Genomic DNA, 72089 nt, shown 5'->3' on the forward strand with positions numbered 1-72089 from the left:
TCAAATGCCCAGGCCATAACAATTTCCCGACCATCACATCCCTCCCCTCCCCGGCGATCCCTTTTTGCTATTTACCGACTCTTTCCTCCAAATTCGTGTTGACAGACAAAGGCTGGTCATGTCGGCGATCTCAAATCTGAGATCCAACAACCTCCAAAACCAATAGCTATCTGTTGCCGTCGATTTATCTCGGTCGGAGGAAGAAGGATGGAGGTGTTGGCTATGATGGATGCAAGCGGGAGGAGATTGAAGAGGCAATACATAAGGGAGTATCGAGAGAGAGGGGTAAGAGAGAGAGAAGAGAAAGAGAAGAGAGAGAGAGAGGAGAGAGAGAGACGGAAGTGAGTGGGAGAGAGAGAGAGAGGGAGAGAGAAAGAGGGAGAGAGAGGGGAGTGAGTGGTAGAGAGAGACAGAGGGGAGTGTGATGAATTTTGGAAAAAAAAAGGTCTAAAAACACACTTTTTGTGTTTTCAACAAATAAGCTTTGTTTTCAAATATTTTTGAGTTGTGGTTTTGAGAATTATATTCAAATCAAATACCAAACAAAGGCTTAAATTTGTAACTCAAAACTTGCTTTTGAGTTAAAAATATTGAATCCAAATCAAATACCAAACAGGCCCTTAGCAACTTGCTTTGTTTGTGTGTGGACAACCATATATACATGCATGCATTTAGCTGCGCTGCCTTTAGTCATAATCCTGGTTTAAAGAGCACTTTAATCAACGAGGCGCTTAACTTGACTCTTCCGAAAATCAATATAGAATTTGACTTTACATGACGAGTTAAGATCGTGATAGGTTAATCAGTTAATAGTTCGACCGTCTCACTCTTTCAAATGTAAGGGAAAAAAAGCTTCGGAAAGTAGATCATTAGAAATTGATTTTTTTTCCTTTTTTTCTTTTGGGGTACTAGGTTAAAATCACGATAGGTTAATCACTTAAATGGTTCCACTGACCCACTCCCTTAAATAGTTGGAAAAGTTGTTTAAAGTGTTCTAAAAATCGGCCTAGGTGCTAGGCAATGGGGTTTCGTGGTGATTTTGGAAAAAGGTCACTAAAGTTGGGGAGGGACTAGGCGGTCTAGGCGGCACGCTAGGCGATTTCAAGTAATTTTTTTAGAAATCTTTTGATATAGACGTCTCAGTTTTGAATTTTCTAGATCAAACATTCATGCCTTTTAGTGATTTGATTAAACTTTTTTTTTCATAATTTTGGTGCTATATGCATGTATTGTAACTAGGGGTGGAATTTTTTCCCGAAAATCCCGAAATATCGCGAACCCGTCCTGAAATTTGACCGAAAAATGCCCAAACCGAATTTCCTGAAAAATTCGGTACCTGAAACCGAACCCGTCTCGAAAGTTTCGGTTTGGGATTCGGCCACAGCTTTGAAAGCATTTGGTAATCCCGAACCAAACCCAATATTATATATATATATATATATATATATTTTTTTTTAATTAGAAATTACTTGAACCGTTGGATTTGTTAAGATGTAATCCAACTGTTCATTAAGTTAGGTCATTTGTTAGGTCTCTCAGACTCTCTCTCAGTCGCTCTCGCTCACCCTTTCAGTCCTTCTCAACCTCACTCACAATCCCGCCGCTCGTGCTCCCGCCGCTCCTCCATTGACTCACGCAGACGCAGGAAAGAAAACTCGAATCTGACACCCATCAAGTCCCAAAATCCAGGTAAGGGTTTTTTATTTTCACTGGGGTTTTGTTCTTTAGTGTTTAGGGTCAAATTTCATGTTGATTAACTTAATTTCTGAGTATTTTGTCAAATGTGTGAGGGTTTGAGGACTGTGGGTTTCGAATTAGGGTGGGTAATTGCAGAACCTGCATACAGGATATGGTTCTATGTGTTTTTGTCAAAGTATCTTCTCTCCAAATGTTTTGCAATGGAAAATGTATAAGATATGGTTCTATGTTAATTGCAGGAGCATTCTCACCAATATTCAAACGACTTGAGGAAGATCTGAAACAAAAATTTTGTAGAAGGAAGTAGACCACATTAGAGCTTTCCCGAAGTGACCCGAAAATCCCGAAACACTTTCGGGAATCCCGAATTTTGGGAAATCAATAGTTTCGGTTTGGTTTCGGTTTCGGGATATAAAATCCCATCCCGAAATGTTTTGGTTTGGGATTTGGGTTAGGGGTTTCGGTTTGGGATCTTGACCTCAACCAGTCCTAATTGTAACAAATTGCCTATAATCTAGCATTTTGATTACACTCTCCTCCATTATTGATAATTGTCAAAAAAAAAGAAATTATTGGTTAGATTCAAAATTATTTTCACAATAATGCTACAATTTAGCAATAATTATCTACGATTTAAGATATTTTCTTTCCAAAATAGTTTAAAATTTTAAATCCCCCAAAATCAAACGTATCGAAATAAGTTTTTCTTTTAGTACATTAAGAGAAAATAGGATTGAGAATAATATAAACGTACCAATACACAATGTGTACAAAATAAAAATAATGTACCAATATTAACAATATGTATCAAATCAAACGTACCAAAATTGCAAATAAACGTACAAATTAATGATTTTTGTAAATTCAAACGTACCCACAGATAATATATACGTAATGTATTGTACCTAATAATAATATTTCGTCAACAACTATACTTAAAAAAAAAAAACTAATGAAAATGGCTTGAAAAATTTTAGTTTTAATAAAAAAAACCATGTTATAAGTTTTGTTTAATGATTAGTACAAGACCCATATTAAGGTAGTCCAACTAAAAATGGCCTAACTATAATAAATTATGATTTGTCGATTTTACCCCTAACTTTTTTAGGTTGAGTTCCAGATTTTCGTCGTTAATGGAGTTCATCATTGTTTTGCAAACCTTCTTCTTTTTCTTTCAAACAAAAATATAGATCCTCATGTTATTTAATTTATATTTTGTATTATTTCGTTGAAACGTGATCGTCGTTATTATTCATAAAGTATTCGAGGTACTATTTTTCAATTTTTCTTCGTTAGTGGAATTCATCGTTTGTTTCTCCAGAAAATAAATTTGAGATATGCAAGTTATTCAATAATAACGACGGGTCACTGTTTTGGACTGTAAAAATAAACTGTTTCTGGATTTTAAGTAACAATGTTTCTGGAATCTAAGTTACTGTTTCTGGATCCAAATAAAATAGACACACTGTTTCTTAAATGTAAGCTAGAAAAGAAATAGTGAAATTCATTGTATTCGGATTCAAAGCAAAATAAGCATCATGTTTCTTAAATATAATCAACTAATGCATAAAAGAAAAGAAACAATCAAATGTTAAAACATAAAATGTTTCTGGAATTTAAGTCGTTGTTTCTGGAATTTAAGTCACTGTTTCTGGAATTTAAGTCACTGTTTCTAGATTTTGGTTCTTTTCTTTCCAGATACAGTGCTTGTTTGTGCACAGAAAAAAACAAAACTTGTATTTGATTTTTTTTTCCAGAAACAGTGTTATATTTTGGGTTCTCTATAAATAGTTTTATGTTTTGGTTCTTTTTTTTCCCTATTTATAGACGCCTGACATGTACGTATATCACTAGGACCGTAGGTCCTTATCGGATCTGATTGGAATAAAATAGTAACACTATAAATTGTTTGTGGTGTAGATAAGAGGATGACGATGAGGACGATGACGAGGAAGAGGAGGATAAGGGCACGAAAAAGGTAGACAATAGTTTTGGATGGTTTTTTATTAAACTTTGAGCCATTTTGGTTAAATAACATTTTAGGATGATTTTTGGTTAAATATTTGTTGGTCCAAGCCCTTTTCATTAAAGTTCCCTAAAAAGACAGCAAAAAATATATAATTTCACAAAAAAAAATTGAAAGAATTACACGGAGCTTTTATATTGATCACCAACTATTTGAAAACTATTTGAAAAAGAAAAAAACCATTTGGAAAAAAGAAATAATATTAAATGTTTGTATAAAAAAATGTGATCGAAAAAACATGTTTGGAAGAAGAGAAAATATAGTTTAATTAATAATATCTCCACGAAATAAGGAAAAGTGCATCTTGCAGATAAAATGATAAATTCAAAAATTATTTTAATTTTAAAACGTAGAGGTGATTATTGGTCAAAGTACTTTAATCAAATTTTAAAAAGGCACATTTGTTTAATCTAAATGATATAGAAAAACTGTAGGGGATTCTAATTTTTCCTTTTTTTTTTCTTTCTAATTAACTAATTAAGTTAAAGTGAGTAACACGTATTGACATACCCCGACCAAAGTCGAGACGTGCTGGTCGTCACGTGAGGGTGATGTAGCCAAGTGTGCAAATAGATGTGCATACGATAATAAGAAAATGCGAATAAATTAAAACCAATTAAAACTTAGCTATACTAAAGATAATACTAAGTGTGAGGAAGTAACCCAGTCAAGCTACAAACGTTTTAGAGCATAGGTATCACAGGTGCAGTCAAATTGAACAAGTACTAATTATACAAACCAGGGAGAAAATCCCTACACTTATTTATGGAAATGTTAGAACGGTCGGGAAGTCCTCATGAGCCACCAAAGATGATCAGCTATCTAGAACCTGGAGGGGCGCAAAACCAGAAGGGTGAGTGGGCGAAAACAAAGCGTTAAAAACACATTTATCTTTTCTGAACATAGTAACCCATCACTGTAAAACTTGAATAGTTTCCAGAAAACCCTATAGTAACCCCTATACGCCATGTCATAACATTTCAGCTTTAAATCATGTAAGCCATGTGTATAATCAATATAAAATACATGCCAGCCGAAGTCACCTAATATGACCTGTACGACTGGAACTATAGCTCATCAATCAAGGCTAGCACACGAGTCGGACTCACCTATGTGACCTGTACGACAGGCTGGGTATAAATATGTACGTTCTAGTGCTACGATCACGTGAATGATGTGCGATAAATTGTTGGTCACCTACGAGTCGAAGCCACCTATTATGGTCTGTACAATAGGCTGGCACCAAACTTGGATCCAAGGTGAGCGTGCAGTGCGGGAGGTGAATGATCATGTGAAGGTTGGCCCTAGTCTCGGGTGGGAGCACTAATACCGGGGTGCAGCCTTGATGAGCTCTAAATAAATATATGCATACCAATGCAATACAATCCATTCAATACCAATGAAATACAATCCATTCAATCACATTATACTCACATGAAGCTTACCTGAGTCTCATCATCATCACACAATATAATTCACAGGTATAACAGGGCAATACTCAAAATGCAACTCATTTACAACATGGCATTCAAGGCATAAATCATTTAAGAAAAACGTTCTAGAAACCCTAAATGCACACTCACTGATAGGTAGCAGGATCGTAGCCCTCTAGCTTCGCTTGTCCACGCTCATCCTCAAGGTACGTCTCACTTATATGCGAAATAACTAATTTAACGTTAATTCGATAACACATGAACAAAACCTAGGATTCATTCATCATACATTGCTCAAATGGGGTGTTTTAATATACCAACATGATCTACTCAACAACACAAACACCCTTATATTTTAAGAAATTTTTTTGAACGTCACACGTGCTGGCCATGAACAGGCACGTGCCTGACACATTGACGGAATCCCTAACAATGTTAGGGAATATTCCGTTAAAATAGCAGAATATTTTGTTAAAACTAACGGTGATCTTGTCGGAGCCGCCATCTTTACTCGCTGGTTTCTGGAAAAAATCTAAAACTTAATAACTACTTCAATTCTCAACCAAAATCTATGAAATTTATATGGATTTGAAAGTCTTGAAGAGTAGAACACGATCGTACCTATTAAGAGTCTAAAAACCAACGGAAAATGGTAGAAAAAACCGGCCAAAACTTGAATCCTTTGAACTTGTGTGTCCCGACATCAAACTACTCCAAAACTAGCCTAGGGTCCCTATAGAGTCGATTAGGAACCTCATTAACCCTTAAAATCTTGGAAAAAGGCCACAATCACGTCGGAACAAAAAGACACCTCGCCGGAGGCTATGGTTCCTTAAGTTAAAACACGTCAACTCATCTAACGAATGGTATCATTAGATTCTAGAGCTCGAGAGGAGTGTGAAGGTGGAAATCTCGAGTTCGATCCGTGAAGTTTTGGTATAGTTTGAGTATGGGTGTGCCTTCGGGTGTAAGGATGAAAGAGAAGGATCGAGAAGAGGTGATAGGGTAAGGGTATGCGTACGTGTGTGTGTGTGTGTGTATGAGATTGGCCAGAAGAAAATGATAATAAGCCCTGATTAGGTTGCCATGAGAAAGAGGGAGAGAAAATTAGGTTTCAGTTGGCCCAAAGGAAAAATAAAACAAACCCAAAGTCTGATTGGGCCCAATAAAGTAGGAGTTAAGGTGATTAATGGACAAAGTATAGTCAACCCTAAAATATAATCCTACCCATTATTCGGCCAAACTCGCGTCAACGCGCTCGTGACATCGAGTACGATTTAATTATGTTAGCGAGAAAATTGATTTAAAACTGTATACGTACATCCACGTCACTAAGCCAACAAGGGCAATATCGTCACTTTACACCCTAGGGGAGGAAATATGTATAATAATTTGGGATGGGTCGTAACACGTATCCTATCCAAATGAAATTGTTAACTTAATAGTTGTGAAAACCGTTCTTATATTTGTAATTTGTTAATTTGCTTACTGAGTTTATGGTTTTTGGCCTTTGAATTGTATATTTGCTTACCAACCTTATAACTTTTATTGCATTTTATCCTTATTTTATTCCCAATACAATTATACAAACATTGTTTTTTTTTAAGTGTAAGTATGTATTTATTTATATGATATAACGATAAATTATTTAAATTCACTTAGTCCGCCTAGGTGTTAGGCTTTATGTCTCAACCCACCATCCGACTATTCTAGAGTCTTTTAGAACCTTAATTGTTTATGAACTAATTACTTATAAACATTATAGTTTTAAGTATCTATATGTTTAGAGAATATGAGCTGTAGCCTTTCATCATCCAAGCAACCACCATGTAGAGCTATCATTGTGACCTCTCACCCTCTTATTTGTGTTCATTGGAATTATACCTCTCGGGCTCCTCACAAGTCACATTACAAGATCACAGCTATTTATTTATGTGTGAACAATTAGAAAACAGTATGTTAATCAAGGTTTTCTCCTAAACTAATTTCTCATTTTAATATAAAATTACGACGAAACATTCTACCGACCTAATTAATTGAATTTCTGTATTTCATCAACTTGCAAATTGCGCTCCCAGCAATAGGAAACAATTGTATAATATCACAGTACTAATTAATTATAAATTAATCAGATGCACCTAGGATTTGCAGGGAAGGTCGGTCCTAAATATAGATAATTTCACGTCGGAGAGTATTTATTCGGTAATTGTTATTGTCACTTTAAAAATTTAATTGTGACTAGTATTTTTATTTTTTAAATATAGAAAGTGTGGTGTGCACAATTAGATTTTTGGAGTGCTATTAACAATTACTTATTTATTTTGAGAAATGCTAAGGAGACTCTCTCAATAGTGGGAATCTACATGGACTATCTGTCATCTCATATTTTTGACATAATGATTTATAATGTTGATACAAGAATTTAAATTAAACTGTGAGTTGGATAAAGCCTCAATAAAAAATCATAATTTGAAAGAATCTTCTTAGCATTTATCATTTATTAGTGTATAGTTTATATGATATATATGGGGTCATTGTATTATGAATTTCTGTCCAACCCATATGCCAAATATTCCTGGATTCAACCTCATTTTGCAAGGTGCATTTCATTGGTCTAATCTCTGTCCCATTAAGCTTTTGATTATTGTTTGCTCCATGAGCTTGGCTTGCCATCATTAAATTAAACCTGTAATCCATTTGGCCCCAATGCAAAATTTATTTTAATAAAAATAATTGAACAAAAAAAGGATGCACACTTACAAAGTTACAAATTAAGTGTATACCAAAGGATATAAAACAATTTTATACGAGTTTACCTAACAAGAAACCAACAAGAACAATAAAACAGTCCAACGGGGGCTATTAGAAAATACAAATAAATGCAAACCCAATTCAACAACCTAAAAAAAAAAAAAAAAAAAAAAAAAGGGCTTTTAGATCTATGTCTAAAAGTATAGGTTGTTTGTTTTGTAGAACTGAGTCCAGTTATCTACTTACATATTTTTGTTTTGTGATAAAAGGTATATTATAAAAAGAAAAAAATGTAGTACAATTAATCTATGTTATAGGGAGACTATAAACAAAAACTTATGGCATAGGTAGATAAATAATTAAGTGTATATTCTACCTATAAGCGAGATACCAAACCTAACTACAAAATACAAAAATATAATACCTACAATTAAGATACATTAAGCAATGACACATGTTAATTATGAATATGAATCTTTCATATAGGTAGATAAATTGACACACCCTGACCCGAGATTTCCACCTGGACTCTGAATCGAGTGGTGTTGGCCGACACTAGGAGGGTGATGAAGCCATAAAGTGTAGTGTTGTGGAAAATGTGAGTAAATTTAAACCTAAAAGTGCCTACGTATAAGAGTGCGCTGGTGAGCGGGAATGAACTCATATCACACGTGATATTAGAGCATAAGTAAAGTACAGTAGAGTGGATTGAGAATTATACCATCGAAGGTAGTCTCCAATACTAGATTTGCCAAGAATCCTCATTGATACGAAAGTTCAGCTGCTAAAACCTGGAGGGGTGAAAAACAAAGGGGAGTGGGCCTAACAATAAAGTTTTATAAAAACCTTTTGAAAACATTATAACCCTTCGCCGTAAAACAAGTATAGTTTCCAAATATACATACTACATATAGTATGAAAATACTTACCATAGCCTGCATTAGCTTAAGAATTCAATACGACACAATATTTCGTAAGTAAACACATCACGTTCGTAACCGCATAATCTCGCATAAGCAAACATGTCATATCAAATGCTCATCGAGCATTGCTGACACACGAGTTCATGCAGAGGTATTCTGCCATGAACATGACTGGGTGTAATAATGATTTAGGCTCTAGTACTACCTATCACGTGAAGACTGGCGCTATGCGCAGCACATACGAGTCATAATTGCTTATAGCAATCTAGGACGAGACTGACACCTACAATGGATCCAAAGTGAGCATACGGTGCGAGGTGCACATACACATGAAAGACTGGCCCTGGCCTGGGCGAGTACTAACATCGGTGCAACAAACGATGAGCAGATAGCATAAATATAATCATGCAATGGTAAATCGATAATTCGATAATTCAATAACCCTAGTTAGTGAAATACTATTCATAACCGTAAATACCATTAAAGAATCCATACTAATACACATACCTATGTGCCCGGTAGGACGTAGTATAATTGCATGGATGCCGTCAACACGTTAATTTTTATATACGTTACCTTAATCTAGTTGCAACGTAGAAAATTATTTACCAAAGATATAAATGGAAACTAGCAAGTATACATACACTATATAAAAGAAAAGACTCACCCACAGTTACTTACGATGTCATATCCGTTTGAGCTAAGAAAGCCAGAGTCTCCGATAGTAATCGCACCTAAGCATAATATTAGGACCCATTAATAAAACTCCTCTAAGACAATTAAATTTGGGAAAACAGAGTGCGGATTTGAAATTACCGCGTCAAAATAAGCTAAGAAGGGTATCGGGCAAATTTTATAAAAAGTCAACAAAAAGTCAACGGTCGACCCTAAAAGTCAACCGAGCCGCCTTGGTGGTCAACCATGTTAAAACTTTGGAATTTGACTAAATGGATGTCAAAAACGGACTCGGGGCGTCGAAATTAGCCTAGGAGGGTTTTCGAGAAAATTTCAAAAAATCAACGTAACCAATATTCCAGAGAATATTTTGAGCCTAATTCAGAAATGGGCCGACCTGGGACAAAGGCCAAAAGGCTTGGCTTAAGGTTTTGGGCCTGGTTTGGGCTTACGCCCATGGGTCCGGATTCTGAGAAGCTCCGACTAACAAAACCTTTACTAACCCTAGCCATGTATTATACCAAAATGAAGATCAGGGAACAAGGATTCGAATAATACCATTGGTTTCCTCGGCACCGACATGATTTTGCCTGAAAATGGCTCGAAAGCCGCCGGGTTCTCACTGGAGAAATTGGGTTTGAGTTCTAAGGTGTTTCCTACACCAAAAACATCACCAACATGCACATTTAACCTATGAATTAGACTTAGGATGGTGAGATGAGAAAGATTGAGAGAGTTCCTTGACTCACCTAGTCGGAATGACGAAAAATCACTGGAGAAACGGTGCGGACTGGGTTTGTGTTTGTAGTTCGATGCCTAAGCATTCAAGTCCACGGCCCATCCAACCTGATTAAAGGATACGGTAAGGCATGTATAATGTTGTCCAATGGTACAAGTTTGACCATTGATGAGGAAATCTATTCTCCGCGTTCCGAAAGAATGTTGTTGAGTTTCAAGGACATTAAAGATAATAATTACCACATTGAAACCTATGTAGAAAATGGAGTTGAATTTTTGTGCATAACTTTCTACGAATATGGCCAAAAGTGTATTCTAGAGAAGATGGAGCGTATTCCGAGTGTTCTGTATACTACGACCATACGCCCCATAGAAAGCCACTATGTAGCCAGCCCTACCTCTGGGACCGTGCACGAAATTACATTTTGGCATGATTGTTTGGGACATCCTGGATGAACATCGATGCACCATATCCTTAAATCATCATACATGCATCCATTAACCCGAAGTTTAGGTTCGATTCAAGGAATCGCATGTTAAACATGTTTAATGAGAAAGTTTATTATTAAGCCTTCTTATGACAAGATTCGTTCGAATCCTCTTTATTTTTTACAAAGGATTCATGGGGATATTTGTGGACCGATTCAACCTCCATGCAGACATTTAGATATTTTATGGTTTTGGTTGACGCCTTCACACGTTGGTCACACGTGTGCTTGTTGTCCACAAGGAACACTGCATTCTCCAAATTATTGGCTCAAGTTATCAAGCTCAGGGCTTATCACCCTGATTATCCAATCAAATTTATTCGATTGGATAATGCTGGAGAATTCACATCTAAAACTTTTGATGACTATTGCATGTCAGTTGGGGTTGAAGTTGAACATCCAGTACCCCTTGTTCACACCCAGAACGTCCTGGCATAGGTATTCATTAAGCGCTTACAAATGATTACTCGATCGTTGGTTTTACGTACCAAGCCCCCAATCGTTGCTTGGGGCCATGCAATATTGCATGCAGCCATGTTGGTCCACCTAATTCCTATTGCGACCCAACCATATAGTGCCATTTAGTTGGTTACCGGATACAAATCTGACATATCGCATTTGCACGTTTTTTGTTGTGAGGTCTATGTGTTGATTTCGCCGCCCTTACGTAAAAAAATGGGGCATCAGCAAAGGATGGGAATCTATGTCAGATATGATTCTCCTTCGATTATTCATTATTTAGAACCTTTGATAGGTGATCTGTTTACCGCTCATTTTGCGGATTGTCACTTCTATGAGACAGTTTTCCTGTAATTAGGGGAAATAAGAACATCAACGTTCCTGAAGAACAATGCGAATTATCGTGGATGACTCCCACTTTGTCTCATTTAGATCATTACACCGCTTAGTCTGAAACTTAAGTGCAACGCATATTAGATCTCCAAAACATAGATAAGAGTATACTAGATCTTTCACCAATCTAGCGCGAGTGATAAGATCACATATTCTAGCTGCGAATGTGCCTGCAAAGATAGATGTACCAAATATACGACGGATTTTCCTCCTAGAGACTCGGGACTCCAACTTTGGTGATCCACCTACATTAGTGGCTAGCCAATCATCTGCCCCTACACAAAAGCATGGCAGACCTCTTGGTTTAAATGATTCACACCCCCAGAAGAGGAAACCCATAGCATAGGCACCTGAAGAGTCTACCGTGAATCCAACTGTCGCTTACTCATTCTATCCAACTCATGAAGAAATTCTAGATTACGGAAGCATCCTTGAAGAGATGAATCTACCTCCCGAGAATTGTGAGATTTCAGTTTATTATGTTAACTTAGATGATGCGTGGTGTAGAAATGAGATGATTGTAGACGATGCATTAGCATATGCAGTAGCTACTGAGATTATGTTGAGCGATGACATTGAACCCTGTTCCGTTGATGAATATCAACGTAGAACCAATTGGTCAAACTGGAAACAAGCAATCTAAGTTGAACTCGATTTGCTTGTGAAACGTAAGGTGTTTGGACCTGTAGCTCCCATTCCTTGACATGTGAAGCTCGTCGGCTACAAGTAGGTTTTTGTTTGCAAGAGTAATAAGAAAAACGAAATTGTGTGTTACAAAGCTCTTCTTGTTGCAGAATGATTCTCACAATGCCCCAGGATTAATTATAATAAAACTTATTCACCCGTTATGGATGTGATTACTTTTTGCTACCTTATCAGTTTGGTAGCTTTCAAAAAACTGAGTATGCAGCTGATGGACATAGTAACTACGTATCTCTATAGAGATTTTGATACGGAAATTTATATGAAAGTTCCCAAATGACTTAAATTGACTGGATCAAATATTTCCAAACCCCGAAACATGCTTTCAATTTGGTTGAGGGGTTCACTCTACGGTTTGAAGCAATCCGGAAGAATGTGGTATAACCGTTTGAGTAAGTATTTGACTAGTCAGGGATATGTGAACAACGAACTATATCCTTGTGTGTTCATTAAGAAGTCACATTCCGATTTTGTGATTGTTGTAGTATATGTTGATGACATGAACCTTATCGGAACTCCTGATGAACTCGTTAGAACTGCCGCGCACTTGAAGTTGGAATTTAAGATGAAAGATCTAGGAAAGACTCGATACTGTCTCGCTCTCAAGATAGAGCGCCGTTTTAACGAGGATAAAGCGAAGCCTTCGAGTCGTCATTTGGTCGTTTGATCGCTACATGCAAAACGAGATTCCTTTCGTTCGAATGAGGATGATGAAGAGATTTTAGAGCTTGAAGTTCCTTATCTAAGTGTGATAGGCGCTTTATTGTACTTAGCTCAATGCACTAGACCCAACATCTCATTCGTTGTTAATCTTTTGGCAAGATATAGTAATGCACCAACACGCAGACATTGAACTGGTGTTAAAGATATTTTTCGCTACCTTAAGGGTACTACGGATTTGGGTCTATCCCTACAGATCATCGAGTGATGTTGCACCCCTTTATCTCGAGTTGATTCTCGCTTTGTTGGTTATACCGACACAAGATACTTATATGATCCACACAAGGTGCGCTCTCAAATGGGTTATGTTTTTACCGTTGGAGGCACCGCAATCTCTTGGAGGTCAACTAAACAGACCTTAGTTGCTATGTTGTCTAACCATGCTGAAATTCTTGCCTTACATGAAGCAACTCGGGAATGTTTATTGTTGAGAGCAGTTGTGGGCCATATTCGAAGCTCCTGCGATCTTTACCCCGTCGTTAATGTCTCGATGATGATTTATGAAGATAACACAGCATCCATTGAACAACTCAAGAAGGGTTACATCAAATGAGATAACACCAAGCACATTACGCTGAAGTTCTTCTCACATCAACAACAAGATCAGAAGAAGATTGAAGTCATGCAAATTAGTTCACAAGACAATATGACCAACCTCTTCACCAAATCACTAACGAAGGTGACGTTTCAGAAGGTTGTTTAAGGAATTGGCATGCGTAAACTTTTTGAGTTGTAACATTGCTAGTTCTCTTTAGAATTATGTCAAACTCAAGGGGAGTATCCTGAAGTATACTTGCTTGCTCTTAATGTACTATTTTTCCTTACAATTAGGAGCATTTTTTCCACTGGGTTTTTGCTACATAACTAGGTTTTAATGAGGCATCCATTTTGGGTTGATCATATCCCTGATGACGTCCTGTAGACGTTTCATTTGACTTTGCATTTCTCACGCATTTTTCCTTAGACTATTGGTTTTGTCCCTACTTTGGTTTTTACCATAGCCATATGGTTTTTTAATGAGACTTACTTCCTACCTTAGAATTGTGTGTTCCCAGAATCAATGCTGACGAGTCGACTTCCTCAACTTCTACATGATGCCGAATCTACCTTAAGTATTTACACACTCAAGGGGGAAAGTTATAAACTTTCTAGTTTAAATGTGATTGTGTAAATCCTAGATTAGATTTGATTCTAAGTTATTCTTTCCTATATGGACTTGTATTCCTTGGGGATGAAGAATTTATTCTCCCTCTTATTACTATAAATAAAGGCACTACGTAGGGGGAATAACACACACATTCCTCTACACAATTCTACAAACACATATCTCTCTTCTCTCCTTGCCACTGGCCCCTTCCCTTTGTCAGATAAAATAGGCCACAACATTGAACTTATATTCAAGTTTTCCAAAAATCAAAAGTTATCTTTGTTTTTTTTAGGGTTGGTTCGGTTCGGGATCACGAATTGAAAAAAAAAACAAATCGAATACTGAACCGATACCTTTTGGGATGAGATTCCAAAAACCGAAACCAAATCGAAATTTCGGTATTCTCGACAATTTCGGTACAACTCAGGATTGGCCATGTCAAATTATTCAAACTGCAAAAACATTAAACAATACTCATGCTCAGAAATTGAAATTAGACTCCAAATCCAATTGCAGAAATCCAAATCTAAATTCAAATCCAAAAACAATCAAAATTTTAGAAACAGTAATTAAATTCTTGAAACCCCAATTTCACAAACCCTAGAAATCAACTACAGAAAAATAATTCGAAACAAAACCCTAGATTTTGAATGCCAATCTTAAATTATTGAAAAATCATAGATGACTTACAAACTTACTAAGAGAAAATCCAAATCCCAAACAAAACTTTCGATTTTAAGGCTTGAGAGTCGCTCGATCGAGAGAGAATTGGAGAGAGAGGTAGCAGTATGTATCTGTGTGGTTTGTCTGTGGATTGATCAAGCTATAGAGGTTATGGTGTGGTCGCTGACCAAAGTCGAAGCTCGGAGAAGGTGGGCAAAGGAAAGGCGGGGTCGAGAGAGATGAGAAGGTTCAAGTTCGAGAAGTGAGAAGGTTGAATGACAAAATGAAAATGGTTAACTTACCTAAATTTGATTGAACAGTTGAGATTAAATTTCAACCAATCCAACAATCCATGTAATTCCTAAACCCTATTTTAATATTACATATATATATTCGGTTTAGTTCGGTCATATTGAAGAATGTATACATGAGACCGATACCTGTACCAAAGTGTGTTCAATTTCAATTAGGTTTATGGTACTGAACTTTTCATTATTTTTTTTTCAATCATTTTTCAATTTTGGTTTTAGTACAGAATTGGTACAGTTCAATATTTTCAGTATTTTATTCCACCCATAACATTTTTCTCGTACGAAAAGGGCAATTTTCATAACGGACAAGGACTCTCTCTCTCTTTTTTTCCTTCCATTCTCACCCCTTTTGTTTGAATGCTCAAAATTTCATCTTTGTAGGGAGAGAAAGAAAAAAAAAATAGAGAGAGAAGAAAAAAAACTGGGAGGGAGGGACGGAGCGAGGGAAAAAAATAGGGGAGATAATCCATCCTATAAGAGCAACTCCAACGGGAGCTAGAGCCCAATAGACTGGCGACTTTAAAGACCCTAGAGACCTCCAGCCCATGTGGACGATTAAGGAGAGGGGCCAGAGTGAGAGACCTGACTAGAATCGGTCGCCTGAGAGTTCGAGGGCCAGGTGATGCAGCGCTAACGTCAGCCACAATTTAATTATTTTTCCGTCAAGCATGTGCATAATACGCGCATGTGGGGGCGCGTCCCTGACAACATTTCAGACACTGGGGCCCAACGTGCAGATGGCAGAAATGTTACTGTTGGTGGCCACGTGGCACATTCTCGTCCGTTGGATTTCAACGGTTACTTTTTGTGGACCGTTGGATTTTCAACAGTAAAAAACAATTTAAAACCTTTTGCAATATCAACCTTTGGATTTGAGATCAACGGTTCACGTTATTCGCCTTTAAAAATTGAAAAAAGAAATCACATTAAAAAATTTTGAAATGTTACCGTTGTGCCACGTGGCACAATCTGGAAGGTTGGATTTATTTTTTTTAATCCAACGGCAGAAATTAATTAAGTTAATAAAAATTGTTAAAAATTAATAAAACAATCTAGAAAAAATTAAAAAAAAATTATTTTACTTTTCTATAAATACCTTCTCATTATCTTCTACCTTACACCACAATTTCATATTTTCTTAAATACTTTCAACCACATTCCAATCTTTCTCTCAAAATTTCTGAAATGTTACCGATTTGCTTCTTACTTCGTCATCTCTCCTTTTACGCTCCTCATCCTCTTCCTCTTCCATCACATTTTTGCCCACCTGGAGATTGAACATTTCTTCCCCTTACTTAAACAATTATTTCTCTTGCTCATCGATTTCCCACAACATCCTTGAAGAAGACATTGTAAGAAGAAAGCATAAACTATGAATAATGATAGAGATTTTGATTTTGGTGTGTGATTTCTTAGGATGGATGGTGGGTTATATGGAGGAAAAAAAAAAGGATTATGTTGTAGATAATGTCACGTGGCATGTCGTCATTGTTAAAAATCTGATCGAAATATATCCTCAAAGATTGTAAACAAATTGTGACACATGGCGCGACGTGATTGGTTAAAAATCTTATCAGAAATTTATCCTCAACAATTCTGAAAAGGTAACGACACGTAACACGACGATATTGGATAAATATCTTATCAAAATCCATCACCAAAAATTATCTTTTCGAATAATGACACTTGGCGCATGAAGAACGATTAAAAATCTTATGTGAAATTACAAATAAAATTATTTTGTATTATTTTATAAAATAAAAAATACTAATATTTTATTACCTATTGTCATGACTATTCAGCTTAGAGCAACTCCACCGTGTGGAGTAACCTGATGGACCGGCTAGAGAACAAGGGGCAATGGCCCCAGCAATGACGTCTAGACGGGGTGGGTGAGGCCATCTCCAACTGAAGGGTCCAAAAGGCCGAAAATAGCCCGAAAATCGTCACCAACCGGGGGCTAGGCCAGAGGGCTCTGGAATCTAGGAGGGCCCCACAGAATCGGAGAGGGCTGGAGGGCTGGTTGCATACAGCCAGCCAGCCAGCTCGGGGCTAGCCTTTTTTTTTAATGTTTTGTTATAACCGACAGTAATACATTTATACTAAATAATAGCATGTATTCTTGTCGGTTATAACCGACAAGATTTCTTAAGAAAAAATTCAAATGAAACGGCTAGTAGCCGTTGCATTTGATTTTTTTATTTTTTTTTACAGTTTTATTATTATTTTTTATTTACAAAATTTTTCATATAACTTCTATTTTTTCCTATAATTTCTATTTCACAAAATTTATTTCATATTTTTTTTAAATTCCATTTTTTTCCTATAACTTCTATTTCACAAAATTTGTTTCATATATTTTTTTAAATTCCATTTTTTTTCTTATAACTTCTATTTCACAAAATTTGTTTCATATTTTTTTAAAAATATATATTTTTCCTATAACTTCCTAAGCCATTATACAACATTAAATTAAATTAAGTAACATGAAACAACATCAAACAATATGAAACAACATTAAATAACATTAACCAACATAAAAATTATATAACATGAAACTTAAACAACATTTTTAAAAACATTTAAAAACATAAAACGTAAATACTTACTCAATGCTTCTTTGGGCCCAAAGATGTGCAACAAGATCTTGTTGTAGGTAATTGTTTGTGGCACGAGAACGTATCATTCTATAGTCTCATGTACTCATCTAGAGAGATACTACCAGTTCTTGGATTGAAAGGCAGATTAGGCTCATCATATATTTTTGCACGAGTCATTCTTGACCTATTTGGATATTCTTGGTCGTCATCGGACTCTCCATCAATATACCCATCTCGCTCATCCTTCATTATCATATTGTGTAATATGATGCAAGACATCATGATGGAGTCCAAATTTTCTCGACTCCACCCTCTTGCCGGTTCGCTGATGATCTTCCACCGTGCTTGTAGAATACCAAAAGCTCTCTTAACATCTTTCCAATATGCCTCTTGGTGTATGGTAAACAACTTTTCCGCATCATTCCTAGGGTTTGGAATTGCTTAGACAAGTGTCGCCCACTTTGGGTAGATGCCATTTGCCAAGTAATATCCCATATTGTATTGACGGCCGTTGATGTAGTAGTCAAGTTGAGGTGTTTTACCTTCCGTCAAGTTATTGAAGATGAGTGAACGCCCAAAAACTGTAATGTCATTTTGGGATCCAGGGACTCCAAAGAAAGCATGCCAGATCCATGTGTCATATGAGGCAACCGCCTTTAACACAACAGTTAGCTTTCTCAACCTTCTGCTAAAGCCTCATTGTCATCCAGTGGGACAGTTCTTCCAATCCCAATGCATGCAGTCTAATGACCCTATCATGCCCGGAAACCCACGGTCTTCAGCTTTGCGAAGGAGCCGATTAAAATCTTCTTGATTTGGCTCGCGGAGGTACTCGTCTTTGTAAAGCTGAAGAATTGTGTCACAAAATTCTTGAAGAGTATCAAGGCATGTAGACTCAGACATACCATGGGTTTCATCCATCGAATCAGCTGGGGAGCCATAGGCCATCATTCAGAGTGCAACAGTAACCTTCTTATGAGGTGAGAAACTAGGGCGGCCTGCTCTGTCCCACTTCTGTCGAAAGTACGGATTGACCTGCTGAACATCACAAAGTAAACGCTCGAAGACATGACGCCTCATCCGGAAACGACGTCTGAAATCCTCTTTTGTGTACACCGAGTTGGGGTCGAAGTAGTTGTTCATCATATTGGCATGCGTCATCGCTTTGTTTCATGGTTTGTAAGAGCGACCAGCAATAGAGCCACCCCATTGAGGTTGTTCCTCAGTTGGCTGACACATCATAGCCGCAGCCATGGCTGCTGCTATGTTTTGTTTGTTGCGCCTTACTTGAACTTCTTCATCAGACTCCTCATCTTCTCGTCTCATTTGCGCCTATTTTGCTTCTCTTTTGGAATTGGATGAGGACCCCCTGTTGGAATCTGAAGAGGATCCAAAGTTGGAATTCATTGCAAACTTGAATTGAAAGAGATTGAATTCAAAGTTATGTGAATTATATCCCAATATCCACTATATTTATAGCAAAAAAAAAATTCAAATCTAACGACTAGCTGACGTCAGCATGATGTCGGCTACCAACGGCTAGTTGACATCATGCTGACGTCACTTAGCCGTTGGATTTGAATTTAAGTTGTAGTTTTTAAATAATAAATTATGTTTGGCCTTCGGTTGGAGACGATTTTTTGTGAAAGGGTTAAAACGAGCCATCTAGCCCTTTGGCCCTCGATTGGAGACGAAGGCAAATATGACCATATACTGTTCATTAAAATATTAATATCTTGGAGAATCTTGGAGGGCCAGAGGGCTAAAACGAGTCATTTGGCTAGCCATCAGTTGGAGATGGCCTGATAGCGTAGGAGAGGGCTCGAGCTAGAATCGGTGGCCCAAGAGCTCGAGGTGGAGGTGACACAAAGCTGATGTCAGGGCGACGTCAGCCACGTTTTAATATTTTTTTAGTCAGGCAAATGCATAACATGCGCGTATGGGGCCGTGTCCCCGACAAGTTTTCAGGTGTTGGGGCCCGCGGCGCAGGCCTGCATAATGTTACCGTTGGAGGCCACGTGGAAGCTTTGCATCCGTTGGATTTCAACGATTAATTTTTGTGGATCGTTGGATTTCCAATGGTAAAAAAAAAATTAAAGCTTCATTAATTTCAGCTGTTGGATTTGAGATCAACGGTCCACGTTATTCGCCTTTATAGATTAAAAAAGTTCTGAAATTTCACCGTTATGCCATGTGTCACAATCTGGAAGGTTGGATTTGAAATTTTTTTAATCCAACGACAGAAATTAATTAAGTTAATAAAAAAATCTAAAATAAATGTTAAATTTTTATTTTTTTTATAAAAATTGATTTTTCTTTTCTATAAATACTTTCTCATTATCTTCTACCTTACACCACAATTTCATATTTTCTCAAATACTTTCAACCATATTGCAATCTTTCTCTTGAAGTTTCAATCCAATTGGTTTCCAACAAAATAACTAATGATGCAGGTACGAATTAGATGCTTATTGAAGATGTTACGTTGTGTTCTAGCTAGGTTGAAGTTACTCATGATCCGATTACAAGTAATGAGATGCAGTTGCGAGAAATGTGGAGTCTTATTCATACCAATTATCTTGAGAAAATTGGTGGGAAAAGAACAAAAGAATCGATGTCCAGTCGTTGGAGAATACTCATCCAATCGTTTAGTATGTGGAGAGACGCATTGGCACAAGCTGGTAGTAATCTTCAAAGTGGGGAAAATTTAGCGGATCAGGTAACAATATATTATTTATTTCTTAGTACTATACCCAAATTTACATTAGCTACTTTGATTATAATCTCTCCTGCATTGTGCAGACACTTCATGCACAAGTAAGGACATTGAGGTCATTTTGAGCCCCTGGAACACCAAAAAAAACGTGTCAAATCCATGTATCAAATGATGTCATTGCCTTTAAAATGATACTTTTTGCTCATTTTCTATCCCCATAAGCTCATCGCTATGCACTTGGACAGTTTTTCCAGGTCTAATGCATACAGTCGATGCTTCCAATCATCCCAGGAAAACCTAGCATCTTGGCCCTCTTCGGGAGCTTTTGCAAGTCCATCTTAGTAAGTCTCTAGAGGTATTCTGTAGTGTAGAGAGATTCGATTACGGAGCAAAAGCTCATCAGGGACTCAATAATGGTTGATTTCCCCATCCTCGCTATCTCATCCGTTTGGTCTACAGATACTCCATATGCAAGCATCCGCAAGGCAGCAGTAATTTTTTGCTCATGAAGGGGACTCGTAACACCAAAAACATCATTCTTTTGCACAAAGTAAGAATCATGGTTGCAAACAGCAATCATGATTTTGTTGAACAAATATCGTTCCATTCTAAAATGACGTCTAAAGTATGTATCAAGGAATGCACTGTTATAGACAAAATAATCGTCCAAAAGATCCTTACCTCGTCGTTACCTGATTCTATCAATGTTTGCGAAATATCTGGGCCTGCAGATCTGAGCCACATCTTGGATGACTCGACGGGAATGTGAGGCTCTTTGACTTCTTGCTTCATCATCTCTCTTTTTACGCTCCTCATCCTCATCCTCTTCCATCTCATTTTGGGCCACCTAGAGATTGAACATTTATTCCCCTTACTTAAACAATTCTTTCTCTTGCTCCTCGATTTCCTACAACATCCTTGAAGAAGAAGACATTGTAACAAGGAAGCAGAAACTATGAACAATGATAGAGATTTTGATTTTGATTTTAATGTGTGATTTCTTAGGATGGATGGTGGGTTATATGAAGGAAAAAAAAATGATTAGGTTGTAGATAATGCCACGTGGCATGTCGTCATTCGTTAAAAATCTGATCGAAATCTATCCTCAAATATTGTAAACATATTGTAACACGTGGTGCAACGTGATTGGTTAAAAATCTAATCGGAAATCCATCCTCAACAATTCTGAAAAGGTAACGACACGTGGCACAACAACATTGGATAAATATCTTATCGATATCTTTCCCCAAAAATTGTCTTCTCAGATAATGACACGTGGCGCAACAAGAATGATTAAAAATCATATCTGAAATTACAAATAAAATTATTTTGTATTATTTTATAAAATAAAAAATACTAATATTTTATTGTTTATTGCCATGACTATTCAATGTAGGGGTGAAGATGCAAAATCAGTTACTGTTCATTAAGGCTATTCAATAGTGACTTGCCTTGGGAGGCCTTTGCAACACTGGAGTTGCTCTTAGAGATGAAGATGCAAAAGACAGTTAGTGTTCATTAAAGATAATTAATGTTCACTAGAAACTATTCAATAGTGAGTTGCCTTAAAGGACCTTTACCATGCTAAAGTTGCTCTAACGGCAGCCACGGCGCCTCCGTTTTTCACCGGGCAAAAAAAGAAAATTACTGAAAGCCTGCAAATCTTTTATTTTTGGTAAAAAAAAAAAAAAAAAAAAAAGCCTGCAAAGTTTTAATTAACCTCCAAAATCTTTTCTAATCACATCACCAAAAGCGGAAAGGGTTCTTGTCCACACTAGAACCCGAAAGAGGCTATAATTTACATCTCAGGATAACAACATTCATAACTTTCCTCAAAGAATCTTAATCCCAGCACAAAATCTAAATTTCGGATAAGCTCTCACCCTAGATTAGCATACAAGGTAAGAATGTGAGTGACTGAAAGAGTGCAAGGCAGATTTCTGGAGAGAGAGAAGGAGAGACTTCCTCACTTTCTCTCTCCTACTCCTCCTCCGACGGCCTCCACGGCTGTCCCTATAAGAGCCAACGGCAGCAGCCAATCTTCCTTTCTTTTCGAACCCTAGAAGAAAAGTTACCACATTTCCCCCAATTTAATAATTTAAATCAAGTTTTTCCCTTAATTTAATCATGGTTTATTATATAAACCCACCTCACATTTCCCCAAATTTGCAGCTTCCGAAGTTTTTGTTACTGGGAGGCAGCCAAGCCAAGTAAGCAAGACATCTTCCTCTAATCCTCCTCCAAAGGAAGAGTCTTGCACACAGATGCAATAAAACCCCAACAACAAACAAACCATCCAAATCCAACCCCCCTCATTATTGTTCAACAATGCTTCTTCCTACCACCTGCATTCTCTTAATTTGTTTCTCTCTATCCCTTCTCTCTAAAGCTTCTTCTTCCTCCTTGAACCTCACCCTCCCTCACCAGCACCCAGACCCTGATGCTGTTGTTTATGAAGTTCAAAGGTTAGAACCCTCATTTCTGCCCCCAAGTTACTCAAATCCCCATCTGGGGTCTGCTCATTTTCGATTTTGCAAACTGGGTTTTGCTCATTTTTCTTTATTTTGCAAAAAGGGTTCGTCTTGGCTCCCCATTTTTCAGCTAAAACCCCTGTCTGGGTTTGGTACATTTTGGTGTTTAATGCTCTGGCACACACTGCTTTCAAAAATCCCTTCTGGGTTTTTCACAAATCATACATTTTAAGCTGTTAGACCAAAAATCCCAATCTGGGTTCAGCTAATTTTTTCTGCATTTTACCTCATTTTCCCACTAACCAAACAGGGCACTCTGTTTTTTGTGTTCAGGAGAGTCAATGCGTCTGTTTCCAGGCGCCAAATGCTGTCCATTGATGTCAAGGACCAAAGCAAGTGCCTCAGCGGTAACCCAATCGACGACTGCTGGCGCTGCGAGGACTGGAGCAACAACCGCCAAAGGCTCGCCGATTGCGGCATTGGGTTCGGCATGGACGCCTTGGGGGGCAAAGGGGGCCTGATCTACATAGTCACCGACTCCTCCGATTCCAACCCGGCGAACCCAACTCCGGGCACGCTCCGCCACGCCGTCATCCAAACCGAGCCCCTCTGGATCATCTTCTCCGCCGACATGACCATCAAGCTCAAATACGAGCTCATTGTCAACAGCTTCAAGACCATCGACGGCCGCGGCGTCAACGTCCACGTCACCGGCGGTGGATGCATAACCCTCCAGTACGTCTCCAACATCATCATCCACAACATCCACGTGCACCACTGCAAGCCCGCCGGCAACACCAACATCGCCTCCAGCCCCACCCACGTTGGCTGGCGCGGCAAATCGGACGGCGACGGCATCTCCCTCTTCGGCGCTCGCAAAATCTGGATCGACCACTGCTCCCTCTCGTTCTGCGCCGACGGACTGATCGACGCCATCATGGGGTCCACCGGAATCACGATTTCCAACAACTACTTCGCCCACCACGACGAGGTGATGCTATTGGGCCACGACGACAAGTACCAGCCGGACAGCGGGATGCAGGTGACGATTGCGTTTAACCACTTCGGTGTGGCGCTGGTGCAGCGTATGCCGCGGTGCAGACGCGGGTACATCCACGTGGTGAACAACGACTTCACGCGGTGGGAGATGTATGCTATCGGCGGTAGCGGTAACCCCACCATCAACAGCCAGGGGAACCGCTACACTGCTCCTCAGGACCAGAACGCCAAGGAGGTAAGAATTGTAATTTTTGTAAAGTTCGTGTCTTTTTTAATTTTACGTTCGGATTAGAGGGAAAATTGAAAAAGGTTAGCATGATTGTTTCATGATTTTGAGAATTTGTTCTTTGGCGGGCCCAGTGGGCGGCGCGTTGGGTTTGTTATAGTCACGCGCTTCCAGGTGGCATCGGTTGTCTCTTTAATGCCTACATGTCAAATGGGAAAAAGGGGTCACATGGTGCGATACATCGTCCCACTTGCACTGGCGTTTAACTTGCATACTTGAATAAAATGTATAATAATAAGATTGATTTGTAATACCGTCACAAATGTTTTATGCTCTTAAAACATGAGTTTAGGGAGAGAAAAGGTTTTACGTTTGTATGTGTGATTGTTTGAAAGTGAAAAGGGCACCATTGACAGAGACAGTAGTGCCTGACAGTGTGCATGTGGAGGCAGCTGTTCGTTTGGCATGACCTGGTGAGAGTCAAAAGACCAAATTGTTTTATGATATTTTTGTTCGCGCCTGTTGTGCACAGGTGACAAAGCGCGTGGACACGAACGAGGGGGACTGGTCAGACTGGAATTGGAGGACGGAGGGGGACATAATGGTAAACGGCGCGTTTTTCGTGCCGTCCGGCGCGGGAATGAGCACTCAGTACGCCAAGGCCTCAAGCATCGAGCCCAAGTCCGTTGCTCTCATCGAACGAATCACAGCCAACGCCGGTGTTTTCGGTGATCCAAGGTACGTAAAATTACCACAACACCCTTCCCTTCTTTACTTTCTCAACTGTACTACCTGCCACATTAACTGTCTTACTGATAGAAAATTTGGACAAAATGACCAAAGTACCCTTGCATTGCATGATACTGTCTTTTTTTTATTTTATTTTATTTTTTTTTCTTTTTCTTACTGGGTGGCTTTTTTGGGTAGGAAGCACTTTTGTTAGATGTCTTTCTATTACACACTTACAAGTTAAAATGGTTCTCATAAAAGCACTTAAAAGGCTAAGAGAACAATTTTACTGTAAGACAAGCGTTTTTAGTTATCCGAAAACGATTTTTATTATTAGTAGTGTAGTTAGTGTAGTTATGTGGAAATGAAAAGAGTGGGAAAATGGAGTAGGGTTTTTGTATGGGTGCACGTGATCATGATGGGGCCATTGGGAATCTAGCCGCTGATAGATAGCAGCCTTACAGTTGTTTGAGTTGTCTAAGTCCTAGTGTTGCCCGTTGTCTTTCCACTTCTACTTTTCTGCTTGGCAAAAAGCACCCAATGTACCATTCTCATTAATTACAGCTTATTAAATTACAAATCTGCTTTTGCTTAATTTTAAACAATTAAGCTGTGACCTTGGGATTTATATGCAAGTATGTCCACCCACTCTTGTTTTTGTCATTTGATGCTTTCTAGGCTTCTTGGGCGTTTGACCTTCTCAAAAGACCATCTTATTTTACAAACCAACAAATGGTGCAAATGATAAAGTGTATGAAAATAAACACTCTATTTTAGTATTAGAAATGTTAACGAGATTCTTTATTGAGTCTTTGGTATATTTTATTTAATATTAATTTCCGTACCAGTATTGTAAAATATTATGTAAAAAATGTGAGATGGCAGAGAATTTATTAATAATATCATTTTTGAATCTCCTTAGCATTTCTCTTTTACTACTGGACGGGAAGTGATTTTTCACTACTAGTTGTTTAAGCATTTTAATTGAATAAATTAAAATTAAAGCAGAACTTGGGACAAAGGAAAAAGTGGGAGTGTTAAAATCACTAATTTATTAACTATTTCGGGATCAACTGAATACCAAAAATGCCCTTGTGCTTGAGATGCAGTTACAGTGGGGAGGGATAGGTAGGTTTATCTTTGTTGTGGGGGGGGGGAAGATTGGTGCAACATTGTCAACAACTAATAAAGAGTGTCCCCATTAGAAGAAGCTTGTGAGATGTTTAGATTAGTGAAGTGTAAGCGCGTGTAAGGAGGAGGAAAAGTGCAAAAGTTTTGCATGTGGAGCCTTCTTGTTTTAGTGATGCTTGTGCTGTAGGAGGAGGCCCAGGTTTGGCCATGGCTTCCTGTGCTCTGCATTGGGAAGGTGACTCACATATTCCCATCATCTGCTTTTCAGCCAGCAAGTGTGGGGTCCTTTTATACGATTTTTCAGATGTATGGGCCCGCCCCTGCATTTTATTTTGCTATTGGGTCCACTCCTGTGATATGATAATAACCAAATCTAGATATGGACAACTTGCCCATGCATTGGCATTGAGCATTGGACCCCAGGTCCTGAGTCTTGACTGTGAGACCTTTCCCTTTTTTAAAAAACAAATATGTTTTCCTTTCTTTTTTTAACTGACTGATTCTTAACTTTGATGTCATTCAGTCCTTTTAGTTTTCAGATTAGATTACTCTATGGGGTTTTTGTAGATTACTCTTCTTTAGTTTATTAAATCCGACACTCAGAAATTGAGAGGGATGTATGAGAAGTAAAAATGGGTGTGTGAATGATATTATTGATCAACGAGCCGGAACAACCCAAGTCCATGAACCATAGGCTAGAGTGATTCGAGGATTGGGGGGTTAATGAACCATGTCGGGCTTGAGTTGGGGTGATATGTGGGGATGGTTTAGTATGTTCTTATTCCTGGTCTTGCTAGATACTGACAATGTGTATCATTCGCTTTTCCGGCCATGGATTGAGAAAAATAAATATTGACGAACGCTGGCATAACGATCTCCAGCTAGCTGTTTGTACTACTTTCGCCGAAGATTGCTTCCAATTCTGTCAAAATTTCAGCAGATTTCTTATCTGACTTTCCCTCGGATTGTTTCTTTGCTGCATTGTTTTCCAATCCTTTATCCCAAAACGGCTAAAGCAATTCCAACAACTTGAGAAAGGACTTGCCAAACTAGGAAGCCTCCCCCCACAGCCCCCTCCTATCCCCTATGGCACCAGCCCCTTCCCAATCTCTAGATTGTTTACTGGTGAAGGCTAACGGCAGTCGTCCTCATACACGTTAGGCAACTGTTCATGTTCTTCGCAGACGTCGCTACATCTTAAAACTTGTTGCAGATTGTTATTGTTTGGGGTTTATTTTCATGGACTCTTCTGTTGCACCAAATGTCACCATTCATGTCCTTTTGTTATTCATTTACTTATCCGGTTGTAACTTTCAACCCTGTTGTCATGTTGTAGGGAGAGCAGTCGCGTAACAAGCCCCGATGATGGGACCATCACCGACGGCGGCAGCACCACCAGTGGCAGTGGAGGATCGAACGGCAAGGGCAATGACGATGACTATTTCGGAATGATATTTGGGAACGGTGCTGGACCAAGCTCTTCATCATCTTCAAACACAATATTCTTGTCTCTCTTAATTATTTTTATTTTGTACGTTACCACCAATCATGGTGGCGCTCTATTATCACTACCCTTATTATTAACATTATTATAAAATTCAAACAAAACAAATTTGGGAAAAATTTTCTCAAATTGTTTGATTGCTTCTGTGGTCCCCACATATGCTTTTATTTATCTGCATTATTATAGGTTTCTTGATCCTTAAGATGACATAATTTTGGGTTTTGCACACTATCAAGTGAGTGAGGTGGTTTTTGAGTGTGTTTTTGACTTTGAAAGATCATGTTTTGGATGTTTTGATTGGTTGAGATCGGTAGGTTTATCGAGGAGAAAAACTTGAGTAGGAGGATGGATCACGTTGTCTGCAGGTCACTTCTCACAAAAGGTATAAATTTATCAACTAGATCGTCTACAAGGCATTTTTCGCACAAGGAATAGGACCCATTGTGGTTTAGTTCATGCGACTCCACGAGAGTCTTGCTCAATGTGATATTTATTATAGTCAGGCTGCTCTACCAAAGTTTCTTCCTTGATGGAGATGATGTCGGAAAGAAAAGAAAAGGAGAAAATTATGGAGAGAATCGTTGGATAGGATATGGTTGGTCGAGACGGCATTTTCGGATGGCAAGTCAAATTCAGGGGCTTATCCTTTCTGTTTTTTTTTTGCATCATCAACCGACTATTTTTGAATTTTGAGTGCTTCTCCGAGTGATAATAATGTAGTTTAACATGGCATGTTTCTTCCTTGGAATCTATCTTATCTTGAGAGCGCCCGCCCCCCTTCCCCCTTTTCTCCTCTTCTGTTCTTGTAAGCTAAAATCTAAAAGTGCTTCTATGAGTGCTTTTTTCACATTCGTGCACGGTGCTTATTCTACCTTTATGAATTGTGGCCTGGTAAAACAAAATCTAAAAGTGCTTCTTTGAGTGCCTTTTTTAACATTCGTGCAAATGCTTACTATACTGTTGTGAACTGTGTGCTAGTAAAAGTAAAAAAAGGAAACAGAAACAGAAGAAAAAAGTTTTACATAGCAAGGTTTATTTGAAAGCCGGAAATGGTGTGGTGCTCCTACCTCTAATCGCAGAGCATTTTTCAAACACATTCCACGGCAAAGATTCTGAGTCTTGCCTTCTCTGTTCACTGCCCTCGACAACGAATGAGGAAAAAACAAGGCCGAAGTGGTGAGTTTCGTACCGCATGCATTCCCAGAAAGCTACTGCAATAATCGTTAAGGAATTTGAACAAAAATACATTTATAAGCTTGTCGAAGAACACGAAATCACCGAGTAATTTGACCCAGAGAATGAACACAGCCTAAAGTAGGATATGTATAATTAAAAGAAAGTATGCACATAGCTTTTCCCTTTTGCAAGCATTCACAATCTGCCATCAGTCATTTCACCTTGTTACAATATCTATATTTTCCTCCGTTACGGATTATCTGTAGGCTTGGAAGGACTTCGCCATTGCAACGAGTTTGAAAAAAAAAACCATCTAAGTAGAAAATTTGAATTATTTATGTCCTATATTTAGTTAATTAACCATGACCATATCCTCACCGCCTGCATTTGCCGCCACTGCTTCTATTCTCTTCCAAGTCAATTCCCGCTGCTCTTCCAATTCTCTAGTCCTGTTTTCTTTCTCTAAGTATTGCTGTTGGCACTTTGCAAACAATTCTGTGTCCATTTCCTGGAACATCCTTCGGACGTTTCCTGTCAATCCATGGATTGCTTGGTTCCAGTGACCTTGCGTATTCTTGTCTAACGCTTCAAAGACTAACGGTAATATCACATTACGGTTCTGAGAAATTAAAGTTACAATGTGCTCACTGTTCCACAAGTAAAGAGCTCGTTCAGCAACCTGCCACACATGTTTACGTTAGAAACACTTTTCAAACAGAACCAGAAACACTTCTCAGTTAAGCTTTCTACTTCATTGCCAAGAAGATATTTTGTTGTGTGATGACAAGTAAGATGCATGTACCAATAGATTGCGATCCAAAATTAGTAGTAATACAACAATGCGATAACTTTATCGATTAAAGAGGAGAGAAAATGTGAAACTATAGACACTGCCTAGCTGTTATGAAAACTCTGGACCAAGCAAAGGTATTTGTTGGCTAAACTGTCCTTAACCCTCTTTGGGGACAACAGTTTTTGATTAAAAAAAAGCACTCTAATTTATAATTGGAGCGTTATACTCAAATTTCAAACCCATTATTCTCCAATCATCTATAAATAAACCCTTCACAATCCAAACTTTAGAAGGAAAAAAACACCCATTTGATTAAAAGAAGGGCCCAATCATAATAAGTAGTATATACAAAGGCTAGAAAATTACAAGCATGCCATCAAATTTAAAACCAAGCCCAATGCCCCACTTTTACAAAGAATAAAAACCTAAGCAAAACACTTTTGGAATGGCCCAATCAAGATAAGTAGTTCATGTACGTTGCAGAGGTGGATGATTATCAGCCTAACACTGCCAGCATGCTACACACAGCTATGTATAGACACCCAAAACCTGCTGTCCAAAAGACTGGCACAAGTGCAACATAAGACATTAAAACACTATTGGGAGATCACCAACTTGGAATGACATACACATCGAAGGAATCATTCTCATTCGGTTTAGGTTCAATCAGTCTCGGGTGACAATGGAAGAGGGCAAAGGAAACCATCAAAGTAACAGTAATCAGCATACAATAAACGGGTAATTCTCCATCAACTCATTAACTTATTTCATAGTATCCGATGTAATTAACTAATGACACATTTTGATCACATTTATCTCAACAATGTTAGAAAGATTACTGATGAAAATGATAACATTCCAAAACCAAAATGCCCTCTAAAGATAAAGATGCTTTTGAAACGCAAAAAACAATTAAATGATATCTACCATGCTACTTGCGTAAAAGGAAACAGTGTCTTTTGCATTCACCTGGAAATGAGGGCTGTTAAGACAGCGTCCAATCTGTCTAAAAAGCGGAACCATACATCTTTGAAACTCGTCAGCCTGCGTAGCCTGCAAAACATCTTCCAACTCTGCGAGAAACAGAACCTCCTTTTGACAATTGGTGACCGGCCAATACTTCAATAACCCCTTGATCACCGGTTCGGCCAACTTAGAATCCTTGTCTACAAACTGTATGATACAATAGGCCAACTGGTAATGATACGCAGATACGGACTTGGGTTTGTGCAGGGGAATAAGTGCCCTAATTAGGAACAGCTTATGCTCCTCTTTCATCGGCAACGCAAAGCCGTTTATTATACTCCCTAGAATCTCCAACAACTCACCAATCCCACAATGCTTCTGTGTCTCGAATATAAACCTATAAAACACATTGTTCATGGCCTTCCTAATAAAGGGTCTATGAACCATGAACTTCCCATAAATCCTATGCAAAAGGGTTTTCAAATACTCGCGTTCCCGGGGATCCTCCGAATCGAACAACTCCATTAACCTCAGCACAAATACATGATCAATGTAACGCTTGGCAACTTTAGCATCGGTTTCAGGGGATGCAATGTACCTTAACAAGAGTTCATAGACAATTTGGAGGTGGGGCCAGGAGGGTTCCTGATAAGGTTCATCCTCGTCCGGTTCGACCAGGTCCGATGACGGCGGCAGGCACCGGAAGATGTTGATTGACACCATGCGGATGAGCTCCTCTTGCATTGGACCGGTGAGCTTGCAGGAACCGGAGTCGATGAAGTCGACGAGCTCCATTAGGGTTTGGCGCTTGAGCTCCTTTTCCCCAACAGATTTGAGGGAGCTGGAGAAGTCGCAGTAGAAAGAGCAAAGCTGGAGCTTTTTGAGAAGGAGGGCCGGGCGGTCCGAAACGGCGGCGTCTCGGAAGAGAGGGAGAGTTTCCATGGGTGGAGAGAGAGCGGCGAGTTGTGAATCGGGGTAGAACTCGGAATCGGTGGAATCAGGTTTTGGGGATTTGCGGTGGCCGCGTTTTATAATTCTGGTGAGCATTTTTTTTTTTTTTTTTGTAGGGAATTTTGGGAAGGGATAAGGAGGACCTAGGAGACTGGAATGGAGAGGAAAGTTAGGGTTTTGGGGAGGGGATAAGGAGGGATTTGGGGGGAGAGGGATTGGGGATTGGAAATCATTTGGGTGTTTGGGAGGTGGGAAAATTTGCAGAGAAAGTGTGGGAAAGTTTGGAGAGTGGAGTGTTTGATTGAGGAAGTAGTTTATGGTCACACTTGTTCGAACTGGGGGAGTAAAGCTACACCATAAATGGAAAGTTATTGACTTTCTGTTAAAATATCTCGTTTTATTTGGAAATTTTACTAAAATATCAACTATTTTAGTGTTTTTTCTTCTTTCTCCCTTGGACGTGTACAAAATTTGGCTGTGTGTTTTTAAATAACTAAAATCGCTTTTAAAAAAAAACATTATTAAGTTTCAAAAACATTTGAAATATTTTTTCAAAATTAATTTGTATTTTTACCAATATTTAGTTTCAAAAAGATTTTCTCTAAAAATATTTTCAATTGTTTAAACGTACTTCCCAACCAAACGAGCACTTACTATGTGTTTCTTTAAAATTTCCAAGTCTTTTACTAAGAGATTCTAACACGTCACATTACCATATATATAGCCACATAATAAGAATAGAGAGATTTTGCCTTATTATCGAGTGTGTAAATCATCCGAAAACATGTTTGTACAACCACCCCGAAGCGTGGGATGATGGAGTTGCAAGAGGTGACAGTTGGAGTGCGAAAATCATTTTCCTGGAAAATAAGGTAAAGCAAAAAATTTGGAAGCATATTTGTCAAACAGATTAAGAGACTTTTCATAAAGGAGCAGAGATCCAACATTTTTTCTGCCATAAATACCAAATCCTCATTAGTAACTTGAAAATAGGAAGGAAAAAGAAGGTGAAAAATTACTACATCAAAAGGCATCATCATCATCATGGATCCATGTTTCGACAGATGGGAAGCAACAAAGATGGCCCACAAAACCAACATACAGGATTACTGAAAAGAGTTCGGTTTGATTCATAGTAAAACCCGATTAAATTAAGCAAAAGCTAACAGACCAGCAGCAGCAGCAGAAGGCAGTAAGGGTACGATTGCTGGTTTAACCACTGTTGGGGCACTCCCTTGCGAAATGGCCGGACTGTCCGCACTTGTAGCAGCCACCGGAAGCACCACCGCCTCCACCACCGCTACGGCCACCACCACCATAGCCTCCACCGCCCTGGGAGCAATCCCTCGCCATGTGCCCAGACTCACCACATTTGTAGCAAGCACCACTGCTACCACCTCCACCGCCCTGGGGGCACTCCCTCGCCATGTGCCCTGACTCACCACACTTGAAGCAAGCACCACTGCCGCCACCTCCACCGCTACGGCTGCCACCACCATAGCTTCCACCGCCCTGGGAGCAGTCCCTCGCCATGTGCCCCGACTCACCACACTTGTAGCAAGCACCACCGCTGCGGTTGCCACCACCATAGCCCCCACCGCCTTGGGAGCAGTCCCTTGCCATGTGCCCGGACTCACCGCACTTGAAGCAAGCACCACCTCCACCACCTCCACCGCCCTGGGGGCACTCCCTCGACATGTGCCCTGCCTCACCACATTTGAAGCAAGCACCACCTTTACCGCCTCCACCACCCTGGGGGCACTCCCTTGACATGTGCCCGGACTCACCACACTTGAAGCAAGCACCACCTTTACTGCCTCCACCACCCTGGGGGCACTCCCTCGACATGTGCCCGGACTCACCACACTTGAAGCAAGCACCACCTTTACCGCCTCCACCGCCCTGGGGGCACTCCCTCGACATGTGCCCAGACTCACCACACTTGAAGCAAGCACCACCTTTACCGCCTCCACCACCCTGGGGGCACTCCCTCGACATGTGCCCAGACTCACCACACTTGAAGCAAGCACCACCTTTACCACCTCCACCGCCCTGGGGACACTCCCTCGACATGTGCCCGGACTCACCACATTTGAAGCAAGCATCACTGCCCCCGCCTCCACCTCTTCCCCCAAAACCCCCTCTACGCCCACCATCTCCAAAACCCCGTCCACCTCTCCCACCACTTGAATCCTCAGGTTGGTCTCCATTCCCACCATCTGTTGAATTCCAACTGCTTTTACTGCCCCAACTAGATTTCTGATCTGCATCACCAGATCCTGAGTTCCAACTACTTTTTTTGCCCCAAGTTGAATCATGGTTCCCACCAGTGTCATCAGATCCAGATTTCCAATCACTTTTCTTCCCCCAACTAGAATCAAGATTTCCACCAGTGTCACCAGATCCAGAGTTCAAATTGATTGTCTTGCCCCAAGTAGAATTTTGGTTCCCACCTGAGGAAGTAGATCCGATGTTCCCATCGCTTTTCTTACCCCAACTAGATTCTTGATTGCCACCAGTCTCACTAGATCCTGAGTTCCAAGTGCCTTTTTGGCCCCATTTAGAAATCTGATCTCCCCCTCCACCACTTTGTTCTTCATTGGTGACAGATCCTTTGCCCCACTTGCCTCCGTTGTTCCCCACTCCGCCAGCGGTTACATCAGCTTGTTTACCCCATGAAGAGCCTCCAGTTTGTTTACCCCATGAATCTCCAGCTGGCTTACCCCAAGAAGAACTGCCATCTTGTTTACTCTCGGTTGAACCACCACCTGCCTTACCCCAGCTTCCAGTCTCAACATTTTCAGCTGGTACTGAACTTTTCCACCCTGCATCGCCAGCACTTGATTCATCTTTACTGCTCCAGTTCCCTGTGGCTTTATTCTGAGGCTTACCCCAAGCAGGCCCATCACTACTGACTGCATTTCCTTTGTCCCAAGATTTCTGTTGACCCCACCCAGGACTTGAAATATCCCCAGATGGTGCATCAGAATTCTTTCCCCATGATCCTGCTTCAACAACATTTTTACCCTTGCCCCATGAATCCAGTTGACTCGTCCCAGCAGGTTCAGCCTTCTGCCCCCAAGAGCCACTTCTTCCCCAGCCAGCACCCTGATCATTGTTATGTGGGGCACTGCTGTCACCCCCAGTTTTAGAACTTGATTTCCCCCATGAGTCGCTTTTTCCCCAGCCAGTGCCTTGATCATTATTATCTGCTGGTGCGCTGCTGTCAGCCCCAGTTTTAGCACTTGATTTTCCCCAAGTGTCTCTTTTTCCCCAGCCAGCACCTTGATCATTGTTATCTGGTGCACTACTGTCACCTTCAGTTTTGGCACTTGATTTTCCCCAAGCATCACTTTTTCCCCAGCCAGCACCTTGATTGTTGTTATCTGCAGGTGCTCCTGCTGCTGCACCCCAGGATGAAGCTGTACTTGGAGCTGCTTTGCTCCCCCAAGAAGTATCATCATCTACAGGTTATGAAAAGAAAATAAATGAAGCAGCTTGGCTGAAAAAAAGCTCTGATTATCAAAGACATTGATATCATTAAACTTCAGAACCGAACATACCTTTTTTCACATCATTAATAGGATTTGCACTAGCCCAAGAATTACTGCAAGAAAGTGGCCATCAGCCTCAGATCATACACAAAGAAACATGGTAAAAAAACATATCAAATAAACAAACAGAAACTGCGTTTTGTACAATATAAGACGAATTTTGTTGGGTTACCTATCACCAGATGCCCCTCCAGCATTCCACCCACCACCCCCGGCTGATGCCCCTCCAGCATTCCACCCATCACCCCCAGCAGATACCCCAGCTCCATTTGTCCAGTCTTCAAATATAACAAGCACCATAGGTCACATTTTTATTTTTTAAGGGTCAAAAACAAAATATCTGAATACAACAGTTCTCTTTCCAGATATGTGGCATGTTATGTTGACTACATTGATAACCAACTGATTGCGGTCAAGATTAATAACTTTAACAGTACACCATGTCAAATTGTCCGGAATAGAGAAACATTGCCCCATGTATAGCTTAAGATAAAACTAAAGAATGGAATGGAAGTAGAAATTGCTTCCAGAAGATTCATACCATTAGACCCTCCTTCCGTTCCGAGCAAATCAAATGGTTTTAAACTGGACTCCGGATCCTCACTTTACAGATAAAGAGGACATTAGCAGACTTATTGAAAAGACAATTAAGTAATGAAAAGCTTGGCATAAATAATTAATTGACTAAAAATAATTACCTAATCAGCACACTAGAACTCTTTCCACGAACTTCAGAAATATGCTCTTTTGTAACTGCATAACGATGAAACAACAAAATTATGACAGATATAGAATTGCATTCAATGATCAACCAGCCAAACTCCACACAGTAATCAAAATGATATTGACCAACCTGTGAGAACCTTTTGCTGAGAATCAAGCTTAACAGTAATATCAGCACGACGTATAGCCAAGATTCGACAGAGGTATCCCTTCAACGGACCCACACGGATTCTTACAGTTTGACCAATTGAGAACATTCCATCTTTATCACCCTGATTGACTGCATTAAATAATTAATCAGGAGGCAGAAAACTTGATATTAACAATTGAAAACTTAAATCAGCAATAGCACTGATACATACAGTTACTATCCCTTTCTTGCCATGGCTTTTTTGGCGATAGTGGGGATTTAGGAGACGACATGAAATCTCCAAAACCCAGAGCACCTGAGTCCCCATCCTGAATGAGAAAGAAATATCATTACCAACACCTTCATGCTAATATGAAATATACCGTACAAGAATACTCAAGGAACAAAAAAAAAAAGCTTCCTACCATTTCTTTGCTAGAATCAATGTAAAGCTTAACTTTCTCACACATTTGGGATTTTGAGCAAAAATAACCACCATTTTCTGTCTCATTCTCATCATACAAGAATATGGTGCCTCTATATATTTGCTTAACAATACCCTGCCTACCCTGCAAAATTGGGACAAACTAGTGTAAATACTCCAGACTATGGAGGCATATGTACAGTGTACCTCAGTAAACTCTTTTTCAAGTACTAAGATAATGATCTCAGGTTGTGTCAAACCTCCAACGGTCCTTCCGACACTTTGACAGTATCACTAACGCATATGGCCTTCATGTGCCGATCTAAAGCCGTAAATTTCATATCAGAAAGAACATTCTTTAACTCACGCTTCTGAACCATCAGCACAATAGGTCCTTCCACTCCCTCTTTCAGAATCTAGGACACACATTATAGAGTGTTAGTACGGATTTTAAATCATCTGAGGAAACAAACTAGATTTTGTACCTTGTAACTATCATCTTTCTCCATGCCTATTACAAGACCAAAATCTTTCCGGCTGCAAAAGAAATCATGACCAGTAAAAATCATTTTGATGTACATAAGCAGTTCATGGCAGCTCACCAAGGTCACATAAGTTCGTACAGGACTCACCCAAAACAAACAAGATCATACAGTTCAATACCACTCCCACCAGAACCTGAAGAACCCCCGCCTTTCCCCATAGACATTGATGAGTCCTCTCCCTTCCCCATAGAACCTGATGAACCTTCTCCTTTCCCCTTGGACCCAGATGAACCCTCTCCTTTCCCCATAGACTGCGATGAGCCCTCTCCTTTCCCCATAGGTCCTGATGAACCCTCTCCTTTCCCCATAGACCCTGATGAGCCCTCTCCTTTCCCCATAGACCCTGATGAACCCTCTCCTTTCCCCATAGAACCTGATGAACCCTCTCCTTTACCACCACCTTCTTCAATTTTGATGGTCCGCCTTTTCTTTTCTGTTGTACCATAAAGTTCAGTAAGCCAGTCCTCATCCTCATTTTTGGTGTTCTCAGAAGGCTTGAATTTCAGTAGTTCCTCTTCTGATGGCATAACACCCCAGAAGCTTAATGAATCTATTGATACTTTTTTGTACAAATATCCATCCTTGAACATCAGACCATCAAGAAACTCAAACTTCATGCCACTTTCACGATCAGTCCTGTACTGAATGAGAGGGCGGAACTCCCTACATGCAAAATAAATAAATAAATAATTATTAGATCAGAAACTAGCATGAAATAACGAACTACCATCCAATGATCTGTGTCATACTCGAGTTCGTTTGAGCTGATCAATCTCGGGGCAGGAGCAGGCCTTTTCTTTCTAGTACCTCCTCCACCCTATAGAGTGAAAGGAATCAACATATACAGAATCTTAAATCATATTCAGATTCAAAATAAAATCTGGATAGCAAAGTTGCAGATACACAAAGACATCACATATCCAAAACCAATTAAACAAGCATTAGAGGAAAGATAATGATGACAATGAAACCGTAACCAACAAACAGTAAGAGGAAAGCATGTGATAAAGAAACACAAACAACAAACAGAAACAGGAAAGATATTTATTACAAATTTTGCAGCCATTGCTTGAAGATCAATTCTGGGGATCAGCTTTAAGGTCGCTCTTTTTCGTAAATCGTTCACAAACACAACCTACAGAAACAAAATCCAGATAGCGGAAATGAGTGTCAACCGTTAAAGCAACCCAACCAACCCAACTTGGGATAAATTATACCTGTGCCAAATCACCCTTGTAGTTCCCATTCTTCACACGGGCCCACATGCCAGCAGTAATTCCATTGGATTTAGTCCGAGGAGACAGCAAATGAGAAACTTCGTTATTTGGAACTGGCATTACTCGGGAAGGGTATATACTACAAATTCCTTTACATGCCTAAGAAAATCAATGATAGTTCAGATATTAGTATATTAGGATTAAGAATAGTATTGCCCAAACAAGAAACTTTTCCTGTATTGACTAATAAAAAGATCAACTTTCTACAACATCCAAAGAAACGATCACCTCATTAATATCAGACTGCTTGTCAGCTTCAATGAAAACAAAACCCTTGATGTGCTCAACAGAAAATGCAGAAACAATCTGTAGTTTGGTACCTAGTGATCGGAAGTCAACAAACTTTTGCATCATACAGAAAGCTGAATGCCTCTCACGTCCAACCTACAGCCCAAAACATTTGACTGAGAAATGATTGTGGTTCTTTATAGAAAAAATTAAAAAAAACAGAGAGAGAGAGAGAGAGAGAGAGAGAGAGAGAGAGTTGTTTGGAGCTATTTCAGAACTTTTCTACCCAGAAATAAAATATGTAACAAAACGTTCAATGTCATACCATGCATTTCACTTTCCAGATGACTGGATCCTTAACAGTTGGCAGAACATTTCCATCAATCGACCTTTTGTTCTCATAATTATCTTCAGCATAGGTTGCATAGCTAGAACCACTCCTGTATCGTTCTTCCATCATTTTTTCAAATTCTTCACCATCCAGATCCTCCTCTTTAGGAACGAATGGAAGGTTATGTGCTTTCCCTGGGTCATTCTGGGCTACAGGTTCTGTTTCAAATTCTTCGTCCATAAAATCTGCAATCAATCATTTCAAAAGAAGGTTCCACTGTAAACACAGATTTCATAGGTGAAATGCAGACTCATTTATCATGGTACTTTTTTTGCACACCTAAGACATATTCCATGACTGCTATAGTCATCACTAACCCTGTACATTTACGCCAAAATTTCACCATCTACCGCAAAAGTGCAGCTTGTTTTGATGGACTTCACAATGTGGGCACAGACTTATTATAACCGTTTTTTTTTTTTTTGGTCAAACGATAGATTTTGTTAGATTAGCTACCAGCGGGGTTGAACCCACGCCGTCATGCAAGGGCTCAACACCTTTCCACCACTTTGGTAAGGGGCCACTTTCCAAACGATAGATATGTTAGATTAGATGTTAGATTAGGGAGTCAATGGGGTTCAAACCCACGCCGTGGTGCAAGGGAAACACTCTTCTCCACCACTGTGGTAGAGGGCCACATGCGTCGCTTATTATAACCATCACCAACCCAAAATGTGTTTAGATATCCCATATAACACAGCATGCAACTGTAATAGTGCATACTAAACAACATCGGCACAACAATGTCCAAATGAACATAAGTTTCATTGTGCGAAATTGGTATCAACCCAATGAAATCGAAGAAAGTCTCTCAAAACCATTTTACATTATGGTCAACAAACAAGTTTAAGAAATTAAACAACCCCACTATGCACTTCAAAAATAAATTGATCAAAAAACTATATAAAAAATTGAACCTCCACCAAGCAACCACAAAAGCCAGAAATTCAAACATACAAAGGAAAACGCATAAAAATTAATAAAGAAAACCCTGTCAACATGCACAAAGAAAGCTCAAAAAAAAAAAAAAAAGACCCATTTCAAAAACCCTAGAAATCCGAACCTAGATGGAAAATGCGCGATCCAAAACGAAGTCAGAAACAGAATATACCGTCATCGAAATCACTGTCGATTTCGTCGTCGGATTCGGCAGCGGCGTCTTCGAAGAATCTGAGGACGCCGGGGTTGCTCCTCTTCCGGCCACCACCGGACTTGTCGTCGTCGTGCTTGCGCTTCCCGCCGGATAATCCACCTCCGGCGGCGATCCCCTTTCCCTTCGACGCCATCACAATGTGAGGTTTCAGAGAACGAATGCCTCAATCTCACATGCAGCGAGAGAGAGAGAGAGAGAGAAGTTACAGTCTTTGGTGCCACTGCCAACTGGTGAATTGGGCCTCAAAGCTCTCAGCTTTTTTATGTGTAGGTGGCAGGTGGGGTAATAGAATGTGCGATTTTACAGTTCTGTCCTTTGTTTTTATACTTTTTGATGGCTTTGCGTGGGTATTATCGTCAAATCAGATTATTCTTGGTGAATTAATGGAAACAAGTGTTGGTGACATGTTGTTGCTACAAATTTGGAATTCTTTTTTTCCAAGGGATTTTTATTTTGAAAATAACAATACTTAGCTATTGAAAATTCACCAGTTACTTTTGCTTTTATTTAATTAAATTTGGACAAGTGTCTAAATAATTGAAATTGTAAATACAAACTAGATATTATTTAAATTTAATTCGATGAAAACAGGAGTGGCTGTTGAAAATTTAGTAACCTAGTACTATTCTTTTGAAAAATATGGATAATTTATCAAAAGAATTATTTTATTAATTTCTATGAAAAATCTAGTAATGCCTTATGAATTGTGGATCTCATTCATTTTGCTCTGTATACTTTCAATTTAAGTTTTATAATTTCATCAATCATGTGGAATGTAAATGATCAATTTTCATCTACAAGGTAATTTAATACATACTTGGAACTCATATAATTGACACATGAAAAAAAAAACTGAAATTTACACATACTTTTTGTGGGTTTTTTTTAATCACAGATGATCTCTGAAATTGACCCACTCCATCAAAATGGTCCACGAAGTTGAAAATCAATCAATGTTGTCCCTGAATAAGGGTGTTGCAAATCAATGTCGTCTTTCTGTTTGAATTCCGTTAAAAATCTGTTAATGTGCTAACGTGATGTGAGACTCTCCACTCTAGTATTATCATGCTATTAATTTTTAATTTGGCCCTTGCATCATTTAAACTAGATCAAGCCCACACGTTATGTGTGTAAATATAAAATTTTAAAAAGAAAAATAAAACTACAATAGTGAAAAGAAAGAAGATGGGGAGAAATATGAGACAGAGAAAATGTGGATTTTTTTTTTTCAAATTAGAGATGTTATGTTGATATGTGGGTAAGGTTTGAAAAAAAAAAACAAAACCAGCGAAATTTAGTTTCTCAATATTGTAAGTTACGATGCTAATAAATCTAATACGATATAAAATTAAAAATTTACGTAACTTAAAGATATTGGTAAGCTCTTTACTAATTTATTTGTCTAATGAAATTTTATCGTCAATTTACCACTAATAAAGTGAAAATTTGTTAAATCAACTTCTTTTTTAACAAACAATTTTAACTACACTAAGGGGGTTGGGAAGTGGCTAAGCCTCACAATGGGTTCAAATTCGTCTTTGGCGAAAATTGAACTTAATACCTCTCACTTACAAGTACAGAAGAATACCATTATACCGTAGTACTAAGTGGCCACTACCATCATAATTTAAAACAAAGAGATAACACTCTTATTAATTAAACCCACCCATCATGTCTATTTAGCACATAACCTTAATTAGCCACCATCATTCACCACTAGAGATGGGCAAATACTCATTGGTTATGGGTAACCGCGGTTACCCGCTAATTTAAATTAAACGGTTACGGTTATGGGTAACCGTTTAGAAATATAAACGGTTATGGGTATAACCGTTTACCCGCGAAATTTAAATGGGCGGTTATGGGTATTAACCACGGTTATAAACAGGTAACCGTTTACCTATTTATTTTATATATGTAAAACTAACACAAATCATGTTCTCGATCCAATAATACTTAGCACCCAATAAATTAGCAAAGAATTCATCGGTCCTTCTCTCAATAACACTACTATAGGAATGATGATTCTCATCATCAAGGAATTGGCCAAATTAATTTAAATTCCTTGCGGGTAACCGTGAAATTGACAGAAATGTCTTCTAAACAATTTTTGTAACCCAATAATACTTAGCAAATATTATATTTACCTTCATTGGTAACAATTAAAAATATCGTCCGTAAACTATTATTTACCATGTAGACGGGTGAAAAAAGAGTAATGGTAAAAAAAAAAAAAAAGAAGATAAACAGGTTAAAAAGGATAAATGGGTAAACGGGTATTAAACGGTTACGATTAAATGGGTATGGTTAACCATTTATAAACGGTTATGGGTATGAGTATAACCGTTTAGACAATTACTCAACAGGTAAACGATTATGAGTAAATTAACCGCGGTTACCCGCCTGCATAACCATTGCCCATCCCTACTCACCACCTCTATTTCAAGCTTATGTGCTGCCTCATCTTTGTACTTGTTATTAACATCACTGGTCTAAAAATTTCCTAGTCTGAACCATCAAAACCAGAGATATTAGGTCATCTCCAATCGAATGGTCCAGAGGGCCACAGAGCGAAAATAGCTAGAAAATTGTCTTCCACAGAGGGCTAGGTCAAAGGGCTTGTGGGCCCCACGGGACAAAAAATGGCCAAATGGCCAACCGATTGGCCCAACCCAGCCAGCCTCGAGTTGGGCCACAAATTTGAATGCAACGGCTAACTGACGTCAGTTAGCCGTTATATTTTATTATTTTTTTTACAGTTTTTTTTTTACAAATTAAAAAAAAATTAATACTATTTTTTTTCCTATAACTTCCTAAGCCATTAAACAAAAAAAAATATTTAACAACATGAAACTTAAATGCCTTCCATGCTTCTTTTGTTCCAAAGACGCGCAACAAGATCCTGTTGTAGGTACTTGTTTGTGGCATGGGAACGTATCATACTATGGCGCCTCATGTACTCATTTAAAGAGATACTACCAGTTCTTGGATTCAAAGGCAAATTAGGCCCATCATATATTTTTGTACAAGCCCTTCTTTTCCTATAAATTTAAGTTGTTATTGTTTTTAAATTTAATTTGTAGTTTTTAAATTTAAGTTGTAGTTTTTAAATTTAAGGTGTTGTAGTTTTTAAATTTAAATAATAAATTATGTTTGGCTCTCAGTTGGAAATGGTAAGAAATATGACCCTGCACTATTCAATAAAATATTAATTTCTTGGAGTGTCAGAAGGTTAAAACGAGCCCTCTAGCCCTCCTTTGGTTGGAGATGGCCTTAGCACACCAAGAAATGCCACGATATTAATTATAATGAAGGATAATCTGTAACATTGTCCTCCAGTACAATTTAATCCTTCCCCATGCTTCCTTTCCAATCCCACAGCTCTCAGTTGTTTCTCTGCCTTCTTATCGTATAAAAACCCTATGACCTTCACATTAAGCAAAAATGACCCAAGTTGGCAAGCCATTTGCCCAACATTGGTCAAAGTAGAACAATGTTTAAGCCCAAAAATCTCAAAAGTGATTGCAAAAATCAATGACCTCTCTCACCAAAGTAAAATCTGATGATGATTGAAGCCACATAAAGGCCATTTGGGACATCGAATGCAATTAGAAGGTGGCCAACGCAGGACAACAGGAGGGACAAAGTGAACATTAGAGGCCTAGGGCATTTGCACTTTGTGATAAAAATGTCTGAGACTAATCCCACCATGACTTGTCCAAGGTAAGTCCATATGCTTGTGATGGAAACAAAAATTCTTATACTGTCCAAGGAGTACCTTAAGGCTGTCCCAATTTGACCTAAATTGTCCATCATCGTCAACATGCCGCTGATACCACAAAGTGTTGTCATGAACAAAGTTATCATCTCAATGTTGAGCACTACTTGGAGTATAGTGTAGTCCTGCTGTATCTCATGAGGACTATATATATTTTCCCAACAAGAAGGTTTGTTCTTGTGAGACACTGATGTCGCGGTTAAAACAACGCTTTTTCTTTGATCATTATCATGATTTTCACTACTTAATCTCTTGTTCCTCCAGGAATTGTACTCTTCAGCAACAACAACAATACCAAGTGGGAGAAAGAGCAAGAAAAGTACCACAACTGAGCTCCACCATACTTAGCTTGTGTGAACTTCACCTTTTGCTCTACGAGGGTTATCATCAACAAGAACCTACCATTCCAAGAGATATAAACAAGAATTTATAAAAAAAAAACCCTAGTGTCATTCTTTGTTGGTGCAGCGTTGATGATCTGAATGGTATGAAGAAAGATCAAGGAAACTGCTAAGGGAAGCCATGCCATAAAGAGAGTAAAAGACTTTGTGTCATCACCATACAAAGCATGGTATATTTGTGCGATCATCGCGGAACTTAGACTAATGTAGCCATTCAGAATCCCCAACAAGAGGCCTCAGCTTCTTTGGAAGTTTTTTATGCATGTAACTATTGCCCCGGTGTTGATGAAAGTGTGTGAATTTTCACCAATTGATGGAAATGCAAAATATAATTACAAAAGAAATGTTTGGCAGTTTAGTTTTTACTGTAGTTTGTGGGAAAAATAACTTGCTGATCATGTTGGACCTATAAGAGTAAACTAGACATAAAAGATTAATACACTAGCCAAGAACAGAAGGATTAACGAACTAAATCACAACCATTGCATCAAGTATGTTCTATATATACAAATATTGAAGTGTTCTCAACAATACATACCTGCAAACTGTTAGACGAAGTCTTTACCATGTGTGCTGTCAGCAGACAGCAAATGATGCTGCTGCATGTGTGGCGTGTTGTTACTTGTATTTTAAATTGTAAAGTTGTATGTTGTAGTGTATATAACAAAACCTTCCCGTAAAGCCTGAGATATGAAATTGATTTGAAAAGCTGCAGTGTTTCTAAGTTTAACACAGACAAGTTTATGGATGAAGAAGCCATGGACGAATCTACACACAACCTTCTCCTCTCTACAAAATTCAATGCTCTTCAAGTTATAGATAATTGGAACAATAAGAGCGTATTTTTGTGAGAGTAGGGGCTTGTGGTTTTATACTACAAGACTCGGATTGCCCTATAACAATCCTACAAGGAATACAAGACTGCATTTCTTATATTAGTATGAGTCCTTAAACAAGCAAACACAAGAGTCTTCAATATAGCAATATGATTGGATTAACTCTTGTCAACATGATTTAGACTTCTTTATAATATCAATTATCCCAAGACTTGTAAGAATCATACTCATACTCTTACAGGACCAGAAAAAGAAAAGAAGAAAAATTCTCATGCATGCTTATCAACACGTGGATATGTTATAGTGGAAAACGAAGGACACATGTTTTAGAATCGACCATATAAGTTGACATGTGGATCATTGGTTACATGGTTCATGCATCACAGATTTGCAGATAATATATTGATCATTATTAATTCATATTAAACTGTGATTAGTGATATTATTGTGGAATGTTTCAATCGATCATATTCTTCATAGTTCATTTAAAAGCTGCAAACATTATGCAACTCACGCTAACGTTCAAAAACTTAATTAACATGTATGTAAACATCTTAATTATGAAATGCTGGTATAGACAAAAGTGAAAGCACCTGAATAAATTTACAAAAGGGTCCATGATCATTAATTTTCCCAATTAGTAAATAAGATAATTAGTCATTTGCTAGAATAGCACTTTATTAGATAAACAAATTAATATGAGCGCAGAATTGGGATGAATTAAGGGTGAGTTGGATATACATTACCCAAATTGTTATTCTCCAGATTAGTAAAGCTGCAAAGATGATCAAAGATGCGAAGGCTGTAGAGCTTGAGCCGATCGAGCCCACGGTGATTACATGCACTTGTTTAATTGTGTGGGGTTTTTGGATTTGGATTGTTGGGTTTTTTATATTCATGAAACGGTTGTTGGGTTTCAATTTATATATGTATATGTGTATACACACATAAACATATATGATGGTAGTTTGCATTGGATATATCTTGTTTTTTTCTTTATTTGGTTTTATCGTTGTTTTGCGTGTAACCTGCTGCGTGTTTATGAGTGACTTTTTTTTAGCAGTAATAAGATTTTATCAAGGTAACCTTAACAACGTATAGGACAAAATGTTAAAAGTAACCAGGAGGTCACACACCCAAAAAACATATCACACCGTTTTACAGTTATAAACTCCTTGTGAATACAATACAATTACAAGGATTAAACAAGAAAGCTAACACTTACAATAGCTAAACCTTGCAACTCATAGAACCAACATACCTTGTGATGATCTTGCAATTATCAACATAGAGGCACTATTACAAGTCACTTCCAACAAACGTCGAGTTTCCTCCTCATATTCCTTTGCTATGTGCACAAACCAAAAGAAAGAAAGAAAAAAACAACCTTAACTTCAAACAATAGACACCACTCAAAGATTTGAGTTTGAACCATAAATTATAAATGCCACAAGGGCTCTATTTGACAGAACAAAAGAGCGACCACAATTACGATTAGTGAGTTCTGAGTTGTTTTTGATAAACCTGTATTAGAAAGAAAAGGAAAGACGTACAAGTTTTGACCATCTCCAATAGAGATGTCAAATATGCCAAATATGACTAAAAGACATTCAAGTGTTTTTCAATGAAGATGCTATGTATGATATGACAACTAAGCCATCTGACTCCTTGCTTTCTAGCTGTTTTTTTTTTTTTTTTAACAAACAAAGAAGAAGTCAAATATATTTAATTTAATTTTTTAATGCGGAGTTCCATTGGCAACCAATACAATAAAAACTAAAATTATTTTTAATAGTTAATGTAATTATTGGGCCCAATGTAATAATAAAATAAATATTTGACGCATTCATTGAAAAATAATAAGATTTAACATTTGTATTCAATAGACCACATCAGCCATTAAATAAAATTTTGACATATTATATTTGACTTTTTTTTCCGTCATAAGAAGAATTTTTATTACCAACACACCTTACATACAGGATTGGAGGCCTAAACACATAGAAAATTCAAAGCAACATATGAGCCTCCAAAACAACAGCAAAAGAAAAGCCCAACTCGAAAGTTGAGCCCAATATAGAAAAACACACAAGAAAACCCTAAACTCTCGGATCCTCTTCCACCGTCGAAGCACTTGCCTCCGAAGTACATGTCGCAAACCACGATCCAGTCCCATGGCCATCTCCACCACCACGATCATTTGGCACCACAACTCCGTCACAGAAGAAGCTTGTTTGGAAGAATGTGTTTACCCAGTAGAGATAGGAGATGGACTTCACATGCATTACTCCAATCACTATTCAGCATCGAGCATTGAAATGTGACTTTATTTTGTACCACATTGTTTGGCCTTGGTGGCTTGATATTATAAGTATTGTTTGACAATTTGGCTCAAACTACTGGAACTATCTTATGATGCTCTTTGTATGATTGTACCAATGCAAACTTGGAGAGTGTAATCTTTGTTATGTTAATTTATGTAATGAGATCCATATATGTATCATCTATAATTAATTAAAGAGTCATACGATGATCGTTGCGTTGTCAGTCTTTCTGTTTTCATGTATTTGAAAATTGAAAACTTGTTTGATAACTATTTTCATGTTTAGTTTTTGATATTCAGTTTTTATTTTATTTATTTATATTTTGAAATCTACAAGTATACCAATCAATTTTTCAGTTTTTTATTTAAAAAAATAAAACAAGAACTGAAAACTAAAACAGAATGGTCGTCAAACGGCTCCTATATAAGATTTTTCCATTTTCCATGACAATGAACAGAACAGTCTGAAATCATCACTTTGAGCGCCTTGCGGGTGATATGAGACATGTGGCTGCAATTATAAAAGTTTCTCTTCTCATGCACGTAAAAGATATCTGGTGAATTATTGGGCCTCTATAAACATGTCGTGTTCCATATATTCAAATCTGAAAGTGAAACTTCAAGTTCCGTGTAAAATTTTCACCTTTTTGGTTGAATCTTCCAAACGATCTCATACAGTTGAAAAAGTTATGAGTTGTAACTTAGTTTGGACTATGCACTCATTGGTTGGATTCAATATTACGAGATTCTATGAAAAATATCCTAAGACAGAATATTTCCCAAAGCAAAAAAAAAAAAAAAAAAAACAGTATTCATTTCTTTGTGATGCCTCATTGGTTTTTCTTTTTAAGAAACCCAACACCTTTGCTCGACAAACATTTTAATTTTGCCCGACCAACGATAAACCTTAAATTTTAAATCATAAATTATACCTTTTTTTTTTTTGGTTGAAATAAGGATTCATAGAAATAGTAGGGCACAAGGCCAACCAACGAACAGAGAGCCACCCAGCAAACCCAGAAAACAGAAACAAAGATAAACAGGACACATATAGTATAGACGCCACCAAATAGGACACCATCGTCATCCCATCTACCCGTGCAAACCCCCCCTCCCCACCCTTACATTGGAAGACACAGAAGACCGTCTTTGTTCAAAATAACCACAAGCAAAGATGGTGGTCTCACAACCCAGCCAAAGCAACACATCTCCGTTGATATATTCCTCGTGACGAAATCCGGAGCATGATTGAAAACTCCTTCCAACCTCCCATACACGGCTAAGGATTGCGAGTAGGTCCCAATCACAACTCAGAAAAGGAGAATTGAGGGACTGAATAATGACTTGTGCATCCGATTCAATCATCACCTCCTTTAGTTGTAAATTTTTCGCCGATTCAATCTTAAAATATACCTTTGCGCGATGAAATTTAACACATTCGTTGTGCAAAGGTTGTCATAAACCAAAACGTTGACCCTTTTTGACCGACGAACGTCTGATTTCTGTCAGTTAAAGTTATTTTACCGACAAAAGTACGTCTATCGGGCAAACTTTCGCCGAGCAAATGGTAATTTCTGGTAGTGATGATAAGGGTGAGTTTTATTAAAGGCATATTTAGGATCTCTTCAAACCAGCATCTTCTAATTCCAAAATCTCTCTGTTCTCTGCATTTCAACATTGGGTTTTCCATCATCCTAAACCTCATTAAGTCCACGTGCAATGTTATTCGACTTCGAGCAAACTTCTGGAGCAGCAGCGACTCTGTTGCATTTGGTAGGTCAACTATCTTATCCTATATTAACTAGCAAAAACCCATGTTCCAAATTATTTATACTAATCATCAAATTCATATGGTTTAGTTACTACCATACCAAACTGCTGAAGAAACAAAAATTCATTCAATGGCCCAACCCAGCTGATGGCTTGTGCTAATTAATACATTTGCACAGTTGAGGTCTATACTATATATGCTCCATCAAGAACTATATATTAAGCTCAATTGACGGCAGGTGGCATCCAATCCAAATCAAAACGCCTGCTATTGGCTTTTTAAACTAAGAAGTCACCATTAAGGATGATCACTAGCCTACCCTATCAAATATATATACACATATATTGTACAAGTTTTTAATACTAAGAAGTCATACATGAAAGTCAATATATATATATATATATATATTATAGATTATTACGATTTATGCATGTACAATGAAAGTGATAAATTTGCAACAACCAAAAAACTTGTAAATCAATTAAGTGCTTAAGAACAATTACTCTGGCAGGATCTTGTACGTGTTCGATTCCCACCTCCCTTTGTTTGAATTACAAGAAAAAAAATAGTGAAACTTTTTCGTGTGGGCCGTATGCAATCCTTGTGGATATCCCACCATTGTCGCACGCATGTCAAGTTGTCAACTCTTTAGAACCAAATGAGTTCGACTTTTTGCATGCACTGTTTACTATAAGCACATGTTTCGTGTAAATCAAATCAAGATAAGGTCGATCGGCTTGGCAGCAACAAAACTTATTAATATATACGCAATTTGTGATTAAGTTTATGGTTTAACCGAGAAATCGCACATGCATTGCTTAGTTACATTGATCTTTAGCAACGTACAGAACGATAATGGTGGAAACCCCAATGAATGCACATAGATTTGGAATCTTTTGAAGATGTTCATTTCTAACTTTTATGCGATGTTTAAAATTTCTTTGATTCGGTCGATATTTTTGTAGAATATTTGAAAAGTAAGAGAAATTGGATATGGAACTTCACCTCATATAAAAAAACTCTTAAATTTTGGTTAAAATCGATAAATTTATCCGATATTTTCGACATATTGATTAAATATCGACAAACTGCCGGAGGACATTCTTCAAAGTTCCATTTTATATTTCCATATTTTTAAACAAATTTTCATCATATTTATATTTAAAGCAACTGATATCAATATTTTCACAAATTTACGTATCGATATATTTTCATCGACACTAATATTTTAAACTCGACTTCCAAGTAATGATCATTCAATAACAAGAAACAAATCAATGAAAGAAACAAAAGGAAAAGTCGTCGTATTGACAAAAAAAACACAAAAAAAAGAAAAGTCGTCGTATAGGTATAGGACTCGAAATTTGTAAGTAAGCTCAAATATCTATTTATTATAATTTATTTGGATCTCTATCACTCTATCTCTGCTAGCTGGGAAAATGATGATGGAGACACACAAGTTGACTTAGGCCCCGTTTGGGATTGATGTGATTTTAAAAAAAGCCACTGTGAAAAAAAGCTGAGGGTCATTTTTGTGTTTGGTAAACTGAAAAAAAAAAGGCTTATTTTAGAAACTGCTGTGAGAATAAGCTGAAAATCAAAGGAAAAGCTGAAGCTGCTATTTGCTGCTTTGAAAAAAAGCCAGTTTTTTCAAAGCACACGGAGCTACAGTGCTCCTTTAATGAAAAGACACACTATCATCCTGCTTTTTTTTTTTCCAAAAGCACTTTCACAAAAAAGTTTACCAAACACTCTACTGGCTTTATTTCACAGCCGTTTATTCTCACAGCACAGCCGCTTATTCTCACAGCAGGTTTTTTTCAAAGCACAGCAATACCAAACCAACCCTTAGTCTGTGTACATCTAGAAACCTCAAATTAATGTTTTTCATATTTTTTATTTTTTTTAAACCTCAGATTAATGTTATTCATGTGTATTTTTAAACCAAATTGCAAATCAAATGATGTGTCATCCATAAAAAATAAGCATGTTAATTGACATTTAATTAATAATCTAATTATTTATAATCATATTATTTAATTTACAAATTTGATTTAAAAAATTTGATCTGGCATTGGTCTTTTAAGTTGTATTTGGATATGTCAGATTGTCAGGCGTCCAAAGAAAAAGGCCGTTGCACAAGTGGCATCCTTTGAATTCGGAACTGGCTTGGTCACATCTTTACTTTAATCTAGAACTAGAACTGATCACAAAATTTTAATTAAATATGAATTTCGTGGTATACTTGACTATAAAAAATAGTAAATTTTAATTTATATACCCGTTATTGTCAATTTAGTGTCGTTTCAATTTTATTTTTTATTAAAAATTTATAACCGATCTGTAGTTTCATAAATAAGTCAAATAAGATGACTTGCATAACGAAGAAAACAATACTTTTTTCATATATGGTCCTCCCTCGTTTTGGGGACCATAAAGAAATGGACAAGCACTCCTGCAGTCGTTTGCCACAAAAAAAAAAAAAAAACTCTCTTGCAGTCAATCAGCAGCGGCCGACATCTTATTTTTGTTTACTAGTTGGAGAAATTGGGAAAGCAAACTGTATAATCTTTTGCCAATAATGATGTAAAAAAAAAAGTAAGAAAAAAACAAGAAAATTCCACACGAAATGCCAATATTACAAATCATACAAGTCCATATTTTCTTCCCTCTTTTTTTACCCTAAAATATATTCATCTCTACTTCATGGCATGTATATCTCTCTACGATCTTCCATTGGTTTCCAATGGTTTGGCACCATTTTGATCTACTGTGGCCATCTCTCTCTCAGCAGCTTCTGTTTCCTGTCTGAACTTCTTGTATATATCACTCTGGTAAAACTTTCTCGTTCTCATCACCAAAATCAGTGACACGAATGTGCCAAATAATGTGGCTGCTGCAATTATAATGAAGGACAATTTGAAGCACTCTCCCCCAACGCAAGTCAACTCCTTGCCTGCTTGTCTTACAAGCCCTTTTGCTGCAAGCTGCTTTTTGGCTTCTTTGTCATATACGTGCCCGGTGAGTCTCACGTTGAGCAAGTACAGTCCAACCGGGCTAGCAGACGACCCGAAATTATACAAAGTGGAGTAGTATTTGAGGCCGAAAAGCTCAGAAATTATGGCAAAAAGTAGAGGCCATTGGGCACCGAAACAAAACCCTATGATCACGGAGGCTAGGTAGAGACCATTTTTGACATTGAAGGCAACGAGAAGGTGGCCAACACAAGAAAGCAAGAGAGTTAGGGTTAACATCAGAGGACGAGGGAACTTGTATCTTTTCAACAAGATTTCGGAGCCGAAACCCGACACGACACGACCCAAATAATTCCATATGCTTACTAGGGACACAAAAGTGCTTATGCTTTGTTTAGGGTACCCTAAAGAAGCTCCAATCTGACCCAAGTTGTCTATTGCGGTCAATGTGCCACCAACACCACATATGCATGCAATGAAAAGAATGAGCATGTCAATGCTGAAAAGTGCTTGGAGTATGGTGTAGTCCTCACCTCTATCTGGTGGCCTAAACATAGTTTTCCAACACGACGGTTCAGTCTCTGTGGTAGTGGTGGCGAGCGCTTCCCTGGGTCGTGACATATCAGATGGAACGCTTTCTTCTTCTGATTCAGGCTTTTCGGTAACTATCTTCAAGTCCGAACTGCCATTCAACTCGAGCTTCTTGCCTTCCAAGATCTTAAATTCCTCAATAATAACCACGGCAAGTGGGAGGACAAGCAAGAAAATAACCATGGTAGCACTAGCACCATACTCGCCTTGAGTGAAATGAACATTCTTCTGGATTATAATCATAACCATTAAAAATCCAGCAAGCCCAAGTGAGATATAAAGCATATTATAAAACACCTTGACCTCATTGGGATGTCTAATGACCTTCATAATCCGAATTATTCTAAGAAAAACAAAAGAAATGGCAGCAGGAAGCCACCCAATTAACAAAATCAAAGCCTTGGTGTCATTATAATAAAAAGCAGAGTATAATTGAGTGAATATAGCACCACTTAGGCCAACATATCCCTTCAAGATTCCCAAAACCGCGCCACGGCTCTCCGGGAAGTTTTTGACACAAGTGACAAGTGATCCGGTATTGGCAAAAGACTGAGAATTTGCACCTATACAGATGTACAGGCACATCTGCCAAACGTGAGGCCTTGCAATTCTTTTGGTCACGGCCATCCAAATCATGAAGTAACCAAAAAAATTGAGGACTCCACCCACTGATAGGACCACCCATGGGGGTGTTACCTCGTTGATTAGACCAGAAAGGACACCAACATTAGACCCCAAGTCCTTGAAGAAGCTGAGAAGATTGAGGGTACTTTGGTCATACCCCAGCACATCCTTGATGTCACCGGAGTAGAGACCAAACATGTAGGTGGCGCCAGCGGCTGACATGATTAAGAGGGAAGCAAACATCATGAACCACCTCCCATAGAGGACTTGGAGGGCTAGGGTTTTGGTGTTGCTCCATCCCCCTCCTCCACCAGGTCCAGAAACCAACATGATTTTTCCCCTCTAAGCTGCACAAGCAGTCTCTCACAAGTTTGCTGTAGTGGAAGAAGTTGGGGGAGGTTTCAATATATAGACGCAAAGGAAGTGTGTGGGAGCAATTAAAAAAATGAAAAGCAAAAATAGAGTAATGACAACAAACATTTAGAGTAATTGCAAATATGGAAAGGAAAGAATAAGATATAAGAGGTTTAAAAGAGAATAAGATATAAGAGGTAATTTTAAACGTTATGCGGTATTAATATTTTACTTAAATTATAATACGTATTGGGTTTACGAAAATAAGAAGGAGAGGTACCTCTTATAAATTTGGTCTTATCCATAAGAAAAAATTGTCAAAACGGTATGGGAGTTAGTTAATTTTGCCTCTCTTTTATCTTTATTTTTTTTTTATCACAAGTTGCTTTTGTCTTCAATATTGGCAAGTTGATATAGGGAAGAACTTTATGAACCACCTCGATCTCTAGCTGGAAACGTTGACTGCTCAAATATCTAATGCATGGGATACTGAAATGAAGGCCACCATTCGGACAGAGCTTGTTTTACTTTCATCCTTTTTTTTTCCCAGAGTTTTTTTTTATCCATTTGATATGCTTCTTTGTTTGGTTTTTTTTCAATTTAGTTTTGGATTAAATAATATATAAACGCAACTCGCAAGCAGGCTGTCCATGAAAGCAACATTTTGGAAAGAGTTTTTTTTTTTTTTTTTTTCATATGAAAATTTTACGTTTATACTGAATATATTTTCCACGTGATGAATATTAGATAGATATCATCAGAAACAAGTAAACGAAAAGTTCAACCACGTTGAAATTTCAACAAAAACTCGCGCTGTGTTTACTTATGACATGATCAAGTGCTTTCTATCAAGGCTTCAACAAGTATGTCAACAACCCCTTTATAATTACCTTTTCTCACACTGTTTATAGTCTTCTCAAAGAAAGAAAGAAAAAAAAAAATCTGTAATAATCTGAACTCGTTCTTATACAGCGAGCATTCATTTAGTCGTACTTCTACAATTATTGGACATATTATAATCAATATTATGATACGTATACGTATCAGAATTTCCATAATACTATTTAAAAAAACAACGAAATAGATAAATTCAGAAACTAGTGATTAGTTATATAATATAAGGAATTTGATTGACCGTCACTGATTAAATTATTTACATAAAAAATGATTAGGGGGTATTTCTTGTAAATGCGCAATCGTTTTGGGGTGTCATCACACCAATAGGGATTTGGTTTCCTTCAAGCGAAGAAAGATATTAAAAAAATTAAATTGGATTCTTTGCGCAACGTCAATGCATGTGCTGGTTTCCTTTCACACAAAGCATATCATACGAGTAAGGACACTTCACAAGTGGCAGTGCTGGCAAGCATGCTCTGATCATGGCCAAATTTCTTTGCATTTGACTGTTAGACATAAGATATGCTGATTACACAATAAAAATCGCTTTTGTTATTTTAAGTCATGGATAACACTACGCTACTTGTAATGACGGATCAGTGATGGAGTATAGATCCCAAAAAAATATATAAACACCAATAATGTACAACATATATAAGTAAAGTATACAACATTAACAAGTAGGAGGTTGAATTAAATCTCTCACGCTAGGTCAATCCCACTTTAAAATTTTCTTCAAAAAGCATATATAAAAGGAAAACGTTCTTAATTTTGATTTCAGTAATGAACTTTAACTAATGTGTGTGTGTAGAAATGCTAGTATAATACCTACACATAAAATATTTTATTCGAATCTTACTCAATCACATCTCAACCCTGCACGTTGTATAGAAGCCAGATCATTAACTAGATAAATTCGATATATGTTTTTTAGTCATACAGTCGCTGTGGCTTGTGAGTCTGTGCTCCCTGATTTTTTATACTCAATCTTTTTAATTGGTTTCGTCAACTAGGAGGAGATTGTGCATGATTCAGATATGAAACTTCAATCTGATATTAATCACCACTAAACGAAGAACTATAACCGATTCATCGTTAGAATCTCAACTAATTAATTAATTTTCATTTTGTACTACTTGAAAAGGTTGCTCTAATCCTCCATAGGTAAAATTACATGTAAAGTGTTAGATCCCACATCGCCCAGGAGAGTGGATCCTCTATGCTTTATATGTACATGCCCACCTCCTTTAGCACGAGGCTTTTTGGGAGCTCACTGACTTTGAATTCCGTAGGAACTCTGAAGTTAAGCGAGTTCGCGCGAGAGCAATCCTAGGATGTGTGACTCACTGAGAAGTTCTCGTGTGAATTCCTATAAACAAAACTATGAGGGAATATTGTGTTACGGCAGAGGGCTTGGTCGGAGTCCAAAGCGGACAATATCGTGTTACGGCAGAGTTGCTCCGGTGTTTAGGATACACCGAAGCAAATTAAATTTTTCGAGAACTTTGATTGAAGGCAAGCACTACACTTCAATTTTCTTTCAGAGGAACTCACTTTGGCCCCCCATGACATGGGGCTAAACAATGCGTTATTGTCTGTACATATTGTTTAGCCTAGGATGTTCATGTCAATGGTGATACAACATTATAAATTTCCATCCGATTCGGTAAGGCCTGAGACAAACTTTTCTGCAAGGTTTAAACTATCACACGACAAAGAATGATAATATAAAGATTAATTATATGTCATGCGATGAGAGAGATATAGATTGGTTATCACGTATATATGTATTGTTGATATTGAGAAAGCTTGATGAATGTGTTCTTGGAAGATTGCACAGCGAGAGAGAGAGAGAGAGAGAGAGAGAGAGAGAGAGAGAGAGAGAGAGAGAGAGAGAGAGAGAGAGAGAGAGAGAGAGAGAGAGAGAGAGAGAGAGAGAGAGAGAGAGAGAGAGAGAGAGAGAGAGAGAGAGATGTCTTGATTTCTTAATGATCAAGTTATGATTGCAAGAGAGAGAGAGAGATGTCTTGATTTCTTAATGATCAAGTTATGATTGCAATTACAGTTATATATTCTCTCTTACTTAGCTACTAATATTATTCTAACAACTTGTAACTACCTATAACAACTCATCTATTTAATCTATTGACAAGTGTTACTTAGTTTGACCCTTGATCTTCTCTTCACTTGGATAGCTGTTTTCTTCCTTATATCCCCCATCAATCGGATGCTCAAGTGAACTAAGCATAAGATTGCCACAATGTTGTTGAAATAAAGGTGCTGACAACCCTTTTGTAAGTATGTCTGCTGATTGTTCAGCAGATGAGACATGTTGAACAAGAAGATCTCCTCTAGTAACCCATTCCCTTACAAAATGATAGTCTATCTCAATGTGTTTGGACTTGGCATGAAACACTGGATTAGTTGAAAGGGGAATTGCTGAGATGTTATCACAATAAATCAATGGAGGAATTTGAATAGGAACATGTAAATCACAAAACAACTGTCGAACCCAAGCTAATTCTGCAGCTGTAATTGCTAAACCTCTATACTCAGCCTCTGTGGAGGACCTGGAAATTGTGTGCTTCTTCTTTGATGCCCAAGAGATTGGATTTGAACCAAGAAATATAACAAAGCTGGAAGTAGACATTCTGTCATTTGGATCACCTGCCCAATCTGCATCATTATAAGATTGTAAATGTATTGGTCATGGCCTGAACTTAATACCAAAACTTGATGTGCCTTTGAGATATCTTATGATTCTTTTTACTACAATAACATGGGACTCCATAGGATTGTGCATGAATTGGCATGCTTGATTCACTGAGAATGCTATATCTGGTCTTGTAAAGGTGAGATACTGAAGAGCACCAACAATGCTTATGTACTGCTCAGGACTATGGTATGGTTTTCCATCAGTCTTAAGTAATCTATGATATGGTAGACAAGGTGTAGCACACGGCTTACAATCCTACAAATTAACTTTTGCAACCAACTCATTGATATACTTTGTTTGTGATAAAAATAGACCTTCTGGTGTATAACTGGTCTATAACCCCCAAAAGTAGTTAAGTTGTCCCAAGTTTTTCATATCAAACATTTCTGTGAGACCTGTAATCACACTTGAAATTAACTCAGAGCTACTACTAGTAAGTATCACATCATCAACATATAGCAACAGGACCATAGTGCCTTTGGATGAATGTTGAACAAACAAAGAAGGATCAGCTTGTGAAGCTTTGAACCCTAAGCCTAGTAAAAAACTTGTAAACCTGTCATTCCAAGCTCTAGGGGCCTGTTTAAGACCGTATAGAGACTTTTGTAATTTACAAACATAATTGGGAGGATGTGCTTCACTTTGAAATCCTGGAGGTTGTTCCATATACACCTCCCCTTGAGGAATTCCATGCAAAAAAGCATTTTTTACATTCATTTGTCTGAGGGACCAATTGAATTGTGCATCTAATGCAAGGATCAACCTTATAGTAGTAGGCTTCACCATAGGACTAAAAGTCTCTCTATAGTCAATGTCTTCTTCCTGGCTATATCCTTTTACAACCAGCTTTGTCTTATACCTTGCAATACAACCATTTGCATCTCTTTTAATTTTGTATACCCATTTACATCCAACTAAGTTCTTGTCAAGTGGCAATGGAACCAGAGACCAAGTCTTCTGTGTATGCAGAGCACTAATTTCTTCTTTCATAGCCTGTTTCCATTCTGATACTTTTGAAGCTGCTTTGAATGATTTTGGTTATGTGATGGATGCCTGAGAGTAGCTTATAGATGTAGAGAGAGCCTTTCTTTTGAATATACCATTTTTGGACCTTGTTTGCATAGGGTGAATATTCATAGGCATGGGTAACATAACTTGCAAGTGCTCATGTTGAAAATCAGGATCCACAGAAATGCGATACTGTGTAGGAGAATTAGGGCTTACATTTGAGGTTTGTGTAGGGGAATGAATAAACTCTAAGGCACTAGATGCAAGTGTATCCAATAAATCTAAGGCTCTGGATGCAGTCAAAGAATCTGAGGCATTAGATGAATGCAAGTTCAATGAATCTATGGCTGTAGATGGTGATGAATGAATATAAGATGCAAGTGACACTACTTGATTTTGTAATGATATGGATGCTGTTGTAGGATTTAGGGAATGCTCATGTAAATTTGCAAGTGATGACACTGGTAAAGAAAGTAATGGTTCTGCATTAAGATATGGAGAAGTTGATTAATCAAACAAGACATGCCTGGATATATAAATTCTTTGAGTGACAATGTCTAGACAAATGAACCTTTTATAATGATCTGCATATCCCAAAAAGACACAGGTTTTTGTTTTTTGGTTGTAGTTTGGAGTTATTGTATGGTGTAATCAATGGAAAACATACACAACCAAAGATTTTCAAATGACTAATATCTGGAATTTTATGGAACAATAATTGATAAGGTGATTTCATTTTTAAAACAGCACATGGCATTCTGTTGATCAAATATATTGCTGCAGCACATGCATGAAACCATAATTTGGATGGTAAATGTGCATTTTGAAGTAATGTAATTGCAGTTTCTACAACATGCCTATGTTTCCTTTCTGCCAACCCGTTTTGTTCTGGGGTGTGAGGACAAGACCTTTGACATAACATGGCTTTTTGTGATTAAAAAAATGTTGAAACTTTGTGCTTACATATTCACCCCCACCATCACTTTGTAAAATTTCTGGTTTGCAGAGAATTGAGTACACATATAAGCATAAAAATGCACAAATGTTGTAAAGACCTCTGATTTATTATTTAAAGGGAAAACCCATGTATATCTAGTACATTCATCGACGAAGGTTACATAATACCTAAATCCTTCATAAGATAACAAGGGGGCAGGTCCCCATACATCACTGTGTAAGTCCTCTAAAAGGTTGTACAGATTTAGTGACAAGAAAATTAAACTATAGCTTAGTAAATTTTCCTTTTAAGCAAGGTATACAAATGGATTGACATGTATCAGGTGATGTAGTGATTTTATTTTGATGTAGAATTGTAGAGGTAATCATATTCGATGTATGACTTAGTCTCATGCCATAATTGTGTATTGACTAGTTTTGCTAGGCAGCATGTATGATTATGAGGTAATGCAGGTGTCAGCTTCTCTGGTATGTTGAAAGGAATGGGATAGTAGACCTCTCTACATAGCCCCTTGATTATTATTATTCCTGTGGATTTGTCCTGAACCCAGAAGAAAGTGTCATCACAAATGAATCTACAGATATTGTCCTTGCATAATTGATAGATGGATAATAAGTGATGTGAAATCTTTGGGACATAGAGAACATTCTTCAAGGCAAGTGTGTTATTGGAAACAAATAACTTTGATGTGTCAATATGAGAAATATGCAAACTTGTACCACTTGCTGTGGTTACAGTGTCATTCCCTTGATATGGAGTAGCTAATTCTAGATTGGCTAACTTAGAAGTCATATGAGAGGTGGCACCAGTGTCTGCAATCCATAATTGTTGCTTAGGTGCAGAAGGTTGAGGATGAACGTGCATAGCTATGAGAGTTGGTGCAGGAGATTTGCCTTGGTATGCAAAATTGCCTCTGTGATAGCACTGCCGAGCTGAGTGTCCAAATTTCCAGCAAATTTGGCATTGAGTTGGTATATGGACACTAGAATTGGAAGAAGTGTGTCTTCAGCATCAACATGACCCTTTTTGTTATAGATTTGACAAATTGGGATTTCAGAATGATGCTCTGCACAGGTGGATTGATAAGGTTTTGGTGCACCAAGAATTCCAGGACTACCATTTGGTGGAGAATTGTAAGATCATGGACCATAGTTAAATGATTTGCCTCTTCCTTTTCCATGAAAGTTATTCCTTTTGTAACCACCATAGTGATAAGAGCCCTGATATAAATTGGTATATCCTACAGGATTTGATACTCATCCATGATTGTGAAACTGTTTGTTAGAGACTCCAGAATTAGACCCAACTTCATTAGATTGTGATGATTCTTGATCAAGAACCAATGTTTTTCCCTTGCTTGAATAAGTGCCAGCAACCATTGCAGTCTTAAATGGTAAAGAGGATGAGGAGTCAAAGAACTGACCAATTATAGCTTCTTCTGCAATTAATTGTGACTTGAAATCTTTGAGAGAAATACCATTTTCTCTGCCCCTTATAACACACTGAAAAATGTTGATTTCTGCAGGAGGCCCTTTCAGAGCCAGAATTATGATATCATCATCTTTAAATAGTACTCATGCGGCTGCAAGATGATCCCTTCCATCTTTGATCTTTTGCAGATATACAGAGACAGATTTAGACCATTTCTTGATGTTTTGAATCTCAGTTTTCATACAAAAGATTATGCCTTTGGTGACTGTAGAGAATCTTTTAGTGAGATTCACTCACATCTCTTGAGAGCTTTGACTTCCAATTACACATGACATTATTGTAGTCGACAATGTTACAATTATCAGTTGCATAAGTGCACGATCGTGCATTTTCCATACCAAGTAGTCATCTTTCTCAACCCCTTCAGCTTCAAAATCATCATCAAATCTTGTAGGACACTTTCTTGATCCATCAGCAAACCCCATGATACCATGGCTTTCAAAGAGTAATTTAATTTGGAAGCTCCAAGTAAGATAATTGGAGTCATCAAGCTTCATCGTAACCGAAGTACAAACTGTGGAAACGAGGCTTGTGATAGGAGATTGAACAATTTTCAATTGATCAGCAATCACCATTGTCAAACTTTTCACATACGTTTTTTATCAAACACGTAGAGGGCAGACAAAGAAGAACAGATTCTTGAAGATCTTGAAGATTGGAGAAATTCCCAAGTTGCAGAATCACAGTAGCTTGCAAAATAGAGGATTAGAAAAAGAAATTAATACTTTAATCGAGGTGCGGAAGCACCAGATCATTTTTTGGGTGATGATACCATGTTAATGTTGAGAAAGATTGATGAATGTGTTCTTGGACAAAATGTAGATGAGAGAGAGAGAGAGACTTCGAAAGAGAGAGATGTCTTGATTTCTTAATGATCAAGTTATGATTACAATTACAGTTATATGTTCTCAATAGATCACTTTGATATTGATCCAACTCAAACGTGGCAACGATATATCAATTCAACTTCATTATATATAAGAAAACTGATAACGCAACATGTCCATGTGTAAGTGCCTGTAATATTTTGATGAAAATGGCACACTCGTAAGTATATATACCTCTACCATCCATTCTTCAGTTGTTGATAAGTAGTACTTTGCTTATTCAAATTAGCAAATCGAGCCATTACTGTGACCTAAGGGAATTTCCTTATGCTTGCTCCATCATCACAAAATAACTAACAAATTTCTGTTAAAAGAAAATACCATAACATATTAATTAGCTTAATTATAATTTATTCCAAATATCAGTGATTGATGACACAATAATTAAGAGTATAAATCACTATGCTGGACATAATCCTATCATCTTAGTGAATGTGACAGACTGGGATTCTTATTCTTGTACGAGTACTATTCAAAGCTGGTAAAGGGTCAGGCTGACCAGCCATTGCGTCAAAGATCAGCTAACTTCTTCTAATGATATTATAATTCATCATATTGATTGAAATAAAATTAAGGACCAAGGTACGTATAAAAATACACCTAAACAGAAGATTTAAAAGGTGGCTTGGAGTAAGTCCACCCGTTTTAGGAGGGGAAGGGAAAGACAAGATATAGTCATGTAAATTGCCCTCTGAAAAGTGATTGCCTTTGTGCAGTCTAGCAAGAGTAAGGTCATATGCGATTACTATTCATATATATATATATATATATATATATATATGTTAAAATTTTTTATGTCTTGTGAGCGTATGTGTGAACTTTGTTCTTTGAAAAGAAAACTCCATAAAAATTTAGTTTGAAATACAAATCAAAGCATAGCGTTATAACAAATGTAATTAATTAAAAATAAAAGGCGAATCAAGAAGGTGGTTGGATATTTATGGAACAAAAAAAATTCCCTTTTTTCTTACTTTTCCCAATTTTTTCCTATTTTTAACGATATGATTAATTTGGACCGTTTGATTATTTTTATTATTGAATCTGATAGTCCAAAACGTGTCACGTGGTAGAACAATAACCTTTATAATCTTTTTACCGTTGGACTATAGAAAAGTCGAACGACTGGCTTATCTTGTCATGTCCGTCCAGTTTGGCGATCATTTGGATTTGCAATAGCGGGACCCACGATAGCAAAAATCACTGTTCTAAAAATCTCCACCTAGCGCCGCCTATGCGCTGGGTCATCGCCCCGCTTAGTCCCTAGACATTTGAAAATTAAGAAAATGCACCTAGACCCGCCGCCTAGCCCACCTAGGCACCCGACTAAGTTGCGACTCTCACTTAGAAAGAAAATTGATAACTTTCATTTGGTATTTTAATTTTTCAATAAAATTAAGAAACTTGTTGAATACTTGGGTGAACACTCATTATATGTTTTTCCCCATGTTTTCAATATGCTCTAATACTTTATAATTTATATCTCATTTTATGTTGCAATTTATGTATTTCAATACAATTATGTGTGTGTTTTAAAGTATAAATCAGCACTTATATAATAAATTTACTTAACTCCGCCCAGGCCCTGCCTAGCTGCCCGACTAGCCTAGCATTTTTTAGAACCTTGGCAAAAACAATATGCCCACTCGCCCAAGCTGCGAGTAGCACACACGCCAGATACCCAAAAAAAAAAAAAAAAAAAAGGAAAACGTGTATGGTGTCAATCTTGCCTGTTGGCTCAAGGTCTAGCTCAAATTGCTCGAGCTTTTGGATGGGCATATGTTAACCCACATATTACCCTCTACAAAATAGATCAATTGAAGTGGTTTTGGGGACAAAAGAGCAATTTGGCAGCCCCTTGCCCTGCCATTTGGGTAAGGGATGGCCGACTTCGACTATTGTTCGTTCTATCAGAACTTTGGCCTCCTTCTTAATGAGAATAAAAAAAGTTTGTTGGATAGTGACACAAAGAAAATTTAGTTGAACGTGCAATGTGGCACAACTATAACCTTTTCAATTTTTTTACCGTTGGATTGTTGGAAAGTTGAAGGGCGTTTATCTTGCCACGTTTGTCCAGTTTGGCCATCTTTTGGATTTGCAATAGTGGGGCCGACGACATAAAAACAGTCGGCCCACTCGCCTAAGCTGCGTGTAGCACAAACGCCATATACAAAAAGAAAAAAGAAAAAAAAAAGGAAAAACGTGTATGGCGTCAGTCTTGCCTGCTGGTTAAAGGTCTAGCTCAAATTGTTTGAGCTTTTGGATGGGCATATGTTGGCTCACATATTGCCCTCTATAAAATCAACCAGTTGAAGTGCTTTTTGGGCTAAAGGGTATTTTGGCAGCCTCTTGCCTTACCTTTTGGGTAAGGGATGTCCGAGTTCAACTTTTGTTCGTTCTATAAGAACTATATCCTCATTCGTAGTGAGAATAAAAAAAATATTGTAGGATAGGGACACAAAGAAAATTTAGTTGAACGTGCCATGTGGCACAACAATAACTTTTTCAATTATTTTATGGTTGGATTGTTGGAAAGTCGAACGACGCTTATCTTGCCATGTTCGTCCAGTTTGGCAATCTTTTGGATCTGTAATTGTAGGGTCCATGACATAAAAAACAGTCAACCCACTCGCCCAAGCTGCGTGTAGCAACATGGCAGATACCAAAAAAAAAAAAAAACGTGTATGGTGTTAGTTTTGCCAAATTGCTTGAGCTTTTGGACGGGCATTGATAGGTGCATTATTTATCACATTTTCAGGTTAATTATCCCTAAGTTTTGTTAAGGAATTGGTCTTAAAGGAGCCTTATTACTTTCCTTTTCTCTATTTCAGCCAATCTGCGCATGTGCAGGACAGTTTTGATGATAATTCGACTTTCCGGAGGATTTTTGATGCAAGGCAAATTGGAGAAGGAAGCTAAGAGGCGGAAAATCATTGTGTCCAAATTTCATGATTTTTTATGAAGCCAAATGTTCCAGTTTTACAAATCAACCCCGCAGAAGTTGTTTTCCCGTCAGAACTGCGCAGCTGTGGAGAATGAAGATTTGGAGGCTTTCCCAATTTTTCCTAGTGGTTTGCGATATATGCATGGAAATATAAGAGATCAATCTACGTTTCCCATATTTTTAAAGAATTTTCCAGAAGGGAAATCGACCCCAAATCTGGCGTGAAAATTAGATGTCGTGTTTCCCAAGTCAAGAAGGATTCTTTCCTAGTTTCTCTCATTGATTATTTAGGCATTTGTTTTCTTTTAGGATAGTTTTTATCAAACTTTTAAGGGTTTTACTAGAATAAATAGAGGGCCCTAGGTCGTCCAAAGGGGGAAGGGACTACGGAAAAAAGTCATTCAAAGGGAAGGAAGGAAGGCTAACGTGTTTTACCATTCTTTTCCGGGTTGTATTTTCTTCCATGATTTCTTTTGTGATTTTTATTATGACTATGTGTAACTAAACTACTTTTCTAAGGTTTATGATGAAGCCATGACATGATTATTCCCGAAGTATCTTGTTGATTATTATTTGATTACATGCCATGTTTAGTTCTTAATCTTTGTGCTTAATCTATTCTAGTTTCGAATGTTCTTGTGACTGGCCATCATTGGGAACTTGTTTCTAGATATTTAGATAACTTTAAGAGGATAACCAATATCAATTAGGTTTATTGGAACTAAGATTAAGAAGAATAGACAAACTAGTGAGGATGACCAATATCAAATTAGTCCTACTTGGTTGACACTATTCTTCAGTGCTTAATGGGTTTTTATGTGTTAAATGTATGCCTAACCAATAGGATATAATTATCACGTATAGACACATGAGTTGATGCATGACCAAGGATGAATTCATATCTTAGAAAGAACAACCTTAAATATTGGCATTGTAATTGGAGAGTAATCGGCTTGAAGAAAAGATAATAGGATTGTCATTGGTGGATTCATGACCTTAGGCTTCCATCACATTAATTTCTTTTAAACTTTTATTCGTTGTGTGTTTTCGTTATTCATATTCTTGGTTTAATTTTAAGTTGGAGTTTTAATTATTTTTCCTAATTAATTAATCGATCATTCGTTTCCTAGTTAAGTATCCCATAATCAACTGGTCGAATTGGTATTTAAAGCAATCCCTGTGGGATTGACCTCGTATTTGCAAATATTTCTACAATTTATTCGTGCGCTTGCGAGTTTAATTTGGTTTAAATTAATCTATTATTTAGGTTAATTTAAATATACATTAGGCATATGTCGGCCCATGTAATAGGGGCACCAAGAAAATTTAGTTGAACGTGCCACAACAATAACTTCTTTAATTTTTTTTACCGTTAGATTATTGGAAAGTTGAACAACGCTTATCTTGCCATGTCCGTCCAGTTTGGCCATCTTTTGGATCTGCAATAGCGGGCCCCACGACATAAAAAAAGTCACCTATTCGCCCAAGCTGCACTTAGCACAAATGCCATATACAAATAAAAAAAGGGGAAAACGTGTATGGCGTTAGTCTTGCCTGCTAACTAGGGGTGGGAAATTTTACCATTAACTGATTTACCTGATTTACCGACCGAAACATACCGGTTGGCTTATAATGGTATGATATAATTTTGGCATTTTTTCATAATTGGTTGGCATTTTACCGAACCAACAATTAATGGCATGGCTTTGGTAAGGCATTTTATATTAGCACCCCGCAAAATGTTGAATGTACCCCACATTAAAATTTAATATTAATAACTTATTTACCCTACTATGCAATTACAATTTTGACCTTATTAGGTTTAAAAAAAATAAAAATTTCTAAATACACCCCAAATCACTTTTAACGTATTATTTATCTATTTCAACTATTAAAACCCCTCCCACCCTCCATTGTTGAATAAAACCCTAAGCAATGAAACTACAAACATGTTGATTGAGAAAAATTATTTTTGACCGGAATATGAAATCGGTGTTTCGAAAGCTTTACATGAGGTAAGACTTAATATTTTTCTTTGTTTTAGTGATTTCGACGACATCGATAATTATTTAATCTCACTCAATCTAATAATTCAAGAATTAACACTTATGAATCTCATAATTCAAAAACCATGGCATGCAAACTGATTGCAGATTGGGTCAATGACATTCATAAGGTGCTTTCTTGCAGGTCGACTTGGTTCTACCAAAATATGCACAAGAAAATGGAAACAACATGATAGCTTTGAAATCATTATTATTGTTATTGAAAAACGTTCAAATGAACCTAAACATTTTTCAAATCATTCAATTTGAAATCATTCGGCAAACTAATGTTCAGATGGTTTGAAATAATTCGGCAAAATTAAAAATGAGTGTTACAAGATTTGAGAAATGTAGGGGTGTATGTAGAAAATGTAAGGTGTATATTAAGAATGTGGGGTGTGAGAGTATTATGGGGAAGGAAGTAGAATGTATTAAGATAATTTTTAATTGAAAAAGTAAATGTGGGGTGTATTAAGTATGTGAGGTTTATTCAACAACTTGTAGGGTGCTAATATAATTAGCCCTTTGGTAATTGATTTTGTATGCCGGCGGTATGCCATACCTACCAATATATATATATATATATATATTTTTTTTTTTTCTTTTTCTATTTAGATATCTTAGGTATTTTTTACATGCTTGACTCCTCGGTTATAGGGTTTAGAAAATAAATAACTCCTTAGTTTTAGTGTTTAAAAAATACATGCTTAACTTCTCCCTACTGCTATAAATCAGAGTCCGATTGTCCATACTCTGTGCCGCAAGCCAATTGGAATTGGGGTGCAACAAAATTGATGGCATGGAATGCAAGTGAGGCTCACTAATATACTTAATAACCACATGGGTCCCAAACTCCCATACACGAAGCGACTTGTCATCGCTAGAAGTAACAAACCTACAGTTATTGTCCAAAAATGCAATAGTATTCACAGCACCCAAATGCTGATCATACTCTTGCAAACCTATAGTTATTATCCACACTTTCCTTATTTGCAAACCACCGGTTGTGCCATTTACCAACTGAACCAACCAATAATTTTGGCTTGACTGATTTTTGGCAATCGCAAGAAGACGGTTGGCTAGCGGTAACTGATTTTAGGTAATTATGTATATGTGGCTGGCAGGTGGCACAAGAAATTTGGCACGGTTTGCCAACTGAACCCAACCTTACTGCTAACTCAAGGTCTAGCTCAAATTGCTCGAGCTTTTGGACGGGCATATGTTGGCCCACGTATTGCCCTCTATAAAATAGACCGGTTGAAGTGGTTTTTGGGCTAAAGGGCAATTTGACAGCCCCTTACCCTGCCTTTTGGGTAAGGGATGGCCGAGTTCGACTCTTGTTCATTTTATTAGAACTTTGGCCTCTTTCTTAGTGAGAAAAAAAAATGGTAGGATAAGACACAATGAAAATTTAGTTGAAATTGCATGTATGTATGTATGCGCCGTATGATTTTTCAAACATGAAAGAGGCATCCATTGTATCTTTCAATTCACTAACAAATAAGTTGAATATTAAGCAATGACTCAAGTTGTCATCAAGCTGTTATATTCAACACAAATACAAGCGGAAGATTCAACACCTGCGAAAGCTACAGGAATTGCATGCTTTGCAATAATCTCTAGGTCAATGCCGGTATTGCTACGTATCCCAATTCCCTACTCTCCGATAAGAAGTATTATGACACGGCACACCGCTATGGTAGCTTTTAGTGAGAATAAAATAAAGATATGAATAAGTTTTGTGTTCCTATGTTCTTATTTTATTGACAAAGAACATCACGTAGTGTTGTATTCATATTATGTAAGTTGTTCTCATAACCCATTAATCTCTTATACAAGAAAGCAGCAACAAAACACACACAAACACACGTGTACAAATTTGGATAAACTTTTGAATATATATTTAAAAGTTTGAATCATTGACTAAGAACTAAGACATTAGGGTTTACTTTATCCAAAAAAAAAAAACTAGGGTTTCTTTTCTACTACTTCCCCTCCTACTCTGCATAAAGATCAACATAATTAGCCAAGTCAATTGCCAGAAATCTCAGGCACAGCTGATTTCTAAAGTTTGCTTTGGAAAATGGACAAAGAAAAAGAGAATATTGAAATTAAAGTAGACTGAGAGAGCAACGGCACATTTGTCTGCCGTGCGATTCTTTCCTCAAGTGTGGTGATATCTTAGTTAATGCGTTTACACATCTGAGAGATAAATAAGAGAAAGAAAACTATAGCCGCACATGTCACTGTTAGTTTGAGATTGTCGTGTTTTAAAAAAAAACAAAATGTTTATATTGTGCTTTAAAACTAGTCAGCTGTAAAATAAAAAAATTGAGCGTTTGATAAATTGTATTTTTAAAAGTATTGTGAGTAGGAAAAACAATGTAAAAACATTTAGTAAAATTTGATGTAAAACTGACACAATTGGTAAACAATGACAAAATGAACATAGTAGTGAGGGTGATAGTGACGCCAACGGTGGCGGAGAGAATGCTAGTGGTGGTGGCAATGGTAGTGATGGTAGCAACAATGGTTGGAGTATAGTGGTGGTGCCAATAGTAGAGTGCAGTGGTTGGGGCATAGAGGTAACAATAGTGGTAAGGCAACATCAATTGCAGTGGTGGTGGGTGTGGTGGCAATAGATGTGATTGTGGTTATGGTGGTAGTAGTGGCGGCAATGTTGGTGGTTGTGGTGGTAGGGTGATAATTGTGTTGATGGCAGGCGTGGTAAAGGTTGGAGTTGTAGTAGTAGGTATTGGCGGTTAGTTTGTTCTCCAAGAGATAATTCTAAATTATTTTAGTTTATCATGTCTTAATTAGTTACATCACATTGCCTAATGTTATTGTTAGAAGCTTCCTCTTGACTTTGGGGTTGGTCCAATAAACCTCAAATGGAGTAGTGCTATTTTCTTTTTCTTTTTTGAATAAATGGTATATTCTATACTAAAGGAGAGGGAGATAACTTAGTCTCACAATGAGCTAGTAATAATGTAGTTCAAATTCACATTTGATAAGAATCAAATCTAAAATCTCTTATTTACAAGTGAAGAGGAAAATTAATAGATTGTAGTACTAAGTGACAATGAGTAGTGCTATTTGCAATACGTAAAGGAGAAGATTCAAGATTCGATAGTATTTCGGCTAGAGTAGTGTGGAACTTATAATTTTCAAGATCGTGAACTTTATGAGTGTATCTACATACTCGGCTTGTTATTTGTTGAGGAATTTTGATCTAGGTGCTTGATTTTAAATTTGTTAGACCAAACATTCCTAGCTAATAGATTTTTTTTATTAAACTATTATCTACAATTTTGGTGTCACGTTTGTCAAACTGTCCTCTTTTTATAAAAATTACATGATTTGCCATTAATCCTTCAATTTATTCCAAAAATAAGATTCAAGGCTCCTTGCCTTCTTTAAAACAAAAATATTAATTATTAGGGATCTTTTGATATAGGCGCCTCAGTTTTGAATTTTCTAGATCAAACATCCATGCCTTTTAATGATTTGATTAAACTTTTTTATCATAATTTTGGTGCTATATGCACATTATATTGTAAAAAATTCCCTATAATCTAGCGTTTTGATTACACTCTCCTCCATTAGAGATAATTGTAAAAAAAAAAAAAAAAAAGGTTGGTTAGATTCAATTTATTTTCACAATAATGCTACAATTTAGCAATAATTATCTACTATTTAAGACATTTTTTTTCCAAAATAGTTTAAAATATTTTTAAATCCCCCAAAATCAAACATACCGAAATGAGTTTTTCTTTTAGTATGTTAAGAGAAAATAGGATTGAGAATACTATAAACGTACCAATACAAAATGTGTTCAAAATAAAACGTACCGAAATAAAAATAATGTACCAATATTAACAATATGTATCAAATCAAACGTACCAAAATTGCAACTAAACGTACAAATTAATGATTTTAGTAAATTCAAACGTACCCGCAGATAATATATACGTAATGTATTGTACCTAATAATAATTCGTCAACAACTATACTTAAAAAAAAAAAGCAAAAAATTATAATTTCACAAAAAAATTGAAAAAATTACACAGAGCTTTTATGTTGATCACCAACTATTTGAAAAAGAAAAAACCATTTGGAAAACAAATAATATTAAATGTTTGCATACCCAAAAAAAAAAAATGTGATCGAAAAAACATATTTGGAAGAAGGGAAAATATAGTTTAATTACTAATATCTCAACTAAATAAGGAAAAGTGCATCGTGCAGATAAAAGGATAAATTCAAAAATTATTTTAATTTTAAAAAATAGAGGTAACTATTAGTCAAAGAATTTTAATCAAATTTTAAAAAAGCACATATGTTTAATCTAAATGATATTAAAAAACTGTAGGGGATTCTAATGAAAAGGGTTTCAAATATTTACATTTTAATAAAAAATTATACACTAACTTTATTTAATGATAATGATAAAAAAATTAAAAAAATCCAAGTGGCGCTTAGCGCGCGTCCCTCACCCCCAACCAAAAACCCCAAAACTCCCATCAAACAATTTCACGTCCTCGAAACCCCCCCCCCCCAACGGCTCAGCTCATCTCTCTCATTTCTATTTCAACAACTCAAGTCTCTCTCCCTTCTCTCTCTCTATAAATTTTTTTTTTTTTGAGAAACAAAGATGCTGAGTCGCTGTGAGATCTGTTATGAGATTCTGATCGCAATTTTGCTCCCTTCGCTGGGCGTTTGTCTCCGGCACGGCTGCTGCACCATAAGTCCCCTTTCTTTCTCCTCCGTCTTCTTCATCTTCTGGTGGCAGATTTGATATTATAAATGGTGAAAATTGAAATTTAGGATTGGTGGTGGGCCAACTACTCCTAACCAACTATCAGCAAATTGCCTATGTTTTTGCTTATATGGCTGACAAATTTTTGTTTGTTTTTCGTTTCGGTGCTTCAATTTTTTGCTATGATTTTTTATGCATTGGACATGGACATGTGAAGAGGAGAAATTTGTGCACACAGTACGAATGCGTCATTATGCTGATGTTTTGCGACAAAAGGATAAATATATGTGTATATTTTTATAAATAGTGTAGTAAATTTTATAAACAGTGCAGTAAGTTTCATAAACAGTTTCTTAAGTTTTATAAACAGTTTGTGTGAGGATTTGCATGGGTCCGTGCATCAAATTTTTTTAATAATAAAATTATGTCCCTTTCATTAAAATTTAGGTTCTTTTTCATTTTTATGAAAATTTAAGGGGTTTTCATTAAAATTTAAGTCTTTTTAATTAAGTAAAATTATAGCATGTTTTTTTTATTAAAATAAACTTAGTCCAAACCATTTTCATGAAAGTTCCCAAAAAAATAAGTTTTTTTAGTCAAAATAGTTCTGAAATTTGTATAACTCCTCACTTTGGTCTCTGATATTTGAAATCGATAAAATTGGTCCTTGAGATTATCCACAATCAATCATTTTGGTCATTTCATGAAAAATCTCTATTAAACAAGAATAAAATGACAAAGATACCCTCAATTTTTGTTAAATCATTTTGGCCTACTATTTATTAATTGAGGTTATTTTTGTCATTTTGATCCTTATTTAACATAATGTTTCATGGAAGGACCATAATGATTGATGGTGAACAATCTTATGGACCACTTCTATTGATTATGGACCACTTCTATTGACATCATCAATCTTA

General features: G+C 37.4%; 6 protein-coding genes and 1 long non-coding RNA gene across 9 annotated transcripts; 2 read left to right on the forward strand and 5 right to left on the reverse strand.

Annotated features, from left to right (window-relative positions):
- Positions 1-1610: 1610 nt before the first annotated feature.
- LOC139197313 (uncharacterized) lies at positions 1611-2234 on the forward strand. The gene is made up of 2 exons (XR_011582595.1): positions 1611-1689; positions 1938-2234. It is a non-coding gene; the product is annotated as an uncharacterized lncRNA (long non-coding RNA).
- A 16195-nt stretch (positions 2235-18429) lies between these two features.
- Positions 18430-18888, reverse strand: LOC139197772 (uncharacterized). The gene is made up of 2 exons (XM_070825735.1): positions 18697-18888; positions 18430-18573 (listed from the first exon to the last, which is right to left on the reverse strand). Exons 1-2 carry the CDS (start codon positions 18886-18888, stop codon positions 18430-18432), a joined length of 336 nt encoding a protein of 111 aa, XP_070681836.1.
- Positions 18889-20792: 1904 nt separating this feature from the next.
- Positions 20793-21275, reverse strand: LOC139197773 (uncharacterized). Its single transcript, XM_070825736.1, has 2 exons — positions 21136-21275; positions 20793-21051 (listed from the first exon to the last, which is right to left on the reverse strand). Exons 1-2 carry the CDS (start codon positions 21273-21275, stop codon positions 20793-20795), a joined length of 399 nt encoding a protein of 132 aa, XP_070681837.1.
- An 891-nt stretch (positions 21276-22166) lies between these two features.
- LOC139197429 (probable pectate lyase 12) lies at positions 22167-27645 on the forward strand. Of its 2 annotated transcripts, none has more exons than XM_070824836.1 (4): positions 22167-22908; positions 23248-24148; positions 24672-24877; positions 27336-27645. In XM_070824836.1, exons 1-4 carry the CDS (start codon positions 22772-22774, stop codon positions 27592-27594), a joined length of 1503 nt encoding a protein of 500 aa, XP_070680937.1. In that variant the 5' UTR covers positions 22167-22771; the 3' UTR covers positions 27595-27645. The 2 variants fall into 2 exon arrangements, with proteins under 2 accessions (XP_070680937.1, XP_070680938.1); XM_070824837.1 differs by having other exon boundaries at positions 22183-22344.
- Positions 27646-28802: 1157 nt separating this feature from the next.
- Positions 28803-31758, reverse strand: LOC139197430 (serine/threonine protein phosphatase 2A 57 kDa regulatory subunit B' beta isoform-like). 2 transcript variants are annotated; one of them, XM_070824838.1, is made up of 2 exons: positions 30442-31758; positions 28803-29358 (listed from the first exon to the last, which is right to left on the reverse strand). In XM_070824838.1, the coding sequence occupies exons 1-2, from the start codon at positions 31483-31485 to the stop codon at positions 29032-29034; spliced, it is 1371 nt and encodes a 456-aa protein (XP_070680939.1). In that variant the 5' UTR covers positions 31486-31758; the 3' UTR covers positions 28803-29031. The 2 variants fall into 2 exon arrangements, with proteins under 2 accessions (XP_070680939.1, XP_070680940.1); XM_070824839.1 differs by having other exon boundaries at positions 30408-31707.
- Positions 31759-32286: 528 nt separating this feature from the next.
- Positions 32287-40060, reverse strand: LOC103406272 (protein RNA-directed DNA methylation 3-like). The gene is made up of 17 exons (XM_017324415.3): positions 39773-40060; positions 38596-38846; positions 38271-38426; positions 37983-38141; positions 37817-37900; positions 37515-37582; positions 36853-37428; positions 36706-36757; positions 36481-36636; positions 36222-36365; positions 36029-36125; positions 35797-35946; positions 35642-35696; positions 35485-35546; positions 35116-35221; positions 34953-34996; positions 32287-34853 (listed from the first exon to the last, which is right to left on the reverse strand). The coding sequence occupies exons 1-17, from the start codon at positions 39945-39947 to the stop codon at positions 32602-32604; spliced, it is 4587 nt and encodes a 1528-aa protein (XP_017179904.3). The 5' UTR covers positions 39948-40060; the 3' UTR covers positions 32287-32601.
- Positions 40061-51470: 11410 nt separating this feature from the next.
- Positions 51471-53611, reverse strand: LOC103425934 (protein NUCLEAR FUSION DEFECTIVE 4-like). The gene has a single exon (XM_070824824.1). It carries the CDS (start codon positions 53441-53443, stop codon positions 51647-51649), a length of 1797 nt encoding a protein of 598 aa, XP_070680925.1. The 5' UTR covers positions 53444-53611; the 3' UTR covers positions 51471-51646.
- Positions 53612-72089: the final 18478 nt, after the last annotated feature.

The sequence above is a fragment of the Malus domestica genome, chromosome 07 (genome assembly GCF_042453785.1).
Source record: "Malus domestica chromosome 07, GDT2T_hap1".
NCBI lineage: Eukaryota > Viridiplantae > Streptophyta > Magnoliopsida > Rosales > Rosaceae > Malus > Malus domestica.

Coding starts and splice junctions, on each gene's coding strand:
- LOC103406272 (XM_017324415.3), bottom strand. CDS start 39,947: ATGGCGTCGAAGGGAAAGGGGATCGCCGCCGGAGGTGGATTATCCGGC. Junction 37,901..37,982: donor ACAAGGGTGATTTGGCACAG/GTATAATTTATC, acceptor TTGTTTCTGTAG/GTTGTGTTTGTGAACGATTT. Junction 35,947..36,028: donor GCAAGAAAGGGATAGTAACT/GTATGTATCAGT, acceptor TATTTAATGCAG/TCAATCAGGGTGATAAAGAT.
- LOC139197430 (XM_070824838.1), bottom strand. CDS start 31,485: ATGCTCACCAGAATTATAAAACGCGGCCACCGCAAATCCCCAAAACCT. Junction 29,359..30,441: donor TTAACAGCCCTCATTTCCAG/GTGAATGCAAAA, acceptor CATGTGTGGCAG/GTTGCTGAACGAGCTCTTTA.
- LOC103425934 (XM_070824824.1), bottom strand. CDS start 53,443: ATGTTGGTTTCTGGACCTGGTGGAGGAGGGGGATGGAGCAACACCAAA.
- LOC139197429 (XM_070824836.1), top strand. CDS start 22,772: ATGCTTCTTCCTACCACCTGCATTCTCTTAATTTGTTTCTCTCTATCC. Junction 22,909..23,247: donor GTTGTTTATGAAGTTCAAAG/GTTAGAACCCTC, acceptor TTTTGTGTTCAG/GAGAGTCAATGCGTCTGTTT. Junction 24,878..27,335: donor GGTGTTTTCGGTGATCCAAG/GTACGTAAAATT, acceptor GTCATGTTGTAG/GGAGAGCAGTCGCGTAACAA.
- LOC139197772 (XM_070825735.1), bottom strand. CDS start 18,888: ATGACGCATGCCAATATGATGAACAACTACTTCGACCCCAACTCGGTG. Junction 18,574..18,696: donor GTTTCTCACCTCATAAGAAG/GTTACTGTTGCA, acceptor ACAATTCTTCAG/CTTTACAAAGACGAGTACCT.
- LOC139197773 (XM_070825736.1), bottom strand. CDS start 21,275: ATGGAAGAGGATGAGGATGAGGAGCGTAAAAAGAGAGATGATGAAGCA. Junction 21,052..21,135: donor GCAAACATTGATAGAATCAG/GTAACGACGAGG, acceptor ACGTCATTTTAG/AATGGAACGATATTTGTTCA.